Source organism: Crotalus tigris, unplaced genomic scaffold, assembly GCF_016545835.1.
Source record: "Crotalus tigris isolate CLP2741 ecotype Arizona unplaced genomic scaffold, ASM1654583v1 scf7180000023777.99059, whole genome shotgun sequence".
In the NCBI taxonomy this organism is placed as follows: Eukaryota; Metazoa; Chordata; class Lepidosauria; order Squamata; family Viperidae; genus Crotalus; species Crotalus tigris.
In genome coordinates this window covers 37,484-99,059 of record NW_024100178.1, presented here as the reverse complement: position 1 = coordinate 99,059, position 61,576 = coordinate 37,484, and the positions used below count along the sequence as shown (strand labels likewise).

Here is a 61,576-nt window from a genome sequence, read left to right as displayed (position 1 = left end):
GGACCTTGTTAACCCGGGCGACATCCGAGCCGGTATGGCATTCTGAAATTTACGTCTCACCATATTTTTTATGGGAGAGACACTCTTTGTCTGACTCCTCTGATGAGACCTGTCCAATATGGTTGAACCTCTGGTATAGCTCTCACCTTCCTCAGAGTACACAAGCCCCACAACCACGCCCAGTCAGCCAGATGTTCAGACTGGATTTGGCATTTTGTCTACCTATCGAGTCCTTACCCAGGACCTGGGATAGGCAGATGTGGATGTTTGATGGTATTACAGGTATCGTCACAGGATGGAGGCAGTTCCTAGTAAGGCCGCCTTTTGCAATTGACTAATAGCAAATTTGTCAATGCCAATGGTGTTCAAGTGGTGCTCCAGTTGTTTTGGGATTGCACCCAAGGAGCCTATTACTATTGGTACTACCCTTGTTTGCTTTTGCTGCACAGTCTTTCTATTTCTATTTGTAGGTCTTTGTATTTTGTTATCTTCTCCAATTCTTTCTCGTCTATTCTGCTGTCTCCAGGCACTGCCACGTCCACTATCCAGACTTTTTTGTCTTTCTTATCGACAATTGTTAAGTCTGGGGTGTTATGTTGCAGGTGCTTGTCTGTTTGAATTCTGAAGTCCCAGAGCAGTTTAATTTTATCATTTTCTATGACTTTCTCTATTTTATGATCCCACAGTTTTTGCTTACAGGCAAATGATATTTTTTGCAGATCTTCCAATGCACCATTGTAGCTACTTTGTCATGCCGCTGCTTGTAATCAGTTTGTGCAATCTTCTTGCAACAGCTTACCAAGTGGTCCACTGTTTCTTCAGCTTCTTTGCATAGGCGGAACTTACTGTCTGTTGCTGTCTTCTCAATTTTGACTTTGTATGCATTTGTCCTTAAGGCTCGGTCTTGTGCAGCCAGAATTAGTCCCTCGGTCTCTTTCTTCAATTTTCCTGCTCTTAGCCATTGCCAGGTCTGATTATTATCTGCTTTCCCAGCTATTTTTTTCACGTATTGGCCATGTAGTGCTTTGTCTTCCCATGCCTCTATTCTGTTCTTCATTTGGTCTTTCTTGTAGGCCAGTTTGTCTCTCCAGTAGTCAGTAAGCCTTCCTGATATACTAATTTCAGTGCATCTTCATCATTGTTCTTCAGATATTGTTCCAAAGCCATTTTTTCTTCTTCAACCATCTGATGTACTTGTAGCATTCCACACCCACCTATTTGCCTTGGTAGATAAAGTCTATCAATGTCACTGCGTGGATGAAGGGCATGATTCATTGTCATTATTTTTCTGGTCTGCCTATCCATTACTTTTAGTTCTGCTTGAGTCCAGTCCACTATTCCAGCTGTGTACCTAATGACTGGGATTGCCCAGGTGTTGATTGCCTTTATGTATTTCCTCCATTGAGTTTGGACTTTAAGATCTTTTTTACTCTCTTGATGTATTCACCTCTAATCTTTTTCTTGACTTCAGTGTGCTTGATGTTGTCAGCTTGAAGGATACCCAAGTATTTGTAGTACTCTTCCTCATCAAGACTCCTAATGTTATTTTCGTGGGGCATCTTGATTCCTTCAGTTTTCACTATTTTTCCTTGTTTGATAGTAAGTGTGGCACATTTATCCAAGCCAAACTCCATTACAATATCTTGGCTATATATATGGACATTGTTGAGTAGCGATTCTATTTCAGATGATGTTTTTCCATACAGCTTCAGATCATCCATGTAAAGGAGGTGGGATAGTCTGGCAGATGTTTTTGATGTTTGATAGCCATGTCCTGAGTTATTCAGTATTGTTGACAGAGGAAACAGTGCAATAACAAATAGTAATGGTGATAATGAATCTCCTTGAAATATTCCTCTCTTGATATTAACCTCTCCCAGCCTCTCACCATTGATCTGCAACTGTGTCTTCCATTGTGCCATCGATCTTTGCACAAATTTTCTGATGTTTCTACTGACTCCTGTTATTTCTAGGCACTTTATTATCCAATCATGTGGCAGAGAGTCAAATGCCTTTTTGTAGTCAATCCATGCCACATTCAGGTTGGTCTTCCTTCTCTTGCAGTTTTCCAAGATCATTTTGTCTATTAGGAGTTGATCTTTTGTTCCTCTGCTATTGGGGCGGTTTCCTTTCTGCTCAGGTGGAAAGAGATTGTTTTCAACTAGATGCTGTTGTACTGCATCAGCTACCACACCAGTTAGTAATTTGAAAGTTGTTGGTAAGCAGGTAATTGGCCTGTAGTTACCTGGTGTTGCCCCTTTTGCTGGATTTTTCATTATTAGGTAGGTTTTCCCAGTTGTTAGCCACTTTTCAATTTCTCCTCCTTGTAGTATATTGTTGAACTGCTTGGCAATGAGTGGGTGTATAACAGTTAGATGTTTCAACCAAAACCCATGCAGTTCATCTTCACCTGGTGCTGACCAATTTTTGATTTTCTTTGCTCTTTTTTCTACCATTTTTGTTGTTATTACTAGTTCTTTCATTTCAACTTCTGTTTTATTTGCATCCACCTCTTTTAACCAAGCCGCATCCTTGTTGTATTTCTTTGGGTTATCCCATATCTGCTTCCAGAACTGCACTGTTTCTTCCTTGTCAGGTACTGACTGATTCCTTGCAGTTTCTCCATTGATGGATTGGTAGAAACGTTTCTGATTGGATTGAAATTGGAGGTTCTGCCTATAGTTTGCAATTCGAGCTTCATATCTACTGATTTTCCTGGCTATAGCTGTTATTTGTTGCTTTATTATTTCCAGTGCTTCCCTGATCTTCCTTGTTTCTAAGTGGTATTTCTTGATTAGGTATTCTTTGGTCTTCTTGTTCTTCAGCTTCTTTTCTTTCATCTGTTCTAGCTTGCTTGCATGTGATCTTAACTTGCTGATCTTATTTTCTAGTCTAACCTTCCATTTTTGTGGTGCACTGTTTGTTTGTTTTTCTTTTTTGTTGATTTTGCATCCCAGGTATTCTGTTATAACTGCAGCTGTGCTGTACATTAGTTGGTTTGTTTCTTGCAGTGAATTGGTGCTTATACTTGCTATTGCAGTATTTGCATCTTTTAATGCTTGTGCTAGCTGTTTCTTTGGAACAAGCTTCAATGCAGGCAGCCTTATTCTGTTGTTTTTGTGCTGTTCTAGATGCTCAGTTATTCTTTGTTTCAATTCTTTTATTTCTTTAGTTAGAGGGTTTTGTTCTTCCTGAGGTAGAGGTGCCTGGTTTCCAAATGAGAACAGTTGTATATCTCTGCTAGATTCCTTCACTGCCAACTCCCCCTGGTTTGCCTCTACATTCTGAATTACTTCTGGTAAGGCTTTGATTTCTTTGCCCTGGGTAAACCTTTGCAGTTCGTCCAATTCTGTTTCTGTGAATATTTTATTTCGTGTTATAAATCGGCGTTGATCTGCTAGTCTCTGTTCTGTTATTTCTGATTCTGGATGTTGTTCTTTCCAGAACTGGTGCATTCGTTTTAGATATCCTCTTCTTGTTGGACTTGATCTGTAGTAACAGATCATTATTTCTTTGTTTTCCATCACTGTGTATCTGCGACGGGTAAACACCTTTTCTTCCAGTAGTTCTGCAGCTGCTGGCCCTGGTTGCTCAGCCAACAGTCCTGAGTCCTGTAACCCATTTTTCACCAGATATCCAGGAACTCCAATATCTAGCGCGGACCTTGTTAAACCGGGCGACATCCGAGCCAGTATGGCATTCTCTAATTTACGTCTCACCATATTTTTATGGGAGAGACACTCTTTGTCTGACTCCTCTGATGAAACCTGTCCAGTATGGTTGAACTTCTGGCATAGCTCTCATCTTCCTCAGAGTACACAAGCCCCACAACCACGTCAAGGTAGTGCCTCACTGGGGGATTATTATTATTATTACTGTTGTTGTTGATGATTACTGCACAGTCAGCCAGATGTTCAGACTGGATTTGGCATTTTTGTCTACCTATCGAGTCCTTACCAAGGACCTGGGATAGGCAGATGTGGACATTTGATGGTATTACAGATATCGTCGCAGGATGGAAGCAGTTCCTAGTAAGGCCGCCTTTTGCAATTGATTAATAGCGAATTTGTCAATGCCAACGGTGTTCAAGTGGTGCTCCAGCTGTTTTGGGATTGCACCCAAGGAGCCTATCACTATTGGTATTACCCTTGCTTGCTTTTGCCACAGTCTTTCTATTTCTATTTGTAGGTCTTTGTATTTTGTTATCATCATCATCATCATTATTATTATTATTATTATTATTATTATTATTATTATCTATATGGTCTACATGGCATAGGACCTGGATATCCGGAGGGCCGTCAGACTCCCATGGTTTCTGCCTAACTGATACATTCCAGCCCAGTGGACATGCTCCAGGCCTCTCAATTAAAGAGTGTCACCTTTCAGGACCCAAGAAGCATGTCTCCTCTGTAGTGGTATTTCCTCTTTGGAATGAGGTCCCTCCTGAAATATATATGGCAGTGATGGCAAACCTTTTAGAGACCGAGTGCTCAAACTGCAACCCAAAACCCACTTATGTATCGTCGGGTGCCGGGTGGGTGTGGCCCATTGGGTAGGCGTGGCTGCAGTGGTAACGGCAGACTGGGTGGGACTAAAAAGTTCAATCAATCAATTCCAACTTTGCAAGATCTTTTTTTTCCCGTGAATAGTTGAAATTGACTGATTGATTGATTGAACTTTTTTTTTTGCACACGGTGGTGGAGGCCTAAAGTGAAAAGGTTTTATAAAACCCAGCTGAAGGCCTAGGACTGGGGCGACGCGCGTGTGTCCATAGAGAGGGCTCTGCGTGCCACCTGTGGCACGCGTGCCATAGGTTCGCCACCACTAACATATTGCATTCCAGAAGGACTTAAATACCTGGTTGACCTTCCAGACTTCGGGGTAGGGTGGTTGAGACTTCCCTGTTTGTGATTTATGTTTCCTTTGTTGTTGGACTGCCATCTTGTCATTATTCTGTTGTTATTTTTATACTTGCTTTGGTTATTTTTGCATTCTGTATTTTTTATGTTATTATTGTGAGTGTCCCAAAATAAAATGGAGTAAGGTGGCACCCAAATTGAATCAACAAATAAATGGGCACAAATTATATGAAAGTGTCAATTATGTGACTTTGCAAATTACTATAATTTCATAAATTAATGTCTATGATATAAATTTGGATTGAGAATTTTTCCTTCAAATGTTCCATTAAGCTGAGTTTTCTCTAGTGTTACTTATTAGTTCCACATCAAAATACTGACTGATCACTTACCATTAATATTATTAGGTAAATTTTCCATCATTGATCCAGACTCACATGCTTCAATGTAAAAAACCATCTGTAATTTAAAGAAGACTCCATTAGAAATATTTTAGCAGTGGTTGGTTCATTATATTCACTTTTTTCCCTCTATTATATTGCCTTTTAAAGTAGCCCTCTCTGATCTGGAATCCTCAAGATATAATTCTGAGTCAGCACCTCTCAGTGATTGGGAATCCTGGCTAGCGAGTCACAATTTTCACATATGTTGGCAAACACAAATTTTATAAGATGCTGACTAAAAGGCAGTTGAAACTCTTTCCAATCTGTTTGCATGAGAACATGGTACCTTTAAACACAATTATTTTTTAAAATCTCTATTTCAAATTGGATGATTTATTGTACAAGTTTCTAAGACATTGGAAGGGGAATATAAATAGAACACATCAACTAAATGCTATTTGGGGTCTCTAGATTAATAGAATTGAAGAAAAAAGATTCTATTTTATCTTTTTCTCTGGAAATGAGCATTCATATCAAACAGAGAATAATATAAGCATCTTGTGTTTCAATGCAGGCATTCAAAACAGATGACAACTTAGCTATGTAGCACTGTATTTCACACTATACTTTTTAAAAAAGTGAGTTGCAATGATAGTATATTTGTACCTAGGGCTGACCTATGGGGTCCTTTGTTCTCTCTGAGCTTGATGGTTTTCTTACACATTTCATAGATAACATCATCAGTGTTAGAAAGGAGTGGAGTTTGCTCTTATTCTATTTACATCTTATGTCCCAAATTAATTCTTACTCATCTTTAATCATACCAGAGCTATAACAGTCAGAGTACCGTGAAAAAGAAGCCTTCATAGAACTGAGCCCAGATTTAACATCAATTTCCCTTGCATTTTCCTCATAATCTTGTGAACATGGCCACATTCCAAGCAGCTTATTAGTGCAATTTTTTTGTATCACAGCATAGAACTGAATACTGTATGATTCCCAGATACTTCAAAACCAAGATTTTCATGCAGTCGATTGCAATAAATAACAAAGCTTGCAGGTTTACTGCTATAGTACTATAATTCCTATAATACTTGATAACACAATCGTCTAACTTTCTATAATGTCATCCTTCCTATTAAACTATTGTAAAAATAGTTGCAAAGCTACAAAGAAATTTTCTATGGTATTTTTATATCTGGAACATAAGAATGTTACCTTTTGGAATTTTTTATGATTGTACATATACCTAATTGTCTTGTTCAGGTGTTGCACCTTGAGCTGGAAAACAAATTGACCACAATTAGCTCTCAATGTTCTCAAGCAAATAAAATTAGAAACACACTGTAAGCATTCCTCCCCCAAAATTATATGAAATCCTTACAACTTGAGATATACACTGGCATAATTATCCACATATCCAAGATTAAAAAGAAGCCTGATTTTTGAGTTTAGTCCCTGTTTTGATAAAACCAAGTTGTTGGAAGTAAAATAAATCTCATAAATTATCTAAATTAGAGAAAGAAGATATAAATTCAGAAATCAAAGCAATAATTATTTACATTCTATTTTTAAAGTCAATCTAAAATATATACTACTTGGAAAATTCATTACAATTCTCAACCAATATACATACATTCTTTCATACTATTATTCATACGTACACATGGACCTCCCCTCAATATTCAGAACAATTTCTGCAAGCATCCCGTGTCAAATTCTGAAGCTGATATTCTGGTTTCCTTTTCATAAAAGAACCAAAGAAATAAACACTGAGGAGCTTTCTCTCTCCCCCTCCCTTCCTCTCCTGTTTGGTTTCCTTGCAGACACACAGGCAGGCATTTTGTGTGGAAAAACATACATCATCATTTGGAAAAGCCAGAATTCCAGGGCCACCATGATCCGTGAAGTAAACAAATACATGATCCTTGGGGCCACTGCAAAACACAAAGGAACTCATCACTTATTTATAAAATAAATAAAGTCTATAAAATTACATTAGCAACGAAGTCATCTTTTGGGAACCTAGTCTATCCTTTTTCCTATTACCTTCGTAATACTTTTCCTGATCCTATATTCTTTACTGCTTCAGCATCACCCCTTAGCACGGCAAGGAAGTTCTCTGGCGTAACATCCTATAGATCGGTACAAATTGAAAAATGAAATGAGCTCTTTGTTCTGAATCTGTAGCAAACAACCCATAACCAGCGTATCTGTTTAATTTATTTGTATCCTGCCTTTATTATTATATATAATATAATAACACCTTCATTATATGTAAGCAACAGCAATGTTTCTCAACCAGAAGGATAAGTACAGTATAGGATGTGACTCCGATCTTAAAAAAAAAAAAAAGCCTGGTGGAGAGAATGATGAGAGCAGAGAAGGTACGTGCCAGCTGAATTGGTCTGAGGTAACAAAACAAAGCGTGGAGTCCAGGATTAAAATGGCCTTCAGGAGCATAAAAGCCTAAATGAAATAGCATTTTCCATAATTTGCACTCTTATTATTTGGAAGTACAATATTTTTTATTTGGGTTTAATTACTGCTTTTATAACATCAAGCACTGTTTGAGCCCCAATTAGCTCCTCTGTTCCGTATCATTATGCAAGGAAATCAGACACTTACATCATTTGTGTAATCCTTTATTACTCCTCTGTATACATCTGTGCCATTTGGTCGATTAATAATAATGCCTTTGGTTGGATTGCTGGAAATGGAAAAAGAGTGTGAATACTACATGCACAAATAAAATATCATAATCTCTAGAGATTTCATAACATGAACTGCTTTCGAAAGCAGAACCTTCTACAAAGCAAGTCTTATGCTAAATAAGGATTCTAATCTTTGAGGAAAATCTAGTTTTTCCTTCAAGGAAGCCAATTTCCCCATCCTGATCCATTAAACTTTCTCCCTTAATTACCTTTTTCCTCCAATGTCATGATGATGATGATTGTTAGCCTCCAGGTAACAAAAAAATAAAAATACACATAGCATTTCCAGACTTTTAGATACACATATCTTGTTTGATGAGGTAGTAACCCCCCCCCCCTAAATCTTTGGTATTCTTAACATTAGTTCATTATCTTACCACTTATCCAGTCCCTGTGAAAACTATTATCCTTTCCTTATCTATAGATCATAGTTTTTATGTGATATCATTTTAAGTAGTATCATGGAGTATTTTCGCCAGATTTGAGGTTTATTCCTCCAACATGGTGGAAGATTTCTCTTCCCTGCGGAGGGGAGGGGGAATAGACCTCAAAGCCAACGTCCCTTCTATTTGCAACATTCCCTAATGGCTTTCCCACTGACCTTTTGGGGAAGCTGACAGAGAAGATTGCAAATGGCAATCACATGATTGCAGGATACTAACTGTAAATGAGAACAGGTTGTCAAGCACTCAACATGCGCTTATGGGACTAGGGGGACCCAGTGCAAGACTATATGGTGGCTTGCTTTAGGGCCGTAAAGTATCCGTAGGGAGGCTGTCATGACCGCAAACAGTCATTAAACAACTGGTCATAAGTTGAGGACTATCGGTACTGATCATTCCAATGAAATGCAAGCTGTGTTTTTGTTTCCTGAGAAAAATAGTTTAAGGCAGTTGGGTAAGCCCAAATGAGTTGGTTGTGGAGTGTGCCTGAAAAAATTATGTGAGGCTTATTCAAACAGTAAGTGAAAGTTACTGTTGTGAAATTGAGACTTTATGAAAAAAAAAACAACCTTGTGACTTTATTTGTAGCATTGTTGCAAAGATGATATGCACGGCTAAATGTTTACTACTTACTCATCATTATAAGCAATGTCATCATACATCATGACAATGATTCGTTCATCTGGTATACCATTCCGGTGCACAATTTGGTAAGCATGGCATGCATCAGCCTGAAAGATGTAAGATAGTTTTCTTTACCAGCTGTTTTTCTACAAAGACAAGACATTATGACATTATATGGATTTTACTTAAGTTAATGTCTTGTTTTTCACAATATTGTGTTGGAACACAATTGTTCATTGGGAATCAGACAGGATCCTCTGAGAAAAAAACATTCACAGAAGAATAGTTCAACATGGCACTGAGCCACACATACTGTATCTTCTACTCAGCATGGGATATGGTCAGGCCAATCCAATGCAACTGGATCTAACCAGATCCCGGGCTTTATTGTCTGTGAATCCAACAGGTACTCTGCCTTCCCTATTGCATATGTAACTAATCTTAAAGTACCTAACTATCAGAGGGCCTTTACTTTTCATGCCCTCTCTACAGCTGTCCTTGAAGGCTGAGGCAGGAAAATTCTCTACACATTTCTGTGACTCTGAACACAAAGAAATAACAAAACATATATTTGTCCAGCACATGTATTACAGAGACATTTGCACTAGCCTCATCTCACCATTATTGTACAGTGTACTGTACATTACCCAGGGTACATAGGAGAAATCTACATCTCCCTGCTGTTTTCAGATACTGACCCTGATACAACATACGTTGCCATTTTGTATGCAGCAGTGCTTAAAATTCATCAGATGATCTGTGCCATAATCTAGTCTCAATGAGCACTAGTTCCTCGTCCTAGAGTGCTCTGTACTGTGATACATTTAGTCTACCACTTACTAATTTTTATGCTCCCTACATCCAATCTAATGCTTCTAACCTCTCCTTTTAGATTCTTTTTAGACTTTTGCTTTATATATACTTCTGTTTTATAATCCTTTAATGTTTTATAATTACTATTCTTTAGACTCTGATGTATTTTCTATGCTTTTTAATTGATTGCACTTCACCCTCCTTATGGTGGCCTTTGACCATAATAAAGGTTTGATGATTTGCAGGTGTAATTCTAGAACTTTCCAGTTCCAACAGCTTGTAGCGTTTGCATATCTAGCAACTGCAAAAACACACAGTTTTGAAGACAGAAAGGCCAAATTTGAGACTATTTTTATAGCATTCACACTTCACTGAATTCCTGTGGTTTGCTGTGTGGGTCACTGCTTGGGAAGGGCAAGCCAATACCTGCAAAATTATGAGTCACCCTCAAAAGAAACTATATGCTCACAACCATAGATACTTTTTTTCATTCCAGAGAGTCTATTGTAGTAAGTCTAACTTATTCCAAATAAAGAGCAGGAAAAAGTGGTGAGAAGAGGTTATTTATTTTGAAAATGTTTCTATACGATCTGAAAAATACTGAGAAAATTCTTTTAAACCAGAAATTAAACCTATAGCTAAGCCAAAGTAACAATTGGCCAAGTTCATATTGTTGGATGTTGTTCAGTATTTGAAGTCCTCTAATTTCCTGGTTTAGTAAGAAACGGTTATTACGCAACATTTAACTTTCAGAGGACACTGTAATGAATGACTTTCACAAGTGCTTTAAAATTCAATAATACAAAAGGTTTATTGCAAAAAATCCCCACACCATTCTGTAGTCGATATCAGTATTTTCTTTAATATTTTTTTCTCAGAAACACATAGAATGAACAGCATTTTTAATCCAACAATTCTGAAAATGTATGTGTATTTATGTTCCAATATTGGGACAACTTTGTCACACAAAATGCAGAGGTCACTATTATGCTAGCCTTTCCATTTTCTTCTCTATTGCAAGCATAGTGGAATAAAGATCTATAGAGACATTTTAGCCATGTTACATGCTGAAATGTCACAGAACAGATGGGGATTAATAATAAAAAGTAAAGTTTAGGGAACTAAAAAACATCTGAAGACAGAGCATTTTTTAGGCATTGTTTCTCAACCTTGGCAAATTTAAGATCTGTGAACTTCAATTCTCAGAATTCTCATGCCAGTTGAAGAAATCTGGGAGCTAAAGTCCAAATATAGTCCAAATAGTCCGAAGTTATTCTGGCCAATTACAATTTAATACAGTTTTCCTCTTCCGTCAACAAGTTTCTAGTTGCAATAAGGACGAACAAGTTTGGTGCAAAAGAGAAGAAGATTTCACAATAAAAATCACTGCTGCTCTTAACATTTTTTAAAAAGGTAAACATGTCTTTCTACAGAATCTGAGGGCTGCTGTTTCTACATCTTCTGTTGCAACTTCTCTTCATGTGATTATCAATGAAATTTTCCTTACCTCAAGCTTCCTCCTCCATACATATCTTACTCTGTCTGTTTCTCTTTGACCTGGTTTGTACTTAATATTTACAAAACTGAACAGGAACTGCAAAACTTACCAGATTGCCTTATTTACAGTACTTCTTGCTTGGTGACTATCTTAGTTAGTGACCATTCTCAAATACAAAGATTATACATTATAATTAAAAAATCATTTCAGACCTATGTAGCATTCACTACAAAATTTCCTGACAATGTGAAACTGATTAAAGTTTGGTTAGTTTCAGGCAGCAGGATTCTAATTAACTAATTAAGGTCACAGACCCGAGCCTGTTAACTTGCATTAGCAATTTTTAGGGAAGCCCTGTGCTGTGGAGAAAAGCAGTTCAGGAAGAGACAGCTTGTTTGAGCAATCTCTCCACCCTATGAGGGGGCAAAAAAGGGAGGAAAAACAGGTTGGACATTGTACCAGAGAACTTTATCTGAATGAGATGGTAGCAACCAGTGATCTTTGCAACATGTTCATTTAGTGACAATATCATTTAATGACCAAGTCACTGGAACAGAATGCAGGTGCTAAATGAGGAGAAAGCAATACTCTGTTCTGACTCTGAACTACAACAAAGAAGGAATGAATGCAAAACCTCTTAAGTGTCTGAAATTTTGCTAAAAATGTTAAGATTTGGTGCCAATTTGGTGAATTCTAGATGGGTTGTGAAGTCTAAATAAATCTAAATCATGCTGTGCTACAAGCAGAATGATAGCAATATTTTTGACTCTATTTATTATGCCTTTCTACTCAAGAGGACAGTTAAGACAATTAACAAGAACAATTTCCTCTATCATATTACAGAGTTTCTTCAAGTTGTAAGAATAAATATTTGAAAGCTGAAGTACAGAAGACTGGTTGCAGTGATGGCTCTCAGTTACTTTGATAGGCAGCTCAGGCTTAAAAATCTTAGCTCTGGGTTATTTCACTATTATTACACATCTGGATAATGTTAATAAGAAAGTGCATTGAGTAGGCTAAACTTCAACAAACAAGACATTCTCAGTGTAGTCTACTGACATTTTTAACTAGGTATCAGGAATCCTCAAAAATTCCATTCAATTCAGCAAGAAGTCCTCCATTTACCCAGTTATTTTTCAATTGGAGTGCAAAGCCTTCTCACCTGGTGCCTATAATTGTACCAACCATTGGAACCAGCCACAATGACAACCCAATGCTTGCCTCCATCCTCAGGATCCTCCAGGGTCAGGGTACCAATTCCTAGCACACAGCTCAGTAGTACAGCTACCTTCAAGGCCATATCTTCTTTCTTTATGCAACACCTACCAAAACTGGGAGGCAAGATAACAAAGAAGCTATGAAACAGAGCCATAGCAAAATGCGTATAAAAAGAATTTTACAAAGTCAATGTAAATATGTTTCAAAGTACACAGTGCAATAAGGAATAATGTGACTTATTTTAGATTTAGTTAAAATAGGCATCTGAGCCTGAAATTAGCCAACAGATTAGTTTGTTATTACATTGCATTTATACTTGAGTGCTTGGAATTGGATCCATGGCTGGTTCTTTAGCCACCATTATTATATTGGCTCTGTACCATACCATTACACATGATAACTTAATTTGTCCCCAATTTAGCTACAGCAAAACCTTTCCAAATTTGATATATTCATTCTTACATAAAGGTGCTGTTCACCATATTCTAACTGCAGACTACTTCACATTGTTTTTTCTTTCTTTTGGTTGATACAAAACAATAAAAAGGCGAAAGGGCACTGCAAGTCATTAAAAATTGTTTAGCACTTGCACAAATCACCCAATGCTCCAGCTAATATCAGATGTATAGAGATTGTCCTAGTGCTTCCCTAGCTTTTAATAATTGAAGTGAGAAAAAGCAGATGCTCTTAGAATATGAACCATCAGGATGAGGAAATCTAAATATAGTCAGGAGCAGGGAAATCTTTTTGCTTCTAAAATTTTGGCTGCAGAAAGCATGATCCTGACATCACCCGAGGAAGCAAAGCTAACATCCCCCTCCCCTGAATTATTAGGATCTTTTCTTTTAGTAAAATAGGTACACTTAGTTTAATGGAGACTTAACAGAAATGTATTTGTGCCTGTTTAAGTAGAATTATATTACTATAATTTGATGATTTGGCACTAAATTTCAGCAGAATAAGTTTTAGAGGCTCTAGAGCAGCAGCCCCCCTAGCCTTTTGGGCACCCGGGACTGGTTCTGTGGAGAGAGGTTTTTCTGTGGAGCAGAGGGGATGTGGTTTCATGTGCTGCCTGCATCCTGCAGATGAGGCTTCGCGTCTTTGTGCGGCCCGGTTTCTGGCATGTCATGGACCTGTGTCGGCCCACGGACCAGGGGTTGGGGACCCCTGCTTTAGAGAGAACAAAAAAACAAGCCGATACTGCTACATGTGTAGATGGTGTAGTTCTATCACTATGAAGGTCACCATATAAGAAGGAATATGTTTTCTCCTCCAAAGCTGCTTGTGTTAATTCAGCCTTCTATCATCAGCTATGCAGCAATTTGCTTTTAAATTTCTCACTTTATGGGGAGCAGTTCTGACATGAACTCTCCAGAGACTACTTGTTTTTGTCTGGCTACCTTATTGGTCTGACACTGACTTAGAATGAGTACATTAGGGAATTGGCCTCTTTCAACACAGAATCACAAGACATTATATGGTGTTGACTCTCCTTATGCAGAGAAGTTAAGAAATCACAGGAACTTTTCAGTCATATGAAAAATTCCAGTATATGCAGTTGAGCTCTCCGAGTACATAATTATACCCAGTGTGCTGTGCTTTGAACTTAAGTGCATCTGTTTTTTAAAACAATTGAATCTGCAGACTTTTGTGAGACTTCCTGATAAATATAGTGTTAAAGCCATCCTATTAAAACGATGGATGAAAGAGCTATTTTATTAAATAGCATCATGGTTTTTAGATAAAGACAATCCAGCCGAGGTGGCACAGCAGTTAGAGTGCAGTACTGCAGGCCACTTTAGCTGACTGTGTTCAGCAGGTCAGCGGTTCAAATCTCACCGGCTCAAGGTTGACTCAGCCTTCCATCCTTCCGAGGTAGGTAAAATGAGGACCCAGATTGTTGGGGGCAATGTAAATATATATATACATTGCTTACTGGTGTACACCGCTTAGAGAGTGCTTGTACTTAAAGCGGCATATAAGTCTCATAAATAAATAAATAAATAAATCCAAGCTGGCTAGCAATGTTCTATTAACATTTCTAAGAGAAGGAAAGAAACTTGATTTTAATATCCTTGTGCTGATTTGTCCGCCAACAATCTCTGAGAACATCAGAGTTTTAGGTACGTGCATTCAACCCACTTAGGATTCTGGCTAAGCCAGTTAAGCCACACACGCGCGCACGCGCGCACACACACACACACACACACACCTGCCTCATATTAAAGGTGGACCCCAAACACACCCAACTCCCTTCCGGTCCTGTTGTCATGGTTGGCAGGGAAAGATAAGCAATAGAGAACAGACTGCCACTTGGAAAAGCTTATCTACACTCTTCATCCTTCTTCCAGATCACTAGTACTCCTCATATCCTGACTTTATGCTGCATTGAAAAGATTAGCTCTTCAGTATGTTGAAATTCTTAACTGGTGAACTCAAGGTAGTTTTTCTTACACCATGACTACACCCATGGCTGAGTGATTACAAGTGGAGCCACCTTAATCAAGTAATTCTCTGATCTCATAACCTACATGTAGCTTTCAGGATGTTTTTTTGAAATGTTTCAAGTTATATGTTCTTGTCCTGATTCTAATATCAACACTCCAGCAGCATTTCATTAACTTGTGACACATTGCCTAAAAATGCCAGGAACCAAACTACATGATTTACCAGGAAGCCACAGATCTCCTGACTTGAAGCAAACTTAATAGGAAAAGAAATTATATACCTCCCAATAATAAAAAATGTGATATTATCTAGACTTGATTAGAACCTAATATTATACCCAGCCACTGTATACTTCAAATCCAAAACACCAGATTTATTTATGAAAATTTATTTACTTACTCTTAGTGACTCTAGGCATTTACAAAACTATAAAAGCCAACATAAAAACAATAACCCAAAGATATTCCAGTCTCATGAATCATTAAACTTATGTCAATATGTCTAAGGTTTAATGCCCCAATTTTACATTATTTCAAATCATATTGATCTTGTCATCTCCCAATTGGATTACAGTAATATGCTCTACATGGGGCTAGCCTTGAAGAATACCCAGACACTTCACTTGGTGCAAAATGCAGCAGTTATGTATATTTCTACTTTGCTTATCATGCTGTATTGGTTGCCAGTCTAGATCCAATTCAAGATGCTGGTTTTAATCTTTCTTTTTATAGCATGGGGCAAGGTTATCTGCGGGACCACCTCACCCCAATTACATCTGCCCATCCTATCAGATCTGGCAGAAGATGCATGCTGCAGGTCTTGTTAGGGAAAATATTTGGTGGGTTTGAGGCAGCCCATCTTCTCTAAAGTGGTGCCCCCTTATGGAACATCCCTCCCCCAAAGTGATGTCAGCTCCATCCCTTATTTACTTTCTGAATGCACCGCAAGATCTAGCTTTGTCATCAGGCCTGGGGGGGGGCGGGTGTCTCGGGGAACTGGTGAGGTTTTGAGGTGATTTCCTTGGTAATCTAATATGCCATATACTTTTTAAACTTTTTAATAATGATTGAGGGTTTTGACAGGTTTTATATCTTTGTTGGATGCCACCTGAGGTCACTCCTTATGAGACACACACACAAATTCCCTTCTTACCCTTTAATCTTGGATCCTCCACCAGAGGCCTAGGAGTTTGAGGGTTCTGTGCCATATCTTAGCTGTTCCTAACGTTACACTCTTCCGAGCAGAGAGCTCTGATTTTGTTCCTGGGATCCGTTGGAGCCATTCTCCCAGCTTAGGAGGCACAGCCCCAAATGTTCCTACTGCCACTGGGACACTTTCTATACACTCACATAAACATACAAATACACACAGCCAGTTTACTTAATGCCCGTTGCTGAAAGGGAAGCGACACTGCCCATGCAGTCATGAAGTGTCTGACTATGTAAATGATAGATTCATTTGCTGTTAGTATATAAATGAACTCTCCAGAGACTTTTTTTTTCATTTCCTCCTTTATTAAAAGCTGGTATGAGAAACAATCAAGTACATATAAGTTTCTTCCTACATATCACTTGAAACCATATACAAGTTTTCACCAGTTATATAACTGTCAAAGGAACCCTTTAAAATTGGAGCACTAAAACATATTATGGTAGTTAGATTGTACAATATAAATAACTCATTAACCCAACATCAGTTCAGTGTGTCAACCATCTAAAATGCAGTGTGCTAGCTTATGGTTTGTGTGAATATAGCTACTCAGTTAGGGCTTTTAAATTTAGGGCTGACCTCAAGTGCGTTTAGAAAAGTGATTTGTAAAACTTACTCTTCATAAACAAATATTAATTTTAATTTGCTGATAAGTGTTGTATTTCAGCCATGTTGACTCTCTCAGAGGTTTCTAAGATAGTTTTTAAATGTTTGTAACATTTTCCCCTTCAGTTTCAAAGCACTTTAAACAAATAGTTACAAAAAAGGAATACTTAACTTCTGTTGTATTATTTTTTTCTGATAATTATATTTTGGTCATTGGATTTCACCAAAGGATTTTAAGACATATCTAGGCAAGATTCTGATCTTCTAATACTATAAGTTAGCTAAGTGCCATAGATTCGGGCTTGATTCCTGGCAACTTCATGAAGCCATACTATTCATTATCTTGATTTGTTTTAAGTTTCACATTCCAATTACTGTTCTAAAGAAATGCCTCCATCAGCTTCCAGCATCTTTAACCACTGGGGGTCCAACTACACTGAATTCGGAATACATAATTCAGTATTGCTCCACATTTTAGTGAGCAAACAAACCTTTTAAGTCTTATGTAAGCCCATGCTGGCTACAGTATACCAACAGTTATAACATCAAGTAGGTGCTAAATATTCACACACCACAATGCAATTCTATTAAGATTTCTTCCAGTAACTCCATTTATTGGATTTATCAATAATGTGGATTGAGAAACTGCAACCTGAAGGAATTCCAGGAAAGCATCTTTTCTTTAAAGTTATAGCTGCTCCGGAAAGACAGGCCATCCGCTTCAACGCCCAAACACTGAGAAGGCCAGGTACCCTTACCTGACAAAAGTAGGAAGGAAACCATCGCAAGGGGGGTTGGTGGGAGTATCATAGCCTAGGCTGCAAATTTGGAGATCACGTCTATTTATGAAATCAGACTTTACATCAAAGCCCAATAACAATCAGTCCATCGATTCTCCACACCTGACGCAGCAGAAGCCAGAACCACCGGGCATTTCCAGCCACAATAGAGGCTACTAAGCTCTCCATCCCGAAACCAACAACAGGAAATAGCTATTGTCATTCTGGCGACCCTCGGCAGGGTGAACTGCTGGATACTTTCGAGGTCTTGATCCAGCTCAGCAATACTTGGGACCTTAATCGAATCATTCGCCCCTTCAAGAGGGAGGGATGAAGTCCGGGAAATGTAATCCCAATTCCGTCCCGTGCCCGCCAGCAAGCAGCCCGAGTGGGGTCTTTCTGCAAGCTAATGCCCACCACCTATGAATTCCACGTGCTCTTCCCTCCAAGCAACATTTAAATGGGCTCTTACCTACGCTAAAAGAAGATACGAGGCGGTGGTGTAAGTGGGGCTGCTCTCGCCCGATACGTCCTCTCCACCTCTGTTCCTTCGGGAGACAGAGAGCCAACAGCGGCGCCGGAGGTTCGTGCGGTTGCCGGAGGCTCTTTATGAGAAGGGGGGGGGGAGAAACAAGAGGTGGGGCAGGCGCGTGATTGGCGGACTTTGCGACCATTGGCCTCCCAGCAAAACAAATCCAGGGGCCAGGCCCGAGTGCGCAGGATGGCAATCCCTCGGGATGGAGGCTGTCGTCTGAGGGAGCATTGCATGATGGGAACTGTGATAGCAATCCGAGGATAAACCCGGGTGGATGTGGGTAGTCGAGGCTGCGGCTGGATTAGTGCTGGGAGGGAAGGAAGCTCCTGTGCAGCCCGATACATGTTTGCTGAAGAGTTCCCTCGGTTTCTCCGGATTAGCGAGTTTCCTTTTTATACAAATCGCCCAAAGGTCGCATTCCTACAAACACTTGTATATAGCATTTAACCTGGTTGACCGCAGTATAAAATACTCCCGAATTTCTCCTAACATTTTGGCCTTCCTTAGCAATTGTAGGTGAATTTTACTCACATTTTCTCATTAAAAATTAGAATCAAATTGCACATATTGCGCTATCCTACAAAGAAATTGATTTAAAAAAATCTTCTAACTGGAAAAATAGGGATAAATGAATCTGCATTTCAAGCTGAATCATAGATTAGTGAGTCATATTTTAGTCCTTTCATCCTACCTTATTCTTGAGGTGAATAACTGAATATGCCTTAAACAGATTTTACCTATGGACTATCTACCTGTGAAAATCACTCATTATATGCCATCAAGTCAGTGCCTATTCTTAGTAGCCTTATAGTTTTTTTTTCTCTAATGATCTGTCCCTAATCTGTTCTTGTAGATTTTCCAATGATGCATACATTGACACATTGATCGAGTCCATTTCCAGTATGTGTCCTAAGTAGGATAATATGAGCCTGATCATTTGTGTTTCCAGTGAGTTGATTCGTTCAATAATCCATTGATTTGAGTGATTTTTTAGCCTTTCCTTTTTTCCCCACTCCTTAAATGTGTGTGTGTGTGTGTAACATACATGTGATATATATGTATTACTATTTATCTCACAATCCTTCCTTAATTAAAACAAATATTCCCATTTCTGCTGTCCATTCTTTAGAGGAAAAATAGTAGCTTCTTGAAAGAAGAAATGCTCTAAAAAACAGGAAAGTCAATTTTATATAGTAAAATACCAAATCCAAGCACAATACATGAAATGGTTTAAGAGAAAAAAGCTATTCCCCAGTGCTGTGAATATATTTCACATTTTACTATATATGTTTTTCTCAGCAATTGAAACCCATTTTTAAAAGAGACTAAAAGATTTCGGACAGTGTCCTCTGCTGGATGAAAACTAAAATTCCATCATTAGCTTGAGGCTAACATTCAAATTTAAAAATTAAATTGCCTAATTAAGGACATAATTCCTCATGTCTTCCTACTTCAAAGATGACTCCATTATCTTAGTCATCTTTATTATTTTAACATGATTATATGAATAATGAACAAAGTATTCTCCCTAAAAATTAGATTGAGGTATAATACCTCTCAAGATATTTTAATAAAGAATAAAAGCCCTGCACACTAATTTAAAAAATTTGTATAATCAGGCAATTGCAGTAATATCAGTAAAATATATTACATAGATGTTTATATTGTTATGTATATAATATCTGAACATAAATCAAGCTTTACAATTACACTGAATTCACTGTAAAGGCTTGATGTGTTTGTATAAGAAACATGTTGCATATATTCAAAGCACACTTCTGATATTTTTATTAATCACATTTGTTATTAATAAAAGCAAAATAGCTCTTCAAACGATGCCTTGAAAATATTATCTGAAAATGCATAATGCTGACAATAACTCTCCTAAAGTTACTACTATTGGCTGAGCTCAAAAAGGCAAGCAAAATTGGAACGGGATAGTTCTTGGATGGGAGAGCACTAGGAAATGATAAAACTAGGCTAGATGGTGAAATATATAATATATAAACATTCTGGAAACTGCAGCAGCAAATCCTTTGCATTGATCCGACAAAATCGGATGTAACCTTAACTTAAAAGATTTTGCTAGACGTAACTTGGTATAATGCATCATTTTAGATCGGTGTTTCCCACCTTGGAACATTTTAAAGTGTATAGACTTCAACTCCCAGAATTCCTAAGCCACCAATACCGGCAGCAGAATTCTGGGAATTGAAGTCCACACAACTCAAAGTTGCCAAGGTTGAAAAAATACCGTTCTGCATACGGATCTGGATTGCAGCGCACATATTCGTCATAAACGCGTAGTCAGTATCACTTTGGCGTTTCCAATCAAAAACGCGATTCTTTTCCCTTTCTTCCTTTCAACGCAAAGCAAAAACCAACTCTTATTCCTACAACCTCTTTCCCATTTCCCTGCCCTGAACGCCCCCGTTGTCTACGGGAAGCGCGCAGATTCGGGCATGCGTGTTTGCATCACTTCCCGGCAGGTATAGCCCGCGCCGGCGCCTTGCAAAGCTGGAAAGCGAGAAGTTCCGTTGGGTCCTTGTGCTCGCCTGCCTGTGGCCACGTCTCCCGGAAGGTTTATCCGGATGCCTCTGCGGACTGACGGTAACCGCTGTCAAGTTTGCCTCCTTTTAATCCTGTCTCGATACTTCGAGTCTGCTTTGGGCTCTTGATTTAAGGGATAGTGGCAGAATCGGTGTCGAAAGAAATCCGGGGTAAACAGAGGCCTAAAAGACCGGAGGTGTGTGTGTGTGTGTGGGGGGGGGTGTCCTGAGTAGATGGAGGAAATCGGAGGGGCGGGAAAAGGAATAAAGACCCAAGAGTTTATAGCGTCTGGGACTCGAGCCTGTCTCGTGTCTTTTGCCCCTTTCCTGCTCTTCTTGTAGCAGCAATTACCACGAATTGCCGGGTAGGTTCAGCCAATGCAGGTTTTGCTAGCGTCATCGTTCAGCAGTAGCAGAGATCTCTTTACCTGTTGAAAAGCTGCCATGACAGAGAGAAACCCAGTCAAATAAAAGAGGAGCAAGCTTAACAGGCTGTTTACTGATAGTGTGAAAAATTAGCGTCCTTTTTCCCTCGTGTAGAGGGGGAAAAAAGAGATAAAAGTTAACGATAGTTAAGAGAACAAGGGAGGGCATCTGGCCCAAAGTGAGGATGTTAGATAGAGAGTAGGAGAAAATCTTTGGCAGAATAAGATTGAGTGCATGGATTGGATTTTTTTTTTAAGTAAACAGAGAATAGACAAATTTGAGTACAGTAGACTAATACCAAGAGCTTCTGCAAATATCAAATGCATGTACAAATATTCTTATTTTAGCTCCCTGGCATGCTACACTATTGTTCCATTTTCTTATCAATTTATCCTAACTTAGAGGTGGCACCAAATAATACACAGTATTTGTAAATACCATATGGCCATGCCATTTACATGCTTACCAAAAATTCTGTTTTTGAACAAGTTTTTTTCTTTAAAGGAGAATAGTTGTAGCTTGGGGTTGAAATAAGGATTGAGAGCTCTCTGAGCTTGGTTGTTTTCTTGCAGATGTTTCATTACTCAAAACTAGGTAACATTATCAGTACTAGCATATGAGAATATTGAGGCTAACGTACCCTAAAGTTTTTCCTTTGTATGCAAAATACAACTGTTTTCAGGTAATGCATTTAAGTGATCAGTTGTAAAATGTAAGTGATAAAATGGCAGAAGTTGATAAGGCCATAATCTGAGGATTTTTATGCTAAACATATTTATAATTTCTTCCAAGAGGATAATGAGAAAAGGAAGATCACTACACCCCCATTCACTACATATTCAGTTCCAAATGACCTGGAGCTATAGAACAGAAGGAAACATACTGTATTTTGAACTTGGACATTGATTAGGAATAAACCTTTCAGAGATGATGTACCTCTGGCTCCCAGGAATAACATAACAAGGACTAGTTTAGTTTGGCCTAATACATTAATAAAAAAAAATGTAGCAGCTGCACAGGGCTTATTTCTTTTTGGCAGAAAGATCATTCTGTCCTGATTTGTAGAGGAAGGAGTGGCAGAATCTGGGGGTGGGTAGAATTAAAAGAGGGATCAGCCTAGAATCTCTACATAGCCACAAGTCCAACATACACACACACACACACACACACACACCTTTGAATTCCTTTGATCCTTTCTAACTCCTAGCAGATGCTAACCATTACCTAAGACTATTTTTGTGCATCAACATGAGTAGCAGTAAAACAATTTTAATTGAATCTTCAGACTTGGACATGATCTTTTACACTCGACTGATTTTATACTTAGGAAATTGTATGCATTTTGGACTTCCTGATAAGAATTAATAATAATTGTAATAATGTAGGTAATATATGGGTACATTATGTATAGATTACCCATATAGTAATAATGCAGATAAGAATCAGAAAGGAAAATCACAATTGTTTCTATAGTTTATTAAATGAATGGATGTTACATAATTTCCTGCATTATGTTTGAAGCTAAAGTAAATTATGTCACCAATATTATTTTGCACATATTTTCTTGATGTAACTGTTTAGAAATAAACCATCTGAATTCAGCCTTCTCCCTAAATTTAACAGATTAGAAATATCCATGTTTGTTTCTTGTGTAGTTTGGGCAAATTGCAGAGACAAATTTCCAACTGGATTGTGTTCTTGGGCTTAGATATGCAGGTCTCCTAGTAATTGGCTGATACTAGCCAATTGCCTACTACTGTACCCCAAATCAACCACCAGCAAGTCATTTGTACTACCAAAACAACTGATTCCTGTTTAAGGCAAATTATGCCTTAAAGAGATGCCGTAATCTCTTAGAAATCCAAGGGAAAAGTTTATGAGCAAAAAAATAAATGTGATGTAAATCAAACCTTTTCCATCTCATGCCTGACTATTCCACAGTCCTCTTCTAAAATATAGAGAAACATTTGCATATTTTATCAGCTTGAACCTATGCTTTTATCTTACTTTTGACATCCTACGGTACTTTTGTTTCTAGGAATGGTGCACTAATGTATCTTTTCTCATCTTGGGCTGTCTGTAAAAATGTGGGAACACATATAATGCAGAATGGGAAAGGCAAACTATATTGATTGCATTACTACATTTCAAAGAACAGAAGATGCATTTTTTTTTTGACATTTAGTCTGTGACTATGTGCTATAGCTTTTCTGTTCTTTGTATTTTTCTTTCCCAGGTTGAATGTTGGATGGTAAAATTCTATATATTCTTTGATTTCCATTATGTCTTGGTTTGCTGACCTGGCTGGCAAGGCAGAGGACCTTCTCAATAGAGTAGACCAAGGAGCTGCATCAGCTTTAAGCAAGAAAGAAGATGCAAGCGGTATACATTATGTCAGTAGCCAGGTGGATGATGTCAGCGTGTATCCCAAGCCATATAAGACCAGAGAGCAGCAGGGACATGCATCATCTACATCAAGCTTTATCTCATCAGCAGCAGACAACATTAAACATCAAAAGGCAACAATTTTAGCAGGAACTGCCAATATTAAGGTAGCATCCAGGACCTCTGTGGAAGGATCTCCATCCACAGAAACAGCTTCTGTGTCCAGACCCTCTTTCCAATTTGTGAGAAGGAAAAAATCTGAACCAAATGATGAACTCCTGTTTGACTTTCTGAATAGTTCTGAAAAAGAACCTAATGGGAAAAAGGACTTGAAAAGGGAGAAGAGCAAAGCAGCCACTGTTCAAAATCATTCTCGGACTTCAAGTATTAGTTCTGTATCAGCAAGTTCACACAGCATCAAAACAGGGGAAGAGCCTTCCATTCGAAGTCAAGACAATGGTAGTTAAGCATAACCACAGATGTTAAGGAATGTTTTAAGGATTCTTTTGAAGGGTGTTAGTGATGACAGGATCCTGGTCTGATATTGATGATCATCCAGTGCCATTCTGATTGTGTTGGCTAAAGTAAGATTATATAAGCATATGGATCCCAGTCCAGAATATCTCCTAAATTCTAATCAAAGCATCTAGATAGTTTATTGAAAAGCCATGTTTACCTATTCTCCAGATGGGTTAATACAGAAGCTCTCCAAATCTGCATTCTGGGAACTGCACTCAAGGCACCAGATTGCAGATAGACTACTAATCCTTCATACCAAGCTTCTTTTGTAAATTAGCAATAATTGTGTGATTTCCTAATGCTTGTTTCATAAGCAGCATTCATATAAGTTATAAAGAGGTGGAGATTGCCCTCTGTGTAAATGATTTTTAAGGATGAAAGCAGGTGATATAATCTTATTAAATATAATAATAATGTTAGTCCATGGGGAGCAAAGGTAGAAATATCAGGGTTTTCTATTTTCTTGGTACAGGTTCACTGAATGTACTATTTCTATAATTTTCCAGCAATCCCTGTCCCTTGAGATGATGCAAGTTTAAATATTTAAATAAATTAAGTATTTAATCATTTGAATCCATACTGAGCGTGTATAGACAAGTCAGTATTGCATTACTAATTCTGAAGCTTTGTCTTGTTTTTATTTATTTTTATTTCTCTAAAAGTATTGCTGCAAATTGTAAAATGCACGATGCACTTCTGAAATTCATTTAAATTTGAGGCCTTACTTGCCTCTTGCAAACAGAGATATGGGTACTTAAAATAGCAATCCAAATGTATCTGTTTATTAATATGGCACACAATGCTCCAAAATGTTGTATAAAAGCCTTTAAGTCTTCCCTGGGAACAGGCTCCATTTTACTACATTTCATTATTTCATGTAGGTGGCCATCTTTCTTTATGATAAGAGTGCATCATATTTCTAAGTAGTTTTCACCCTTGCTGAACTTTTGTTTATCCCTAAAATAGCGTTATTTGCTAAATAAAATAAAAAATACTGCGGGAACTGAACCAGTGAAGCAAAAAGCCAGGGGTGCTTATTTTAGTAACTGTTTTAATTACCTGTGAAACTACATAGTTTTCCTTTTATTTGTGTACTCTCAAAAGTGATGTGACAGCAGTAGGCAGATGGGTACTCTTGTGATGTTTTGGATTTCAGCCCCCATCAGCCTTAGCCAGCATGGAAATTGGCCCTGAATTGTGAGAATTATAATCCAAAATATCTAGAAGGTATCATTTTTTTTCATTTCTAGTTGTAAGATTTAGTTTATATATTACCTTTATTATTGCAAAGTTGGTTTTGTTAGGCAGAGTAACATCCAACCAACAACAGGGGTTGTTGGCTTTCAGTGTGCTGAAATGAACACAGTGACAGTTGTGATTTGAGGTTTACCACTTTGCATGCAAGTGCATTTATAGGCACTTATATGTAAAATCTTTAATTTTGCTGGTCATAAATTAACAGTGTATGATCTCCTATATTTAAAATGTCAGAAGTTTGGTTTGCTTATAGTATATGTGAAGTTAGAGTGTATCATGTTTATAGACATGTTATAATTATTTTGGTAACGATTTTTTAATATTTGTGGTTATAAGCTAAATGTACAATTATTTATTGTAGCAATCCTGTTAAACTCGGTGGGACTTTCAGTAGCTATATAATTTGTCATAGAAATTGAACAGAGAAAGAAAGAAAGGATCTGTTAAATATGAATCTCTTTGTATAGAGACATCTGATAGTTCCAGTTCTGGATTGGAGACTGATGTGGATATTAAAAAGGATTCATTGCAAACCCCAGAAATGAATCCCAATCTTAATCTTAATGATGGTAAATCACATGAACTGTCCAATCTTCGCCTTGAAAATCAACTACTGCGTAACGAAGTGCAATCTTTAAATCAAGAAATGGCATCATTGATTCAGCGAGCCAAAGAAACCCAAACAGGTAGAGTGCAGGTTTGGTGGGCTGCTGGTTAAAGAAGTCTTTTTTAATCTGTCCAATCCAAGTGGGGACCATCTTTAAAAAAATTAGTGGCATTTGTCAAAACAAGATGTTTTGTGTTCCATAGCAAAGTTAGATGCTAAATAATGTCTTTGAAATAGACCAAATTACATTCTGTATTCTCTTTTGTTGCGCATTGGGATGACATTCACATAGAAACTTGTTAAATCGGGGATTACTAAAAGTATTTTTTTTCTTTTGGATGAGCTCTTTTAATTTTTTCTTGTATAGCCAAATGAATATGTCTCATTCCGTAATTTACTTCCACCTGTCTAATGGTTTATTGGTACGTACCTGGTTTATATGTAAACATTTTTCCCCATCCCTAATAATGCCATAGCTCCATGTTAGACTCAAAATATAATATTTCTCCTAATTAGGATTTGAGATAGAACATGCACCATGTTTCTTCATCTTCTCTTTTCTATGTGAATTCTTCCTTTGTTTCCATTATTTGTTTTTCTATAGAACATTGTTTCAATTGGCATAAGCCTTGTCAGTATAAGCAGGATTTGAAGCTGATTGATATTTTCAAAGATTACTGTCATTGCAAACCCTGTAATCAAATTCAGGAGAAAAATGGAAGAACTCATGTAGATTTGTGGAAGAATAAAAGGAATAATGATCATTTCCAATATGATTTAATATCCTAACCATAGTTGTTTCATATTATATATTTTGTGCATTCAAGTCAACCTTGACTCCAACTCCATGGAATTTCCATAGCAACCTTTTTTTGAAAGTGGTTTGTCTTCTTTCTAGAATTAAGAGTGATTGGCCCAAAGTCATCCAGATTTTTTGAGGTTTAAGGCAGGATTAGAACTCACATTCTCCAATTTCTGGCCCAGTTCCTTTAACCAATACCTCAAACTGGTTCTCCTACAATAGTTAGATGACTGAAAACGTGACTGAATTTATGTATTATGCTAAGCCATAATTAAAGTTTATTTCTGGATTTGTTGGATATTTAAATCCAGACATTCTGGTTTAAGCATTGTGGTTAAACCAGGACATATAGTCTTAATAACAAAGTACAATTTTAAAAAAATCCTGGCGTGGAACCAAATAATTATTTTTGATTACTGACAGAATCATGTTGCATACATAATAATAGGGATTATAAACTTACTGATATTTACCAACCTCAACTTTATAGAATTAACCAATGCCCGGGCAAGAGTTGAAAAGTGGAATGCTGACAATTCAAACAATGACAGACTTGTTCGGGAACTTCAAGCTCAAGTTGATGATCTGACTGAAGCTGCCGCTGCCAAAGATTCCCAATTGGCTGTCCTCAAAGTGAGATTACAGGAGGCTGATCAACTTCTGAGTTCACGCAATAAAGCCCTGGAAACTCTGCAGAATGAAAAATCAAGGTATTCAGCATCTATCACATCAATGTATTATTGGAGAGATCGGGCTATTTAGGTTTAAATTTATTGGCTATTCATCCCTCTTGTTAGTTAAAATTATTTTTGCATCCTGGAATTTTTTTTATGCTCAGTGCCCAAATAGTTGTGTATGGATATATGTGTCTGTATGCTGATCTTAATTCTCCGTATTAAGGAACATTTAATTTAAATAATATGTTAATAGGAAAGGTATGGGTTGACATGTAGAGGATTCCTCTTTATCCTATGCTTTCTCTTCTTGAAAAACAAAAGGGGAAGGAACCAATTTTCTATTGTTTTTTTTTCATTTGGTGGAAGTTATTACTTTATTTTTTCTGTGGATACTTTGCTTACATTCTGAAAGAGAGTGTAGGCTTTGTTCAGATTAATATATGTTATTCAAAGCAGAAAAACTACTCGGTTAAAATATAATTCCAGGCATGATTTAAGTATTTTCATTTCTTCCTGTACTCTTGTTTACTGCATCCCTGACTTTAAATGGGAAAAATTATGTTGACATATCATGCCATGAAAATAGAAGGGAAAGAAGGCATTTTAGAAATTCAGGTGGTAGGATGATTACTGCAGGGGTTAATTTTCATTGTGATTTAAAACTTCTGGCTCTCCTTACCCAGCCCCCTTCCACTCCTGTCTTTTTCTTGTTTAATAGAAAAAAATTGTTGACCAAATTAAAGTAATACTGAAAGAAGAAATATGGATTGGATTAAATGTTTCAAAAATAATGTTTCTGTCATCGACTAGAACCACAGAGTTGGTAAAGGCCTTTTAGGCCATTGGGTCCAGCATCCTACTCAGAGCAAAATTCTGGCTTAAAGTTAAGTTGTCTAATCTCTGAACACATTCAATTAAGGAAAACCAACCACTTTTCTGGGTAATTGATTCCAAACTGGTCTTAACTGTTCAAAAGGTGTTTTTTTCATAAGATTCCGTTAGAATCTGCCTTCCTGCCACTTAAATCCATTATTATTTATCTGTATTCTGATGAGCTAGAAAGCAAGGCTGGTCCTTGTTTTGTGTCACACATCCTTACAGATAATTGAAAAAGGATTTGCATGCGTTTTTTATTTGTTTATTTAAATGTTTATTTAAAACATTTAAATGACTGAAACCAAATTCTGGACATCCTTATAACCTTATCCTTATAACCCAAGGATAATATATATCTATATAAAACAAAAGCTGTAACCCAATACCGGCACTGATGTTGGGAATGGCAAGAGGATGTGGAGGGATGGAGAGCAAGCATTGCAGAATACAGAGTAATATATACAGGAAGCCACCAGAGATGAATATGATTCTTAAAAGATGTTTCCGTAAATCTTTGTCCTCTACCAATACAGAATAATAAAGGATAATAGCGAAGGCAACAGCCTGCACAATCAAGCTCTCCAGACTTTTCAGGAACGGTTACATGAAGCGGAGTCCACTCTTAGGCGGGAGCAAGACAACTACAAGCAGATGCAGGTTAGATAGCAGTCCCGGGGAATGCTGCTTAATTTTTTCACTGATTGAAGAACTATATCTCAGTAATAGAGACAGAGACACTTCAGATTTGTTAGATCAGGGCTTTTCAACCTTTTCACCCATTGTACCACTTTTAGGATATGGCAACATCCGAGTACCACCAGTGGCCTAGCAAGGTGTCAAAAACCTGATGACCCCCCCCCCAAAAGGAAAAAAGTGATAAAGTACAAGTAGTCCTCGACTTACAACAGTTCGCTTAGTGACTGTTTGAAGTTACAATGGCATTGAAAAAAGTGCCCGCAAGCCACAGCCGAGCAAGACACCCGCCTGCCCACCTGGCCGTGCTCTTCCTCCTGTCCGAGGTTTTCATTGTTGTGAACATTTCTGTTGAGGATTGGCAGCGGGGGTGGGGTGGGGTGTGTTTGGCTTTGGGTGGTTGCAGCAGGTTTTGGTCACTTCACATGACCCTGGGACACTGTGACCGTCATAAATATGAATCAGTTGCCAAGCATCTGAATGTAAATCACAAGACCCTGGAGATGCTGCAACAATCCAGCTGATCGGCGCTTCTTCTGGACTCAGCAGAAGCGCCAGGATCAGCACCGAACTCCAGCTGGAGCCTGGCGCTGATCCTGGCACTTCCACTGAGCCCTGACAGCCCCAAAGAAGCGCCGATCATCTGGAAAGCGGTACTGATCCTGGCGCTTCCGCTCAGCCCTGACAGCCCTGCAGCTCCAGCCATCTCACTCAGGCTTGTGCGGTGCTGCCACTGGTTCAGCTCATTCCCCTACCCCGCTACCACTTTTCAAGGATGGTCACGTACCACCTGCCAGCTGCCAGTGTACCACAGCTGGGACCCGTACCACGGGTTGAAAAGCCCTGTGTTAGATCAAGATTGTTTCTGACCAGACTCCTAAGGTCCACCATCCGGATCCAAGTTCACATTATATGTGCATGGAATGAAAGCTCAGGTACCTTTGAAATACATTGTGTGCCCGAGTCATGATCTACTTCAAAAGTAGATCCATTCCTGTGCAAATTTCCTAAGCTTCAGTAACCTAGTATTAGATTTAAAATGTGACTGTTGAGACACTTGCTAGTCATATCATCTGGAAGGCTGCCTTTCTGTCAACTGCTCATCCAGCTTTGTGCAATGTGTAAATTTTGCCGAATTTAAGTGAGGTTTGGACTGAGAGTTTTTAGGGCCTTCTCTAATTTCTCTTTTCTCACATGGAGAAAGGTAAATAATGAAATCCTCTCCTCACTTCCCAACTCCACACTATGCTTTTCCATATAATTGGGCCATAGTACAAAGATCAATTCCTGCTGAAGCTCCAAGAAGGCCTTTTGCAGACTACGAACATGCTGTAAACGAGAACAGACCAAATATATGCAGATGCAAAGCAAAATCTCAGTTACATCTGATAGTGATAAGTTTTGGTCTTATTGGTCTTGACCAGGGGTCCTCAAACTTGGCCACTTTAAGACTTGTGGACTTCAACTCCCAGAATTTCCCAGCCAGCACTTGTGAACTTCAACTCCCAGAATTCCCCAGCCAGCACAGCTGGCTGGGGAATTCTGAGAATTGAAGTCCACAAGTCTTAAAGTGGCCAAGTTTGAGGACCCTTGGTCCTGACTAATATTTATTTTCAAATTGTTGGAACAATTAAAAATACGGTTTTAGAGGTCTCATAATTACAGTAGTGACCAAAACTGTGGAAACCTTTTGGGAAAAGTATATTTTTGAGGTTTGATGGCTAATAACACCACTTTTCTTCGGGAGTAGTACCACAAAATTATATATCAATGGAAAGATAATTTAATCAAGAATGTAATGCAACAAAGTTTGTTTGATTATCTGTGCTGTACTTTATGAAAAGTTATAGCCAAATAACCAGAAAAAGGAAGCACAACTTGCTTAGGTTGATATCAGGTAGCTTTCCTTCATCTGATTGCAGCCAATGAGCATGAGGGTTTAGAGAGCCAATCAGGTGTCATCTTGGTTTGACAATGAGCCAATCAGATCACAGTAGGATTCAGTTATTGATGTCATGTATTGAAGCTGAGAGGAGGACATTTATCAGTGTGTTATGTGATCGCTATCAAGTTGGTTGGGTTTTTTTGTGTTCTTTCATTTAGTGAGCTTGTAAAATGTAATAAAATTAAAGTAATGGTGCAAAGAGTTGACTGGTTGCCCAGAAAGCGATGTAAAATAGTATTATTAAGTGAACAAGGCTACAGTTATAAAGAAATTAGAAGAAAAATTGGTGGAAACTTAACTAAAGGTAGCATTTCTACTGTACACTTTTCCCAAAAGGTTTCCACAATTTTGGCCACTACTGTAAGTTAACCTGGGAAAGGAACAACATTCATTTATACCCTCATATTCAGGATGTGTCTGCAGTGGGAAATCAGAATTGAGTCTACTTATCCCGTCTTTCATATCAGAGTTCCCCCCCACGCTCACACAAAATAATGCCTTCCATTCAGATACCTGGATTTCAGTTTTCAAATTTCCCAGCCAATCATTGCTATAGAAGTCTGGAAGTTGACATCCACTCATTTAGATTGGAAAAGGCTGTTCCATGTAGATGGATGGTACTCCAGCAAGTTAGCAGACCTCAAGCAGTGTATCTTAGACTGCTGTATTAGTATGAAATCTCAAACATCAGTATTGAGTAAGGGTCAGTCTGGGCAATCTGTTTCCCCTCCTTTCACTGTGCATCCATTCACATCCATTTAGGCTCATAAGCCATTTCAGCTACAGGTGACCCTTAAGTTGCATACTCACGAGGACAGTAAGCAAGAAAAATTAAAGCAATAAATAGTAACATAAACATAAAACAGTGTGAATAGTAACAAGTAATAAACTAATAACAGCTGATAATAAAAGCTAGGTCCTGTGACATTCCACAGTGGAAAGCCTTTGGGATTAACATATCTATCACCTCCACTCCCCAGAAGAAGGAAAAGAATCACTGCAAAACTTCCTTCCTTCCAGTCCTCAGAGATAGCCCAGAAGGATGCCATGATTGATGATATCAAAAGCAACTGAGAGATCAAATAGGATCATGGGTGTTGTACTTCTTCATCTCAACCCTGCTCCACATCTGTTAGCTCTAGAATTCTGTGATCAGCCCTACCATTTTATCTTATTCAGCTATTAATTGACAGAGTGACATAAAATATTTTTGCATATATGCACTTACTTACTTACTTACATACTAATTTATTTATATCCTGCCTCTATTATTTTTTATAACTCTAGGCAATGAACATACCTAATACTCCTTTCTCCTATTTTCCCCACAACCACCACCTTATGAGGTGGATTGGGTTGAGAGAAAGGACTGGCCCAAAGGTCAACCAACTGGCTTTCATACCCACAGCTGGATTAGAACTCACAGTCTGCTGATTTCTAACCTGGTGTCTTAACCACTAGTCCAAACTCTTCTCTTAATTATTATGATTGTTCATCTATAATAAATTAGAATAACAAACGCAAGCATTTCTTTTTTTCTTTTGTACTAAAACCAAACAAAACTTCCTCTGTCAGAATGAATTTGCAACTCGCCTAAGTAAAATGGAAGCTGAACGTCAGAACTTGGCTGAAGCTATAACTGCATCCGAGAGGAAATATGTGGAAGAGAAACGGAAATCAGAGGAATTTCAACAGCAAATTAAAATAGCCAAAGCGAACTTGGAGTCTGCTAAGCAAGAGTTGGTGGACTATAAGCAGAAAGCTACACGCATACTTCAGGTAATGCTCACTACAGTAATCCTGTTCAACAAAGTCCAGGTCCTGACATTGCTAAACAGACAGATGGGGAAGGCTGTCCTGCAATTTATTAATAGAATAATAAAATATAAAACACTTGTTAGGTTTGTCTTTTAGCATGTTTTGAAAGGACTAAAAATATTAATAGGGATCACTCATCCTTGAAAAATCCTTGTTAAAGAAATTGTGCATTTGATATAATTTTATATTCAACTTGAAAAGTTTCAGCAGAACTTTTTATGAAATAATGTTTTCAGGGAACTTGATGTCATGTACGTTTTGCTCAGATTTGCCATATATTTTATTTGAGTGTCCCACTCAAATGGAGTTCAACTCCAACTCCCACCAATTTTATCCTCCACAAGCAGTAGGAGTGAGTGATGAGAGATTAAAATTCCAATTACTGCTAAAGGTCCATAAATTCCTGACCTTTATATTTAGGCAATTACTGATGTTAGATATGGAAACTTTGTGTTCCAAAGCAAAGTGTTGATGCTGAGCACAAATAGGGTTCCATTATTGTCTTTACAATCTGCCTTTTGGTTACAGTTAACAAACAAAGGATTGTAATGCAATTTCACTTATCCTTAATTTTGTCCTTGCATCTCAGTCTAAGGAAAAGTTGATAAACAGTCTGAAAGAAGGCTCTGGTATTGAAGGTCTGGATAGTCAAACAGCAAGCATTATGGAGTTAGAGGAACTGAGGCATGAACGGGACATGCAAAAGGAAGAAGTACAGAAGCTGCGAGGCCAAATGCAACAACTGAGAATTGAACTGCAGGATATGGAAGCACAGCAGATAACTGAAGCTGACTCCACAAGAGAGCAAATTCAGGATTTGCAGGATCAGATTGCGACGCACAAAACAGCCAAACAAGAAGTAGAGGCTGAACTAGAGAGGCAGAAACAGGTAAATATTGGGAAGAGTTGAAATAGCTTGCTGAGTGGTATTTCAGGAGCTCTCCTCTTAAATCTCATGAAAAATCCATATGTAGTGATATATTTGGGGGCTCATATATGGGGAAGATATATATTGGAATTACATAATTAAAAGAAAAGCCATATATGTGTAATGATCAGTATCAACATTGTTAGTACTCTTATTGATCAAATACTGGATCATGGACCATATGTACCCTACTTTAATCAGTGCTTCTGTGCATCTTTGACTCCCCCAGCTGATTTTTTTTTTTTTAGTGCAGTGTGCTACACAAAGGACAAATACATCTCTTAGATCAGCGGTTCTCAACCTATGGGTCGCGACCCCATTTGGGGTCGATCGACCATTTCACGGGGGTCGCCAAGCAAGGCTGCCATTTTTTTCCCCCTTTTCTGGCAGGTGCCTTACCTCCCTTGGGCTGGGCCAGCTGGTGGGCCAGCTGGTGGTCGGCCTGCTCCGTCTCTGCTGCTTGCCAGCTACGCCTCAGCCGGCGCAGGGGACGGCACCACACATGCGCGGCACTCCCGGGCAGAGAAAGTCCTCGACTTACAACCGGTTTAGTCCTCGACTTACGACTGGTTGGGGGTTGCGGCATTAAAAAGGTTGAGAACCACTGTCTTAGATGAAATGGAATTATTCCTAGAGCAGGATTTTATTTTATTTTTTAAAAGGAAAGCATAAATAAACTTATGGCTTAAGGGGGAGACGGATATAGGATTCTGTTTTAAGTGACAAATTTTCTTAGCATCAGCACAATTTAGAAACTCAACAATAAAGGTAAAAGTTATGTCAAGTCAACTTCAACTTAGTGACTTAGATTCATCGCTGTCATTTTCTTTTTTACATCAGTATAGAAACGGTTTGGGTTTTTTTTTAACTCTCCAGGCTCAATCAGTATTTTTCAGACATGACAGGTTTATGATGTGCGGATTTTAACTCCCATCATCCCCTAGCCAACGTTCATTCAACTCCCAATAAAGTCACTAAGTTTGAAAAAAAAAAAAAAAAACATGGCTATAGATCAGGGGTCTTCAAACTTGGCCCTTTTATGACTTGTGGACTTCAATTCTGGCTGAGGAATTCTGGGAGTTGAAGTCCACAAGTCATAAAAGGGCCAAGTTTGAAGACCCCTGCTATAGATGGAAGCTCTTGACTTCTCTGCTAGCCCAACCACATTTCCCTTTTGAGATCGGTAAAGGTCAGCAGGACTTGTCCACCCCTATGACAGTATAATAGCCTACAGATGTACAAAATCCTCTTCTGAAGTTTAAATTTGGAAAAATCCATAGCCATATGCTAAATAAATGAAAACATCTATAGTTAGAAACTTCCTTGTGAGCGAGCAAAATTATTTAGACAGCTATTTTGATACTTTGTGTTTAACAGTATTGCCTGATTCTGAATTTTATCTATGTATTCTTGAAACAAACTTGTATCTAACTCAATAGTTGACTGGGTTTAAGAACAATTCTTACTCAAGTATTTCTTCTGTTCATCAAAAGAATTTTGCAAATGCCTGGTTAAAAGTTGCCCCTGGGCATCTTTGTATCCAGTCAGCTCAGGATAATGTGCAAATTTGAAATGAGTTATTGTTTATTAAGGATTGTGTTATGGAGCTCCTAAACACACACAACTGCTTATTTGGGCAAACTAAATCACAAATTTTTCACTTGGGTGCCACTAATGAAAAGTTAGCTGACAAAAAATGATCTCTAGAAATTGTCACAATAGGATTTCTAACAAATTTCTGTAAATTCTATTTGATTGAAAATAAGTCTCCTTTCTTGTATTCAGTAGATTTTATTGTTATTGTGAACAGTTGCTGTAGATGAAACCATCCAAGGGAAGGTGTTTAATTTGCTTTCCCTGATTATTTATCTTGGAGATTACCTGTTTCATAAGAAACTCCATATTAATTGGACAGGGTCAAATTGAACTAATGAAAAAGCAAAAGATCCATGCTTGTTTTCAAAAGATAATATTAATTCTATATCTTGAAGCCATATGGCAGTGTTTTATTATAACTGTTCATGTTTAACCCATTTCAAAATACTTTGAAATGCCCTGAATCTCATCTGTTTTGTTTGTATTGGCAAACTAGATCTAATTCCCTCGAGTATTCTTGTTTTATTCATCTAGTGGGGCTAAATAATACCTTGGATAAATAATATGAGAATGAATATATCATGCTGAAACAGTGCTAAAATTAAGACCAAGAGGGGTTTGAGACAAAAACAATATTCTGTCTCTGACGAAATCCCTTGCTTATTTTATAGGTTTGTAGAGAGAAGTTGAATTGTAGCACCTGATCTGTAAAAATCAACATGGTTGCAATATTTTTGCCCAGTCCTCACCATTAATGTCATATGGGATTGTCTTTTGTTTACTGTAGATCTGCCATCACTCTTCCTTAAATCTTAGTTTTCTGCAATTATTCAGATTGTATTTCTAATTTTTGAAAGAATGACATACTAAAAGAGTAGCTTTTTTTTTTAATCTCCCATGGTTATGTAGAAATGGCTTTACAGTAGTAAATAGGAGTCCTGCTCACTTAGGAGAACCCGGTTTTTGTTCATTTTTACAAATATAATTACTTTGTTTCCTCCATTCTATTCTGGAAGAGCAAAAGAGACAAAAATTGTTTCCTGGTCTATCTAAATCAGTGGTTCTCAACGTTTGTGTGACGGTGACCCCCGTCACACAAACGTTCCGCGCATGCGCGGCGCCGCCCCCTGAGGGGAGAAAATGTCGGATCGCATTCTTTGCCGACCCCCGAAAAATGGTCGATCGACCCCAAATGGGGTCGCGACCCATAGGTTGAGAACCGCTGATCTAAATAGAAGTGCTGTCTGTTAAGTCAACTGAAAATGTGGCTTTACATTTGGTGAACTCAAACTTACAGCATCCATCACTGTTAGTCACTCTGGCTAGGATGACAGAAATTGCAGTTCAACATCCACACTTCTCTTATCCTTTCGCTAAGTCAGAGCCACTATAGCATACAATCTTCATCACTGGAATATAAGAATTATGGCCATACATTGTGCTGGTGATTAAGTAGGCCACCACGTTATTGTGCCCCATTTTTGTGGTGGTTGTTAAGTAATCACCATAGTTATTAAGTGAATCCATTGTCTCCAATGGGTGCCTTTTCCCAGAAGCCAGAAATAAATGCTGGTTTCCTGCAAAAAAAAACATCATAAGTTGCAATTATGTGACCGTGGAACACTGCAAATAGCAATAAATGCTTAGCATTCAAAATGCAACCACATGACTGCAAGCAGACACCATCAGAACTTCAAACCTGAGTCATAAGTGGTCCTGGGGAGATCTGTCATAAAATTTAAAAGATTGCTAATCGACCTGTTGTAAGTTGAGGACTACCTATAAAATTCTGAATGTTTCCTTATTGTCACAGAGATCACTAGTCTTATAATACCGTTATGGAAGAAATACAATTAGTCCTCAATTTACATCAGTTCATTTAGTAACCATTCAAAGTTGATAACACTGAAGAAAGGGACTTGTGACCGTTTTTTGCACGACTGTTGCAGCATCCCCATGGTCACATGATCAAAATTCAGACACTTGGCAACTGACTCACATTTATGACGGTTGCAATGTCCCTGGGTCATGTGATCATCTTTTGTGACCTTCTTACAAGCAAAATCAATGGGAAAGCCAGATTCGCGTTACTAACTTAACAACTGCAGTGATTCACTTAACAATTGTGGCAAGAAAGGTCACAAAACGGAGCAACATTCACTTAGCAGCTGCCTTGCTTAGCAACAGAAATTTTGGGTTCAGTTGTGGTCATAAGTCGAGGACTACCTCTAGAAACAAAGCCAAGGAATATCTATATACCAGTGATGGCGAACCTTTTAGAGATCGCGTACCCAAACTGCAACCCAAAACCCACTTATGCATCGTCAGGTGTCGGGTGGGTGTGGCCAATTGGGGGGGTGGCCCATTGGGTGGACATGGCTGCGGTGGTAATGGCAGACTGGGTGGGACTAAAAAGTTCAATCAATCAATTCCAACTTTGCAAGATCTTTTTTTTTCCCGCAAGAAGTTGAAATTGACTGATTGATTGAACTTTTTTTTTTTTTGCACACGGCAGCGGAGACCTAAAGCAAAAAGGTTTTTTAAAACCCAGCTGAAGGCCTAGAACTAGGGCGACGGCGTGCGTGCCCACAGAGAGGGCTCTGAGTACCGTCTCTGGCACCCGTGCCATAGGTTCGCCACCACTGCTATATACTTTCAACTTTTTACATTTCAGATATATGTTGAAACTGGTCCACACTAATAATATCACTTTTGCCATTTGTTGTCTGTATCTAGGAATTTCTAAATGTTCATTATGATTTTAATATAGAGCTTCTCTGCTCCAGCCATGCCTTTTCAATTGCAGACAAGAAAGTAAGTTTCTAGTTGTAAACACAATAGGTCACGGTAGTACCATCATGTTTTGCTGTATCATGACGTTTAATATATTAATTGCTGCTGGATATGCTACTTTTCCAGGAACTCCGCTATACTGAGGAAGAACTGTATAGGACGAAGAATTCTCTGCAAAGCCGAATAACAGATAGAGAGGAGGAGATCCAGAAACTAAGAAATCAGGTAATGGATCAGCTTAATTTTGTAATCAACGTCCATTTCTGAATAAGCAGAGTTTTTGATCGTGCCCTGTAGCATCGTACCAGCTAACCCTGAAGTGAGATTGGTTCACCTTTTAAAAATTATTATATTTATCTTTTCTTAATAAAAAATAATCAGTGAAAAAGAAAAATCTTAAAATAAGGGTACAGTCAGTCAAATGGCAATTTATTTCAAAGTTATGCTGTCTCAGGGAGATCATTCTTTGGAGGCAAAGCTAAATGGAACATATGTCCAACATTTGGATTTATGCTTCTGGATTGACATGTTTTAACAACAAATGAATGTGCTCACCTCTCTTTCTTCTGCTAAGTCTGATCTCTCATATTTAAGGTGGTGGAGGAGGAAATGCTGGGTAGAGCATGCTGTGTGGAATCTGCTCACCTTTAAGCAGCCCCATGCCTCTTCCCTGTGGCAGGTTTTTTTCCAAAAATGGAAAGGGGGAGGGGATGAGACCCTGTCAAATTCTACTGCCTAAGAGCATTTTGTGCACGTTTGGTAGCAAGTCCTGATCCTTTCCCCACTCCCAGCTTTTCCAAGGGAAAGAACGCTGAGCTATGTGCTTCACCCTAAAGCAAGAGCGTAGAGCAAAATGCAAGTAAAAGCATTTAGTTCGGTCTGCACTCTTCCCAGTGAAGGTGCTCACTCTTTCCCTCTTCCAATGGTACTTTGTTCACTCCTCAGCTAACGAACAAAACACTGAGCAGCAGTAGCCAAACAGAGTTAGAAAATCGGCTACATCAGTTGACAGAGACGCTAATTCAGAAACAAACCGTGCTGGAGAATCTCAGCACAGAAAAAAATGCTTTAGTCTATCAACTGGAACGACTGGAGCAGCAGCTGAAAACTGTCCAAGGAGCTTCAGCAAACGGCTCCTCCATTAACATGGCAGGAATTGATCACAGTGAAGGTAAAATGCGGAATGAATTTTTGACTGTATATCTCATATAAACTGGAAAGCTTAATACGGTGTTCCTCAACCTTGTCAAGTTTAAGATAGGAGGACTTCAACTCCCAGAAATCCCCAGCCAGCACTATTGCAACTGGCTGGGGAATTCTGGCGGTTGAAATCCACCCATCTTAAACTTGACACGGTTGAGAAATACTGACTTCACCCATTAATGTTGATGCTTCTGCCATGACACCAGTCAGTCCTTCCAATCGACCCTCCTCTGTTCTTTTCCTCTATTCATAATTTCCATCTTTCTTTCTTTCTTTCTTTCTTTCTTTCTTTCTTTCTTTCTTTCTTTCTTTCTTTCTTTCTTTCTTTCTTTCTTTCAGCAGCCTCTGTGCTCTCAGTCTTTGCCTGGTTTCCCTTCCCTTTTCCCTTCTGCCTTCCCAATATTTTCTGATTTTTTTTTCATCTAGTTATCATCCCTTGTGGATATAGATGAGCTATTTTGTTATATAAGAAAAGCTGCCCAGAATCACCTTATAGGGGAGATGGGGGTGGCATAAAAACGTAATGAAACAAATAAGAGAAGCAGGGAAATTCACATCTGAAAACTTGCAAAACAGAGACAGTGTTGATCTCCATGTTACAAAATTACTGTTTACTTCAAATGGCTTTATTTTATAGTACTGAGAGAGCTTTTCCAAAAGATTTCTGCTATTACTTGATGCTTAATAGGCCACTGTGATTCTGATAATAGCTTTGCAATCTGGGTTCTGCTGTGAGGAGAGTTTCAGACATAGATTGCCTGCCCTATGGAGTATTTCAGTAAAATAAAATTGAAGTGAATGCAAAATCCTCAGATATTCACCCAAAGTCCTTTTAAATATGTCTGAAATTTCCATTCTATCAGAGCAGTTGTGATAAAATACAAGCATTATAAAATCACGCATCTAAAATTGGCCTCTTTCTACTTTGCTTTCTCATAATATCGTCAAACCTTATATATATCATGAATATTTATTGCAGCTTATAAATGTTTTTTACTGCCGCTAATTGCTTTTTAAATTATTATTATTATTCCTCTAGGCACTCGCATGCGAAATGTTCCTGTCCTTTTTGCTGACCTCGATGTGAATGCGGCAGGAATGTATGGCAAGGTTCGCAAAGCTGCAAGTACTATAGACCAGTTCAGGTGAGGAGAAGGCAGAGAATAGAAAGATTGCTTGGAAAAAGCAATTCTGTCCATGAAGAAGACCGCCTAAAGAAATCTTGATATTGCGGTGGATATCTTGATTAAAATGTTGAACCAATATCTGCAGAGGTCTTGTGAAAAGTCTGAATGATTGGGAAGTTTGAATTATCATTAAAACTTGCAATCTGATAGTGTCTTTATGCAAATCTGTAATGCAACATATATGCTAGGGTATTTTCTAATATTTTTTATCCTAATTGGTTACAGCATTCGACTTGGAATCTTTCTGCGCCGATATCCCATTGCAAGGGTATTTGTAATCATTTACATGGTGAGTCTTCTTCATGTACTCATAATGTAACATATACAATTTTCGTTATATACTGTACTATTTCATCTTGATCTGATATGCAGTGAATGAAATACACAAAAGAGGTGAGGTATAATTAATCGTAACCGTTCGGTATAAATATAAGTGACATAAAAGCCAGCTGGTCCCACTCACTTTAAAGGGTTTGTTGTTGTTGTGGAGAAAATAGGAGGAGGAAGGTGTGTTGGATATGTTTACTGCCTTGAGTTATTTGTACAAATAATAAGAGTGGGATAAAAATAAATAAGAACTTATACGATTTGCTTCTTGTAAGTGTGCAGCAGGATGGATCTAATGCAAGTTTAACTTTTAAAGAAGATTTTGTATTTTTGTGTCTTTTTTTCACTTCACTATCATTTCAAGCGATAAAGTCTTTAAAATTCCGTAGCTCATTATTCCAAAGGTGCTTTTTCAAAAGGCAACTGGACTTTGTTTTTTGTTGAAGACATTTCACTTCTTATCCAAGCAGCTTCTTTAGTTCTGAACTGAACTGAAGAAGCTTCTTGGATAAGAAGTGAAACGTCTTCAGCGAAAAACGAAGTCCAGTTGCCTTTTGAAAAAGCACTTGTGGGACAACCATGATCTGGATGAATGAGAATCTCCATAGTTTGTTACTTTTAAAAAGTAACTGATGGCAGTCATGGTTATTGTATACATTTAGTCTTGCTTGTGAAAGAGCAATGCAAACAGGTTACATTCCATGAGGCTGTTCATTTAACTATAAAAAAACATCCCCAATTTTTACCTTAGCCACTACACAAAGGAAGAATGCTGCAAACTAAATATCACAAGACCAACAAACAGATAGGAGGGGGCAACATCCAGTGGCATCTCAAGTAACGATGGCGCTGCCAAACGTACATAATGCGGCAGACAGTAAATTCACTCTTTCCTGCTTTCTTCTGCCTTCTGGGATATTCTAGGCTGGAGTTGCAGACAGGTTTGTTTGTTCAGAAGTAGATGACTTCTATCCAGGGAGGTTTCAGCACACAGGTTGTGGGTCATTTGGCTCTTCTGGTGAGTGAGGGCAGCATAGCAGGAAAAGGGGCGTTACAATGAAGGGCAGCAGACAACATTTGGGATAGTGATTCATACTTAGGTCCTTGTTAAATGTAAAGCTTTTTGCTTTATTCTTAACCTGTTTCCGAGCATATGTCAACACACAAAAGGGGTAGAGCTTACATCATAATGCCACTTCTACCATTCTGACTGTTTTAACACCACTCGTCCCTGCTGATGCCTTTGGTTCTTGTATAAAAAAGCTAAAGTTACTCTCAAATCCAATACAATTCCTGATACATGGATACTTCTGTGCAGTTTTGTTGATCTGAAATGGAAATTGTTTGCCATTGTCTTCTTAAATAATATTTATTTGGCTTCCCAATCTAGTCTGCAGTTTAGCTATGGATTTCTCAGATGGTTCTCCATTCAAGTAATAGCCAGGGGTTGACCCTCTTAGTTCTCTAATTCAGTCAAAGTTAGCTTTCTAGATCAGTCATATTGCTTGCATCCAATAAACTGTTTATTTTATTTTGATTTAAAATACCATGCATTGTTCCTATTTTTCTTTTGTCAGGTCCTGCTTCATCTTTGGGTCATGATTGTTCTACTTACATACACACCAGAAATGCATCATGATAACCCAAGTGGGAAGTAGACCAGTCTGGAAGAGACTTGTTTATGCAATATACACTGAATTTGAAAAAGAATCCAATAAAGACTCTTTGAAGAGAAAAGCTTTTGTCAATATTTGAACAACCATTACATCTTTTCTTTGGCTGCTTCAGCAAAATTAAATAACACAAGGGGATCTAAGCTTAGTGCCTGTAAAAACAAGCAACTTCTTCAGGAAAAGCTACTAAGTGAACTGCTACTGCCATCTTTCTTCATCCCTCTTTTTTGTGGTACACTCATGTCAAACATGCATATATATATATATATGCATAGAACCCTTCTATGCATATATATATGCATAGAAATCTGGTTTTGTAATATAATGTATTTTTGATTCTACAGGGCTATCATCCAAAAAATAAATGTACTTAAAAGCTGAGAAGATTTTATTCTTTTTGTCCCTTTAGTGCACCTTTTAACTTTGTAAATGTTATAAATTAGCTTAAAGTGTTCTATATATTATGGATTTGACAGCTGCTTTGCAGAATGCTTTTCTTTAAAAAGCTTTAATGAAGAGAAGAGAGATGATACGGTTCTTAAAATATGGTCATTTAGCATATCAGAAATTTATTTTCCATAGTAATGCAGAAAACCTGTTAATGCATATTTTAATTATCATGTACAATAGAGCACATAAAGAATTGTAAAATTCAGTGCCTTTTGATCTTTCTATTTTTGACATTGTTATTAGCTGTCTTATTAAACTTCTTTTGGCTTCAGTTTTTCACAGCATTCAATATGTAGGACCTTTAACAGAGTATTTATTTATTAACTGCAGAATGGAATTACTACTACTACTACTACTACTACTACTACTACTACTACTACTACTACTACTACAGATTTAATCTTCAGTTCGATTCATAGTCTGAGACTGGTAAAAACTTAACAGTTCAAGTCCTAAATAAGGACCTAAGAGCTGTTAAGGTAACCTTTGAGTATGTGGGCACTTTCGAGTAAGGGGGCTTTTTGCAAAGTCAGGTCTAATAAGTTCAAAATTTCCATGTATCTAGACAGCGCTTTTTGGTATTGCTTCACGGCTTCTTATTACTACCATCGTTCAACTTCAATTTGCCTATCAAATATTTTGTTATTTATTGTTCTTCTTCTTCTTGTATGGCATTGTTACATTAGCCAGGAGATTGTAGTGCTAATGCAGAGAGGTAGTTTGGCTGCCAACTTACTAGCTCTGCTGTGGTACATGCTTGCACGCTTCCCAAGGTGCGCCTCTGGAGGGTGTGCTAGCTTTGGACCAGAAAGAAAGATGAACGGCTCTCCCTGCAGCGTCATCCAAGGCCCTCTCCCTCCACCCTGACCACCTTGCAAACAGGCAGCGCAATCAGGAAGGTCCAGAGCCTACAGGAATCTGACCACCTGCATAAAGTACAATCCAGGTCAAGGAGGTCATGATGCTAATACTTAATTAGCTTACAAGTGGCTCTGAAATGTTCTTTCAGCAGGATCTTATGTAGGTATGGTTTCAGTCCCCTGTTGAAAAACCCATTCAGTGTAATAACCAAACATGTTTACCTGTTTGTTTATTTGAAGCAGCCAAAGGGAGGGAATTAATTAAATTCAGATTGATGCTAAAGTTGAGAGCAGAGCTTCTGTCCCGTTCATAGTACGAGGATACATGAATGGTATTCTCAGAAAAAATACAAGAAAACAGCAGCTCAGCATTTCTGATTTACCAGACTTTGGTATCAATTCATTTAAAAAACCCACTGATTTAAAAAAAAAAACCCAGTTCATCAGTAAAACAAACATATATTTGATAGCCAGGTGTTTATAATTTTTATTTATTTATATAATGTATAGAGCTGCCCATGTCACAAGTGACTCTGGGCAGCATACAACAAAACTAAATAAATAAAATCATCATTAAACCAATATTAAAGCATTAAAAATGATAAAAACAGCTCAGTCGAAGGGATGATAATAGTAATGGAGCCACCTGACCTTTTCACCCATTCCCTGGGGTCCCCAACCTTGCTGGCATAGCTAAGTTCCCCCAGGAAATAGGGAGAAGATTCCACAACAGAGTCCACAGGTCCTTAGTCTATATCAGGGGTAGGCAACCTTGGTTCTATTAGGACGCATAGACTTCAACTCCCAGAATTCCTGAGCCAGCCATGCTGGCTCAGGAATTCTGGGAATTGAAGTTCACACGTCCTAAAAGCCAAGGTTGCCTACCCCTGGTATATATCAAAGGACAAATAATATAATCAGGCCATTCTAGTTCTGTGGTTGTTCTTAGATATTGCTTTTAGCTTAAGAGTTTATTCTATACTTCAGGACTTTTTTTTACATATTACGATTACCATATGACACATAGAAGGTATCAGTGTTAAATACCTAACTTCAAAATTTTTGTCCCTCATTAACTGAGAATCTTAATTAGGTTAGATTCTGTCAGGTACCAGCAACCAAAATCCCTTGTGAATAACACTTTGAACTTTATTGTTTGGCATCTTATGTTACAAGAATCTCACCACACTGCTTGTCTTCTCCTGGGAATGACCAGATAAGGCTTCATGGATTCTGGGGAGGTCCTGCTTATGCCTTTTCAGCTATGTAATAATACCAAGCTCGGCTCTTGCTTGACCCCTCCCTCCAGCCTAGCTGCTAATTCCCTCACAGATTCCCACAGATCTAAATGCAGTTCTCTTGATTATGAATACACGCCTGCATATTGTTCATACATTATGTAACTGCCGCATAAAATATCAGTGTGATGTCTCTTTTTTCCTACAGCATTTATCAAGTTATGCAGGATATAAGTAACTGCTATCATCCAGGATATTAGTAGCACTCTTTTTCTCTGCAGTAATAAATATTCATTCAAAGTTGTTTCTGTTTCCACTAAATACCAGTCTGGAGAATGGGGAAAAACTTTGATCAGATGTGGGAAAATAGTGGTATTAATTTTTTCTGTTATATGCAAAATATTCTCGATGTACCAGCAGCCCATATTTGAAAATAGCACCATTCTTATCAGAGCAGGAAGTTTAGTAACGCTTTTGCACCTAATGAGGGTGGGTTTTTCCCCCCACTGGAGGGCATCCTTGCTACGTATACACGTTTCCTATGCACAGTTTTAACATTAGCAGATATAGCAGCTGAAATCGCTTAAATATCTTTGTGTCTGAATATATTGTAAATCTCTATCTTGCATATTTAGTAACAAATACCACAATCACAGCCATTTGGAAAGACGAGGCTTTTAAATGCAAAAACGCTACTCTATAAGCCACACAACTTAATAACTATTATATTATTTTGCCTTTCCTGAAGAAAGAGCCAGAGCAGTATAAAAATAATGATAAACTGTTTTTAATGGAGATAGATTTCACTTTAAAAAAATAGAATTTAAACTTTCTGGTGCAAGTTTGTTCTTATGCTGACTATATAATCCACTGCTGTTCAAACCTGCTGCGATGGGTGACCATGTAGGCTTTTAAATTCATAATTTATCATTATTACAATATATGTTCCTCAACTTTATGTCTCACAGCAGCCTTTCCAAAGAGACCAATTTTTTGTCCAAACAATAACCTGACGAATGTCTACAAATACACGATGACAAATATATGGCTTAGAAAAGCGGAGGAGAAATGCTAGCAAAACACTTGATTTTACCTTACATGGAAGGGGAAAATGAAGAAATTGTTGTTAATTCATAATATATAGAAACTCAAGGGATAGGATACTTAATTATTGCCCATCTTGTATATAGCTCTCAGGGCAGTGTAGTTTTCTCTCCCAAGGCTAAACGCTAAATGTATTCACTGTACTATCTGAATATTAGTATAGACTTGAAAAAAGGCAACAAAGGAATATTCCAATTTGATTTCCAACGTGGATTGATGGGCAAATAATCTGTTTGGGCAAACTGAAAGTATGGTGGTCTGATAAATCTCTATATAACCTACCAACTTTAAATCTGCCAGTTTAGAACACTTTTATAAAATTCTGTTCATGATCCACAGGGAGGCAGAATACAAACTAGCCTATTCAATGCTAACCAAAATGGAATCGTATTGTGATTTAGTGTTGCGGGTGAACAGCTATTTGGTTATTTTATGAAGAATAAAGATGAAAGTCATGTTTCTGAGTATTTCCTTCATTCCAGCTCAACCTTATTCATAAATTCATTTTCAATGAACTCATTACTTTTAATAATAAGGTTTTCCACTGAAAATGAAAGTCTGATTAGGTGATCAGAAATGTCCATTCTATGTCATAACTTACTTCTTACATATCCTTTTTAACTTAATGCCTCAAAGACTGAAAATATTAAGAACCCAAGCTGGCTGAGCTGCAATTACTATTTTTATATGTGTAAATTTATATTTTATATTTATATGAAGTGCACATAAAAGCTGCTAAATGTGGTTTGCCCTGTTTTCACAGTAGAAATCTGTCTTTACAGATATATATCCATAATTTGGATTAAATAAATTCTTATGAATATTTACTGAGCTAAACAAATTACTTCATCTAAATCAGAAAGTGTGGGACCATTAGCATAATGAAGGGGTTACAGCACAAATCTACACTGACTTTTCTTGCAGTTATCTTTTAACAATAGGAATATTTAAAACAGATTAAGTCATGTTAGGAATTTTAGTAAATTTGTGATCAAAAGAGCTTTACTGAATGTATTTTTCCGTTGCTTTTTAATGAACCTATGTTTTTTTCAACTGTTTGTACATGCTCAGTGAAATAAGGATGTATGAACCGATATTTCACAACATTTAATATTATTGATAATATTTATACTGAATAGCCCTAGCAGAAGCAATGTTTAACACACCCCACAAAAACTACTAATGTACAAGCCTCATAAGAATTTTGAACCTGAGCAAAATCTTCCTAATCCTCTGGTGACTGAGTCTCATCTGGATTTGATGTGTTATACTTTGAACGCTGTAGGATTTCTGCTAGTGGCTTTTTTTCCCAAATGAGACTTGTTTGATTGAAATTGCTTCTAACTTCCTTGCCTGTTTTCCGGCTAACCCAAATGCCACCTTCCTCAGCAATTATTTGCTGCAACTGGAGAGTTTTTTTGTCCAGTACAGGCTCCTCAAATTTTATCTGCAGTCCTTCTGGGCATGAACTTTCTGGGCCATAATAGTTTTCTCCTGGTGTTGGGGTACTCTTATTACTGTCCTGGGATAGCTTTGTTTCTCTAGGCTGACTGCTAAGCATCAATTCTTCTTCTTTTGACAACTGATCATCATTTTTAGATTCTTCTCCCTTCACAGATTGGAAGCCCTCAGATGAGGCCTGCTTATTTTCTATATCCCCAGTAGAAGGTGTTACATGATCTTCAGCATCCGTATGTTTTTTTGTATCTGCACTTTTTGGAGGTATCTTAGCAGGATGTAGAATTTCTGCAAGTGGCTTTTTTTCCCAAATGAGACTTGTCTGGTTAAAATTGTTGCACAGTGGTTTGCCAGTTCTTCGGCTTACTAATGGTGGACTAAACTCACTATCTATTTCCTTTCCATGTTTTATTGATGCTGTATTGCTGCGTAGAGAGTACTGACCAACAGAAGGATGACCTTTTGGCTGGCTTGAAATTTTACCACTGCTGTGATGGCACTCTTCTGTCGTTTTATGCCTGTCACTACTGGAAATAGATTGCTGATCATGCTGTTCCTCTGAGTGTTCAGCATTTATTCTTTGAAAGATAGTTGAACTTTCTACTAGAACTTCATTATTGTGTTCATCAATTTCAGAAATGTCCTTAATTTCTTCATTTGTTGTATTGCTTGCATCCTCGGTATTTTCCATCCTTCGTTTTTTTTGCTGAACGTTTTGGTTGTCTTCTGATAACTATCAGTCAGGAATACTTGAGAAATACCTGTCTTCTTATTTTATTCCAGTAAACGTAATTTCCTCCCCTTCTTCCCATCTGAAATCCATTTGTATGGATGTTGCATAATCACAGAATAATCCAGAGGGGAAATAGAAATTATGGAATATATTATCAAAACACAGAGTCCTAGCTATGCTGGAAAGAGTTTCCTATGGTGTTTTCACATGTTTACCGGATTTACCACACTGTTCTAGAATGTAGGGCTTTCTATGACATCATAGGTTTTTTTCTATTCAGTCTAATCATTTTATGTGTCAGTACATTCCTATATGCCAGTTACCTTTTATGTTCATCTTTATATCTGAGAGCCTGGTTTGCATAGGATAATGTGAATATGCTTACAGTGGATGGTTTTGTTTGTGGCATACTGGTAAAAATGTGCCAAAAGAGAGTACTGTATTTATTGTAAGCAGGGAGTCTTCATGGAGTCAGCATAGCTATCTAATCTGATATCTCTTTTGCTTACTAAGAAGCATTCTGTGAAAGACTAAATTGATGGATGGATGGATGGATAGATGGATGGAAGGAAGGAAGGAAGGAAGGAAGGAAGGAAGGAAGGAAGGAAGGAAGGAAGGAAGTCTCAAACTATTTCCTCCTTGGTAGTTTTCCACATAAATTGGTTTTGCTGTATGTTTTCTTATGTGATTCAGGAACAGTGATGTTAAAAAAGGCACATATGGCCTGAGAATATTTTATACCTTGATCTTAGAGTGATTTTTATTTCAAGAATGCCTATGTTTACCAGGCAAGCAGCTTCTTCCAAGTGATATCTCATTTTGAAAGGCATCCACATTTTTCACCAGGAGGATGTATGCAGCCATTAGCACTCCACCCATTTACTTGTGTGTGTGTGTTTTTCTTTTCCTACTGAACAAACCCTCCTTCACAAATAAGCAGGAGTTTTGTTCCTATCTAGTAAATATAGAGGAGATTTCTTGTATCATTTCTAATACTGAACCATATTTTGAATGGAGCACCCTCCCTTTCTGGGCTCAGAATAATTGTTCTCTCTTCCCCCCCCCCCAATCAGGTTGGCTGGTTTCTAATTGTTCTCTAACAGACTGAATGAGCCCAACTCTAGATTCTAAACTCAATAACTACAGCAGCATAGATCAATAACTAGAAGAGCACACTTAAGGTGCAGGCAATATTGCCAGTCATGCTGAAGCAGCTGAAACCTGGTTATTTTAGGCCTGTTCCAGGACATGTAACTGGCCACTAGTAAGTGTTGTTTTTTTCTCTTTTGGAAAGGTACCGTACTTGCTCATTGTATCAACTATATTTATTCTGGTGATAGAGTTAATATAGTTACCATATTCCTCTTGATTTTGTACCCTGTCAGCAGGGCCATGTGGCAAAACAATCAGGTCATTATGAAAATGTTCTATTTGCTAGCAATCAGGGCGGGTAAAATAATAAGGAAATGGACACCCATCTATTCAAACTAATATCTTGTTTATTATTATTATCACTTAATATGCTGGGAGCTGAAATTATCTATTATTAGCCATTTCTCTGTTAGCTTTCATTAGAAAAGCTGTTAAATATACAATGAGGAAGGGCAGCTGGAAAATTCTGTGAACTCAAAGGACATGGATGTTTTTCTTTTACTGAGTGGGCATATATAACGAGACCTTTCTTTTTATTTTTAACTTAGCTTCCTTATTTCTTCCTTGGACTAAAATATGACTCCAGCTAAAGCTTTTGGGGGAATTGTTTTTTATAGAGGGCTTAAGGTAATTTTGGATTCAGATATAGGTTTTTTTCCCCCAAAGTGAGACAGAAGCTTTTTCTTTTACTGTCATTAGCTATATTAGAAAATAAATGTTATTTAAAGTAGCACAATGGTCTAGGCCAGGGGTAGGCAACCTTGGCTCTTTTATGACTCGTGGACTTCAACTCCCAGAATTCCTGAGCTAGCCTGGCTCAGGAATTCTGGGAGTTGAAGTCCACAAGTCATAAAAGAGCCAAGGTTGCCTACCCCTGGTCTAGGCATGCCCCAGTGTTGGCTCACTAACCTGCAAATGCAGAAAGATAAAATGACATGTGATTTTACAGTTTATGCATTACTTGTGGTCAACATTTCAGACAAGCTGAAACTGTTTCAGAGAATGGCAATGTGAATGTTTAGAGAACAGGAAACCATAGGGAACGAAGGAGGTGGATATGCTTAGCTGAGAAGGAAAGACAACAATCTTCAAATACCTGAAAAGGTCAAGGCACCTTTGTCATTCAGAACATAAGACAGAGAAGGAGGGATTTGGATAAAAGATTTAGATTACAAGAAGCAGATTTCAGTTGAATGTTATGGAATTATTATTATAAATAATAATAATAATAATAATAATAATAATAATAATAATAATAATAATAGCAGTTTGATTTTGTAGCAATGGTGGATTATTCTTTACTGGATGTATCTAAGCAGAGGCCAAGCGGCCATTTGCATTCCTGCACTAAGCAGGGGGGGGGGGATAGTGGCTGATGAAAGTCTGATTTTAAAATCAGAAAAAAAAATTTTTTGATGGTTTACATGTGTCAACTGTAAAACAACAGTAGAAAGTCCACAGACTTTTTCCATAGATATAATAGGCTTCAAGTAAAGATCTGAGCAGATAAAGGCAATAATGGAAAAAAATAAAAAAACTGATTCTTCCATAGAAGCCAGAGCAAAAACATATACAAAATACAAAATGACAGCAGGAAACCCACTTCTCCAGAATAACCTTTGGTTAGAACCAAGTTCAAGGAATTCTGGAAGAAAAATAAAATGTACAGGAATTAATTTGCATGTTAGATCTAGGTATAATTAAACTAGTCAGTTTTACTGCTTTAAAATAAATTCTTTATATTGGCTTGTAGATAATTCTCATAATACTACTTTAAAGTTCTTCTTACCCCTAAGAGAGAAGCTCAGCTGAAACAAGGGACTGGCCTGCAGTCAGCCCTTATTTTCCATGGCCAAAGGGAGACTAAACTTTGGGCATTCCTGATCCAAAACCTCAACCACTATCCTTTCAGAATATCAAGCCTGAACCAGTCAGTCTCCAACTAAATTTGTATCAAAATGGTGAGCTAGAATTTGTCAGGTTTTATTATTCATGATGGAGCATGCTAATAAAGGTTTCAATTGCTCCAATTGATAATATGGATTCTAAACTAACCATGAAATTAGAAAAATGGGGGGGGGAGGGAGAGAATAATTGTATTCAAACCAATACTTTAAGGTTGGGATTTTTTTTTAAAGGCTAGGTTTGAAATAAGAGTCTGAATTTGGCTTTTAGGTTCCAAATTATTAGAATAGTGAAAATTTGACTCAGACATTATTTTCTGCTTCAGTAAGTTTTGCGTTAGTTTGCTTATTCCTACTTGTAGAAGGAGCCAAGTGGAAACAATTGGTTCATTGAACCAATCTAGCAACATCTCATAATTCTGAATTTTTGTAGTTATTGATTGCCTTAACCCCTATGCAAAATAGGATTAAATAAAAATATAAAAATAGGTGTTTAAAACAGTAGATGTGAAAAGGTCCCTGCAGCATAATAACCATTTAAAGATCGATAACCAATAGAAATAGCAAGGTATTAATTTTATTTCTATATTTCCAAAATGAGGAGCCAAGAAACTTGGTATGTAGAAGGCTGCATTTTGCATGTACAATTTTCCTACAATACCTAATGAATATAGTGATGTAGGACCCCTGAAAGAAATGAAAGGGACATTTTATTATTTCAAAAACTGGACACTACAGGGGACCAAAGATTTTAGACAGGAAAGATTTGCAAGCTTGTAAAAATGTTGCAAACCATTATAACAATAATTCTGCTGGCACTAGGATTGAAAAGATTGAGATTTATGGATTTGTTTATAGTTAAGAGATGGGGTATGCAATGAAATATAAATGTTTGTAATCGTGCAAGTGATGGAGAGTCACTAAGTTTTTTCTACCTGTGATGAATGTTAGAAGTTACTTTTTTATATATTTCTTTTTCTTTATTCTTTATTTTTTTATATTTCTTTCTTCTTTCTTTTCTTTTTTCTTTCTCTTTTTTCTTGTACATTTTACTACTTTCTGTTCTCTTTTGTAGTCTTAGATTGTATTAGATTATATTTTTATAATCAGAATTCTTAATTAAATTTATATACATTAAAAGTAAGTTTTCAGTGGTGGCATTCTGTATCCTTCACAACAATATGTAGGTAACCATGGTTGATCTTGAAAGGGCTAAGCAGTTTGACTCCGTATTTGGATGGGAGATTAACCCGTAGCTAGACTGGTGAATTAAAAATAAAAACATCCCAGAACGCATTGGCAAACCATTTCCATATTATTGCTAAGTAAATTATTGAGAGTTGACATCAGTTTAAAAAATATATTGTTTATTCTTTAAAAAATAATTCCCAGGTTTATAATTTATTCAACTTTTGAGTATCTGAAAGTTAGCAAGGGAGTTGGGGATTAATCAATTTTTTTAAAAAGGAAGAAAAAAAGAAATATATTTACAGAAACAGAGATTAAAATGGTTTGTGAGCATTTAATTCTTCTTCAGGCTAATTAACAAGAAAAAAGTGCAGTCTACCGGTACTTTTTAAGCTGTAGAGCATAATGGTGATAATTGTGGGCTTACAATTTTGCTTAACTTATTCAAATAATTTTCAGTTTTGTATTGGCATGTTAGACTATGCCTGGGAAAGTTGTTTCAATCTAACCAACTTCACAGAAAATAATAAGAGATACATTTGAACTGCTTTAAGCTCCTTGGAAAAAATAAAGTGGGGATATACATTTTTAGTGGAGAAAAAGACGTTATTTCACTGATGATTATAATCAACATGCAAATGAATTAAATATCATCTGACAAGTGAAACCTGTAATAAAATAATATAAATATTATTCAAGGTTCTGGCAAGAAGCTTGCTTAGGAACCAACAATGTATAATAATAAAATAAGAAACATGGAGCTACAAAGACAAATAGAATCCACAACCTCCCAGAAGAACAAAGGAAAGGGGGGAAACGGCGAATAAAATGTCAGCCCCCTCTGCCACAAAGATCCTGCAGGAGAAGGGCAGTGTGGAGTACAGTGGGATCTGGCAGGGTGAGAGCTGTGAACCATAAACGCAAAGCTTTCGCTGTGTCCCTGCACAACAGTTACAGTGCCCTTGCTGACCTTAATAGGGTCATTAAGGAGACAGGTAAAGGTATTTGTGAAGATAATTCAAATCTTCGTGGGAATCGTGGTCCGAGATGAAGAACTAGATTTCAACAGGGAGAAGTGTGAATCAGGTATTACACATCAGTCATGCAAGAACAGAAAGGCACCCAAAAAGAGAAGGCACCTTCTGGTAGGTGATTCAATTATAAGGGATGTAAATTTAGGAAAGGACACAGAGGCTTCAAAAGAGGTCAGGTGTCTTCCAGGTGCTACTGCCAGTAGGGACAAGAAGCGTATTTCTAAAATAATCAAGAATGGCAGCAAGACTGTGATGTGGAGGCTATCGTATATCTTGGCACTAACTATCTGTCCCAAAAAGATGTACTCTCTGTGCAGAACAATTTCCAGATCTTGGGGCAGGAACTTAGCAGAACAGGCTGCAGGCTTACTTTTTCAGAAGTTTTACCAGTATATAAGGAGCAAAATGGAAAAGACCAGCATATAGCACAATTCAATATGTGGCTAAAGGAGTGGTGTAGGGGAAGGGTTTGGATATATTAGTCACAATGTCAGTAGCTGGTCCAATGAAAAAATGTATAAAAGAGATGGTTTGCATCCATCAAAGAAAGGGACTGAATTACTTGGCTATAAATTCACAGATTTTCTGGAGGAATGTTTAAACTAAACAGTGGGGACAGTGAGCTAACTGATACAGAACATCCCTGTCCCTGGCAATCTAAAAATTATAGGGCTATCAGTGCATATAACATAGATGTGTGTGTGGACAAGAACACCAACCTTGCTGTCAAGCAAAATCAAGCTCTTAATAGCGAGTGCCACACAAAGTGCACTAACCAAATAGGCGGTAAGACATTAGGGGAACTCAGGCACCACACAGGTTATGTAGGAAGTAAACACAGGGTTGGTGATAAAGGACTCAAATGTCTATACATTTGGATTCACACAGAGTATGAACAGCAAACAGAGTGAACTAGAAATTCAGGTCAATGAGGGCAGATATGATATTGTTGCCATTAGGGAAACATGGTGGGATGAAACCCACAAATGGAACACACAGCTAGAGGGATTTAAATTATTTAAAAGAAACAGACCAAATAAAAGAGGAGGTGGAGTTGCTCTCTATATAAGAAATAACTACATCTCTACAGAAATAGAGCATAACAATGATGAAAACTGCCCTGAATGCATATGGGCCAATATAAAAGGCGGGGGGAAATGACATTGCCATAGGTGTATACTATAGGCCACCCAACCAAACACAGTAAATAAATGAACTTTTTGCTAGTCAGCTAAGGTATGTAGGAAACACATCACAATAGTAATGGGGGACCTTGACATCAACTGGGAGACAACTCTGCACCAAGTGGAAGATCAAACAGATTCCTGACAAACTTAGCAGACAACTTTGTCTCCCAAAAAGTAGAGAAGGGAACTAGGGGATTAGCCATTTTAGACCTAATTCTCAGTAACAGAGATGAAATTATAGAAGGTGTTGAAGCCATAGGAACCTTGGGAGGAAGTGATCATGCAATATTGGAATTCAACATTATGGAAGCACAAGCAATAGAACACAGTCAAACTAGAGTCTTGGACTTCAAGAGAGTTAATTTCAATAAACTTAGAGAGGGTTTGGGAAGGATTCCATGGATGAGAATCCTCCAGGGGAAAACAACTCAAGAGGCTTGGGAAATTTTGAAAAGTGAGATAATAAAAATCCAATCTAGCACAATACCAACAAAGAGGAAAAATAACAGCTCTCAAAAGAAACCAGCATGACTGCATAAAGAACTCTCTGATCAATTGAAAGATAAAAAGGACAAGTATAGAAAGTGGAAAGAGGGACACATAATTAAGTCAGAATATCAGCAAATAGCCCAAGCCTGCAAAGATGAAGTAAGGAAAGCTAAGGCTCAAAATGAACTAAGGCTTGCAATCAAAGTCAAAAATAACAAAAAAAGCTTCTTTCAACATGTAAAAAACAAGAAAAAAGTGAAGGAAATGATTGGTCCATTAGTGGGTGAAAGTGGCAAGAAGGTGACAAGCAACAGAGAGAAAGCAGAACTATTTAACTCATTTTTTGCATCTGTCTTTACACAAAAGGAAAAAACAGACCAACCTATCAAAAATAGTGCCATAAAAAACAGTATAGAAACACAAGTTAAGATAGGCAAGAAAATGATAAGTGAACATCTGTCCAGCCTAGACGAGTTCAAATCGCCAGGACCAGATGGATTACACCCCAAGGTTCTCAAGGAACTGGCAGATGTGATCTCAGAACCACTGAATATATTTTTCAAAGATCCTGGAGCACTGGGGAACTACCAGAGGACTGGAAAAGAGTTGATGTAGTTCCCATCTTCAAAAAAAAAGGGGGGGGAGGAAATTACAGACCTATCAGCCTGACCTCAATACCTGGAAAGATTCTGGAAAAGATAATCAAACAACAAATCAGCGAACACCTACAGGCAAAGAAAGTCATTACTAAAAGCCAACACGGGTTTGTCAAAAACAGATCATGCCAGACAAATCTTATTGCATTCTTTGACCAAGTGACAAAATTAGTGGACCAGAGGAATGCTGTGGATATAATTTACTTGGACTTCACTAAGGCATTTGACAAAGTAGATCACAACCTACTACTTGATAAGATAGAAAAATGTGGGTTAGACAGCATCACCACCAGATGGATCCGTAGCTGGCTGACCGGCCGTACTCAGCGTGTGGTCCTCAATGGAACCGCATCTACATGGAGGGAAGTGTGTAGTGGGGTGCCCCAGGGCTCTGTTCTGGGCCCAGTGCTCTTCAACATCTTCATCAACAATCTGGATGAGGGGATTGATGGGGAACTCATCAAATTTGCAGACGACACCAAGCTGGCAGGAATAGCCAATACTCCAGAAGACAGGCTTAAGATACAGGAGGATCTGGACAGACTTGAACACTGGGCGCTATCTAACAAAATGAAATTCAATGGTGAAAAAAGTAAGGCTCTACATTTAAGCAAGAAAAATCAAATGTACAGGTATAGTATAGGGGCTACCTTGCTCAATAGTAGTAACTGTGAGAGGGACCTCAGAGTCCTAGTGGACAATCATTTAAATATGAGCCAGCAGTGTGCTGCAGCTGCCAAAAAAGCCAACACAGTGCTAGGCTGCATTAACAGAGAGATAGAATCAAGATCACATGAAGTATTAATACCACTACAATGACTTGGTAAGGCCACACTTGGAATACTGCATCCAGTTTTGGTCACCATGATGTTAAAAAAGATGTTGAGACTCTAGAAAGAATACAGAGAAGAGCAACAAAGATGATTAGGGGACTGGAGGCTAAAACATATAAGGAACGGTTGCTGGAATTGGGTATGTCTAGTTTAACGAAGAGAAGGACGAGGGGGGACATGATAGCAGTGTTCCAATATCTCAGGGGCTGCCATAAAGAAGAGGGAATCAAGCTATTTTCCAAAGCACTTGAAGGCAGGACAAGAAGCAACGGGTGGAAACTAACCAAGGAGAGAAGCAACCTAGAACTAAGGAGAAACTTCCTGACAGTTAGAACAATTAACTAGTGGAACAACCTGCCTCCAGAAGCGGTGAATGCTCCAACACTGGAAGTTTTTAAGAAGAACTGGACAGCCATTTGTCCGAAATGATATAGGGTTTCCTGCCTGAGCAAGGAGTTGGACTAGATGACCTCCAAGGTCCCTTCCAACTTTATTGTTGTTATTGTTGTTGTTGTTGTTGTTGTTGTTGTTATTATTATTATTATTATTATTATTATTATTATTATTATTATTATTATTATTATTATTATGTCTACTTCTACCCAAAGAGGCAGAAATCATGAAGGCAATTGGAAAAACCTGAACAGCCTAAGTTACATTATATCATCAGATTTACACCACTGGGTTATACTTAGGAAAAGGGTTATTCTAATGCAGAAGCTGCATTTTGCTAAGCAAAACCTGTTAGGTTCAGCACCAAGATTCTCATCCAATGACACCACATCCATGCAACCCCTTCAGATTGCAACCAGTTAGAGAATGACCAACATGCTGGCCCTGTGGGATTGTGGCTGGCCCAGAATGTTCCTCTGGACTCTTCCCATATAGACTCATTTAAGTGCCTGAACAGATATTCTTTGAGCCCTTGGAGTTCAAAATGCATGATAACTATTTCTAGGCAGAACTTATTAGTCATTCCTGGTCATTGCTCATTAGAAATTTGTGCCCTTCCCAGCCCTTTACTTGGCACTATTTTAAATACTAAAGCTGGACAATGTTTTATTTTAAGGCTATGCCTGCAGGATGAAGGACATGAGGACAAAATGTCCTTTTTTTGCTAGACATCTGGTAAGTAGATAATTTTTGTTTTGTCCATTGAAGTTGACCCTTAATTTCAAAAGCTTGACGTACGAGCTAATCTTTTATGTCCGTGGTGGCGAACCTATTGCATGCGTGCCACAGGTGGCATGCAGAGCCTTTCCTGATGGCACGCAGAGCCGTTCCTGTCTTCCTCCTCTTTGCGCACGCGCAGCTTTTTTCTATATAAACTAAGGAAGTTTCGGTTTCGGAAAGCGAGACAGAGAACAAGCGGCAGAAAGCGAGAGAGAATAAGTGGCAGAAAGCGAGAGAGAGAACAAGCAAAAGCGGTAAGTTTCGTCTCTGGCCTGCTGCTGAGCTTCCTCTGCTTGGCCACCAGACACCCCAGCAGCCCCAGAACACCCTGCCCGCATTTCTTGCAATTTTGCAGCTGGCCCAGCGGCTAAAAAACACCCCGCGGCCGCCGGCACTTCTCATAATTTTGCAGCCAGCCTCCCCTTGTGCAGCCTGCCCCGCGCCCTCTCCACCTGCCACTGATCGGAGCGGACAAGCCGGGGCCACCGGGGAAGGCCAAGGCCAAGAGCCCAGCCCAGCGGCTAGAAAACATCCCGCAGCCGCTGGCACTTCCCGTAAATTTGCAGCCGGCTTTCCCTCGTGCAGCCTGCCCCGCACTCTCTCCGCCTGCCTAATACTGGCCCAAATCTTCAGAGATCACTCTCAAACCATCCTGACCTGCCAGGAACAATACTAGGGGGAGGGAGAGAGCGACCTGATGAGCGGACAAACACGCACACGCGTTCCCGGGCCTACATACTTTCTGCGGTCAAGTTCTTTCCTTCCTATCCCTACCAAGGCACAACCTGCTCCAGGCACCTGTTGCCCTTAGAGCGCAGGCTCCTCCCCAGCTGACTGGCTCGGCCTCCTCCGGTCCGTCCTTCCTCACCTGTCCCGCAGGTCGACCCAGCTGGTGGTTTTGATGGAGTGGTCGATGTCGTAGTTGCAAGCTTCCTCCCAGCCTTCGGGGCATTTTTCCCGGCAGCAGGCACAGCAGCGGAGAGACGGACCGAGGCCGGAGGTGGCGGCGACTACCCCATGGAAAGGGTTCAGCTCCCCCCCCCCGCCCAGCCCAGCAGCTGGCATGGCGGGCTGGGGCAAGGGGTTGCGGCGAACAAGGAAACCAGAGCCAGGCAGCCAACCAGGCGGGAGTCTTGCATCTTCAGCCGTGCAGGGAGTAAGGAGAAGCGGCGCGTGCAGGGAAAGAAGAGCTTTCTGAATGAGGCAGGCAACACGCGACAGCCCAGGCGAGTCGGGCTGGCTGCCTGCCGTCTGTCCGTCCTCTTCCGATAAGTGAGCCGGTCGCCTCTCCACTGCTTCTCTCTCTCTCCTCAGCAAGAGACCCCTGAAGCCAGAGAAGTGGGCGGAGCTACGTTGCCGTGGAACCTGGTGCCTACAGAGGTCGAGCCCACTTATTTTACCGTGTTTTTGCTTCCAGCAAAGTAGAGTCGTCAGCTTAGCCAAGTCTCCAGTGCCAAGCGCTGCCCATCTCCTCCTGGTTGAGGCGGGGAAGGGGAAAGGAGGAGGAGGAGGAGCCACTGCAGCTTTTTACCGCAGGTTAGGCAGGTTAAGAGAAGCCAACCTGATAGCGGAGGGTGGGTGGGGACTCCCATGTGCTATTAACTTTGTTAGCAAATGGGAGGGTCAGGGGGGGTTGTTCAAAGTTGCTTCATTCATTCATTTATTGCACAATAAAATTATTTGAAACCAACATTTTGTGCTATTCTAATGCACAACTGCACAAATATGCATGTAATCTCTGAGGAAGCTATCACATCTGGGCTATAAAAATTTGGTTAAAACATTTGTGTTTGCTGATATTTATTTCCTTTTATAAACTGCTTTGATTCTTCCATTTATTGTTTAAAGTGGTTTAATGCTTCCATTTATTTCCTTTTATTCCCTTAAAACTAGTTTGAATCTTCCATTTGTTGTCATTTATTCTCTTAAAACTGATTTAATTGTTTTGTTTATTTCTGATCCACGAAACCTATAAACTCCATGCCATTTCTCACTCTTTTTATTCCTTTCCGCTTTGCTTTTTATTCCCTCTCTTTCATATATTTTCTTTCATCTTCACTGAAAGAAAATCCCTCCAGGTCCCCACTATAATCTATGGTTCAAATGAAAGCAGCCTGTTCTTATTTATTATTTACTAACTTTCTGTAAATTTTGGTCCCACATTTAAAGGCAGGGTAAACATCCATTAAAATACATGCAGTGGCGGCACAGCATTAATGGTGGCCGGGGCTGTCTTTCTTGCCATGCCCATTTGGTGGCCACACCCAGTTTGTGGTCATGCCAACTTGGTGGCCACACCCACTTGGCCACGCCCCCGGCACCCGGCAATGTATAAGTGGGTTTCAGGTTGCAGTTTGGGCACTCGGTCTCTAAAAGGTTCGCCACCACTGTTCTATGTCTTTGTGCACATGTGTATTCACAAAAACCTATCTCATTAGAGCTTTAGTTTACTGGGTAGATTCTGGATATATAATTTAGAAGGGATAATTTGTTATGATCCAGAGATGATCAAACTTCCCCCAGAAAGCCTCATGGAAATTACAGTTAATGTCATATATATCAGATTCAACTCTGAGAGAGGCCTCCTGCCCATTGTGTTACTAGTGTCCCTGTCCATATTTTTTCCTGGACTGTTTGCTCACCATAAACTAGAGCAAATCCTTACAATACATATCACATTATTCTGGATAGGCTTACTTGGTGAACCTTTCTTGATTAAAACCTCAGTTCAAACAGTTAAGGTTACTTTGCCAACTTATTAAAACTCATAGTCATGTTATTTTTCACATAAATCAGTTAATTTCAAGCATGTTTATAAAGCAAGAAGCAATGGCAATTTAATTGGATGTCCCCTTTGTTTAGTCATCATATCTCATTTATATGCTGTACCAGGATATTGAAAGCAGATGTGTTGCTGACAACAATCTCACTTCATGGTCCAGGAAATAAAAAAAATACCCATTAAGGAATATTCACTCTTGCACAACTCCTTTTAAAATATAAGAAGAAGGGAATTAAAACTTTTGATTAACAGAGAAACAAAATTGATTCAAACAAAAAAAATTAGATCTGTCATACTTATGGAAAGAACGGAGTTCAAAAACACCTATTCATGTTTACTTAAAATGAGATTATATGCTTGAGTTGTCCTCAAGTTGCCTGAAATAGCAAGATATTGGAAATTGTACCTTAAGGCATATAATGTGGATGTTTTGCTAAAAATAAGTTCATGATGCATGGAGGTGACACCACCTTGGAATCCAATGTATTCCATGAGTAATTGCGTGGTGGAAGATATGAAAAATAAAATATAAATCTACTAAGCAAGATATGAGAATTTGCTTGTGATCATTTAAACCAGAATATGCGGTCTGATTTCATGTATGTTTGCATAGAAATAAACACTAGATTCTAAATCACTATAGAACACTGGTTGGGATGATTCACATCTAAGGATCTCAGCATTGGACTCACACCAGTATAGTATATGTTGCTAATTTTAAGATGCTTGGATTTCAACCTCTGAGGAAAATTACATACATGAAATCTAATTCTTGAATTTTGAGAGTTAAAGTCTATGCACCTTAAAGTTGCTAAAAAAAACCAACCCACCAGTATAGTGATTTGTTAGTCACAGGAACCATCCAGATTCAGATTCCCCCAAAACCTGATACTCCATTGGGGAAGTGTTGAATAAAAGATTGGACAGCCATTTGTCTGGGAA

General features: G+C 38.3%; 2 protein-coding genes across 5 annotated transcripts; one reads left to right on the top strand and one right to left on the bottom strand.

Annotated features, from left to right (window-relative positions):
- Positions 1-2,167: 2,167 nt before the first annotated feature.
- Positions 2,168-18,274, bottom strand: LOC120298203 (legumain-like; the record flags this gene model as incomplete). Its single annotated transcript, XM_039321670.1, has 10 exons — positions 18,070-18,274; positions 12,500-12,668; positions 9,036-9,133; positions 7,874-7,955; positions 7,295-7,380; positions 7,107-7,182; positions 6,464-6,526; positions 5,251-5,321; positions 5,048-5,053; positions 2,168-2,173 (listed from the first exon to the last, which is right to left on the bottom strand). Coding segments are annotated over exons 2-10 (626 nt in total), but the record flags the coding sequence as incomplete, so codon positions are not given.
- Positions 18,275-20,589: 2,315 nt separating this feature from the next.
- GOLGA5 (golgin A5) lies at positions 20,590-43,114 on the top strand. 4 transcript variants are annotated; one of them, XM_039321666.1, is made up of 12 exons: positions 20,590-20,742; positions 23,344-23,951; positions 25,736-25,954; positions 27,168-27,387; positions 28,764-28,887; positions 32,444-32,647; positions 33,276-33,575; positions 38,130-38,228; positions 38,949-39,174; positions 40,246-40,351; positions 40,619-40,682; positions 42,298-43,114. In XM_039321666.1, exons 2-12 carry the CDS (start codon positions 23,390-23,392, stop codon positions 42,376-42,378), a joined length of 2,205 nt encoding a protein of 734 aa, XP_039177600.1. In that variant the 5' UTR covers positions 20,590-20,742; positions 23,344-23,389; the 3' UTR covers positions 42,379-43,114. The 4 variants fall into 4 exon arrangements, with proteins under 4 accessions (XP_039177600.1, XP_039177602.1, XP_039177601.1 ...); XM_039321668.1 differs by having other exon boundaries at positions 20,721-20,852; XM_039321667.1 differs by having other exon boundaries at positions 20,741-20,878.
- The last annotated feature ends 18,462 nt before the right edge of the window (positions 43,115-61,576 follow it).

What these genes read in the sequence shown, in the direction of transcription:
- GOLGA5 (XM_039321666.1), top strand. Translation starts at nt 23,390, where the DNA reads ATGTCTTGGTTTGCTGACCTGGCTGGCAAGGCAGAGGACCTTCTCAAT. An exon ending in CTGCAGAATGAAAAATCAAG is followed by an intron (nt 27,388 to 28,763) that starts GTATTCAGCATC and finishes CTACCAATACAG; the next exon opens with AATAATAAAGGATAATAGCG. An exon ending in ACAACTACAAGCAGATGCAG is followed by an intron (nt 28,888 to 32,443) that starts GTTAGATAGCAG and finishes TTCCTCTGTCAG; the next exon opens with AATGAATTTGCAACTCGCCT.